The 70064-nt window shown below is 54.5% G+C and overlaps 1 protein-coding gene and 1 long non-coding RNA gene across 3 annotated transcripts; one reads left to right on the plus strand and one right to left on the minus strand.

The window, feature by feature from the left end:
- Positions 1-9272: 9272 nt before the first annotated feature.
- LOC150064710 (uncharacterized) lies at positions 9273-25166 on the minus strand. The gene is made up of 3 exons (XR_016535189.1): positions 24887-25166; positions 11999-12227; positions 9273-9931 (listed from the first exon to the last, which is right to left on the minus strand). It is a non-coding gene; the product is annotated as an uncharacterized LOC150064710 (long non-coding RNA).
- A 941-nt stretch (positions 25167-26107) lies between these two features.
- Irx2 (iroquois homeobox 2) lies at positions 26108-30834 on the plus strand. 2 transcript variants are annotated; one of them, XM_090331188.1, is made up of 5 exons: positions 26108-26359; positions 27354-27756; positions 27996-28712; positions 29295-29370; positions 30041-30834. In XM_090331188.1, exons 1-4 carry the CDS (start codon positions 26108-26110, stop codon positions 29345-29347), a joined length of 1425 nt encoding a protein of 474 aa, XP_090187314.1. In that variant the 3' UTR covers positions 29348-29370; positions 30041-30834. The 2 variants fall into 2 exon arrangements, with proteins under 2 accessions (XP_090187314.1, XP_090187313.1); XM_090331187.1 differs by having other exon boundaries at positions 29295-30834.
- The last annotated feature ends 39230 nt before the right edge of the window (positions 30835-70064 follow it).

Genomic DNA, 70064 nt, shown 5'->3' on the forward strand with positions numbered 1-70064 from the left:
TTGAAGACTGGCCTCTGTCCTGGCAGCACAGAGAGCCAAGACTTCAGGAAGGGAAAGTGGTGAGGGGGGGAGAGGGGACGTCTGACCCCAGTGTCCAAGGCTGTGGAATCTTCTGTTTCTACTGCTGGGCCATTTAGGAAGATCAAAAAATGGCCCAGTGAAAACTCTGCCAGCCAATGGCCCATGGCAGAATTTGCAAGTTGACTGGGATGTGTGGCCTGCACAACACTGGCAGCTGAGCAGTGTGTCCTGTGAGACGTGAGCAGTTTTCAGCCCTCGAGATGGTTCCTGGGCTGGAGCGCTTCCGTGATCAGCTCCAGAGTGCACTGGACCCTGCCAGGACAGGCACACACAGCCCTGCCCAGGTCCTGCCCATGCCAGGGTCCTGTCCCCAACACAGCCCTGTCCTTTCCAAGGCCAGCCCCATACTCCCCATGCCCCTTGCTCAGAGCCATTCTCCTCCTCACCCCCGCCTGCTCTGACGGCTTGGCAGGACCAAGTCCTAAGTAAAGACGACAGGATGGAAGGCAAAGCCCAGCCAAAACCCCAGAATGCTCATCCTCTTGTGAGGGCCTCACAGCCACGCTCAACCTGCACCCCAGCTCCTCACACAGCTGTCAAGTGTACTGCCGGGAGGCTTTTCTTTGTCACTATTCGAGTGTGCATTTCCTCACCTTCCCTCCGTCACTCCACCTAATGGTCTGAAAGGGAAAGGAAATCACTTGCCCTCAGCCAGCGCTTGACACTTTTATGGGTCATTTGTAATGAAGCTATTCTTTGACTTTAATGGAGACCTTGATTCTGACCACTGTGAATAATTGTCAGAAGGTGATTAATTAAATATTCACCACTCCCCTATAAAATTGATCAACATATTACATTACACTAGTCCAAAAGTTATTTTATTTCTTCATTCTCCTTCCAATTCTATGCATTTAAACAAGCTTTAAACCGGAGCTGTATAATTTACTGCATATTAATTATATATACCTACTGACTAACGTTAGAAAAAGTGTTTTACACCTTTTTTTAACTCCATAAGCACCAACGACCATTACTTACAGCCTGGGAAGTCCTGTCTTGCAAAGGAAATGTCTCATAATGGCATCCCAGGAGTCTTTAGGTCAGCTAGCCCAGGTAACAGGTTCAAGGCTCTCTAGACATGTAGATTCGTCTGAAATAAATTGCTAAGCCAAAAGTCCTACTCCTGGCTTTGAGTGCATGGGAAGTTGTTTGTGGGTTTAAAACTGTCACCCGGCAGTGAGATGTGACAGTGTCCTCAGCGCAGTGGGCCAGTCTGCCTGGCCAACCCTTCAGCCTTTGGCTTGGAGACAAGGGACCAGAGTGGGGATTGCAAGACTGCAAACTGTTAACAGAAGGAAAGCACAAACCAGGATATGGTAAATCTGGTCTGGCTGACTCTGGTCTGCCGCAGTCGGAGTAAATGCAGGGACTACCTCAGCAAGGCAGTCCTGCCTGCAGGCTTCCTGCATCTGTGGCTCTGATGTGGCAGGAGGAAAGTCTGTGAAGAAGCCAAGCACCATTGGGTCACAGCCTGCAATCCCAGCTCCTGTGGAGGAGGAAGCAGGAAGATGGCAGGTTCAAGGGCAGCCAAGGCAGTTAGCAAAATTCCTCAAAAAGAAAACAAAATGGGGTTTGGGGCCCTCCAGTGACAGAGCACCTTCTAGCATTTTCCTTGCCTTAAGTCTCATCTGCAGAACTTTCCTACACCCCCCACCCCCCACCCCTGCCAAATCAAACACAAACTGCCAGATTTCTAAAGTTAAACTTGATTTGGGAGAATCTCCTTGATAAACAAATCAAATGTTATTAAAAAGGGTTAAGTGATGTGAAGCAAGGAATGATATTTAAAACCCATGGAAATAAATGTAGGGGAAAATTACATACTGTAAAATTGAAATAACCTGATTTTCTATTGCCTGTGTCTCCTCACTCACAGAAGAGAGGAACCCAGCAAGGCCCACACATCCTATGAGGGCAGACACATCACACACACACACACACACACACACACACACACACACACACACACACACACGTACCCACATGTGCATGGCACTAGGCCCTATCTTGTCACCCAGACCAGTAAAGGGCCCAGCTTCCACCTTGGACTCTGTTGCTAACAGAGGTGCCCAGGGCACAAACTGGCCAAAGCCATGTGGATTGCCAGAGGAAATGCTCTGGTCGAGATCCTGACTTCCTTGACGTCGGCTATCAAGCTCTTCCCTCCTCCCCAAGCTGCTAAAATGTCACTGAGTGACCACAGCAGGTTAAAAAAAAATTTTAAATGATGAGCAAAACCCTAATATTTCAGCTTGAACAAACCTGCCAATTGTCGGCTGGCTCTCCTGCGTGTGCTGTGGTGGGGACGCTTCCGGAGGAGCGCAGGAATGAATCCCACAAAGGGACCGAGTTTAATCATCCAATCCCAGACGGTATTGATTGGGGGACTGTAGCAATGACTCTATAAATAAGCCATTTCTTTGCAACTGTATCTGCAGTCGGTCATGAACCCTAAACCTTCACAACCTGGCCCAAAGTGAATTATGCCCTGCAGAAATAAATTAATAAAACTAACACAACTGGGCTTCTCCACCAACTTATTTTCACGTTTCAAGAGCTTAAAAATATAAAATCAATAATCATTTAGTCATCAGGGTAAATGAAGCGACATAACATCAAAGTATACCCTTTAGCCATTCAAGCCATCTTAGGTAATTTATCTCATCAAAAGGCAGGGATAATAATCTTTTCCACCCCAAGACAGCCTGCCACACCGCTTCTGTATTATCCCAGAGTAAACAAGGTGGGAGAAAATATTAAAAATCAATATCTGCTTCCTTCTATCAGACCAGATGGTATCCATCATAAATCCGCCAGGTAAAGAGTTGGCACCGGGAGTGGGAACTCGGCAGAATTATCAGCATGGAATGGAGGTGCTCGCTCGATAGGAAGTGCAGGCTGTCGGTCTTTAAAAATGCAAGATGTTGCAAGTGCAAACTTGTGCTGAAATCGTAATTATGGGTGGGGGTGCATCGGTTGTGGCTGTAAGGTATGGGGAGGAAGTGATTAAATGGAATTGATTTCCTGGAAATGCAGCCGGCTGCTCTCCGCACTGCTGTGGGGCTTCAGTGGTTTGATTTGTCCATTTACCCGTTGACCCCTGGGTCTCCAGCCCTGAGACTCACACAGCGTCCCTCGTCAAGGGATCCATGCTGACTTGAGCACGCAAAGCCTTCCCTCCCAGGCACCTTACCTCTGGCTGATCCTCTGTGCCCACCACAGAAACACAGCTGCAGTGGAGGGGTCGGTGAACAGGCTGCCGTGCCACCCAGGGAGGTGTCTGCGGCTGGGGAAGGGAGGTCTCTCCTGCTCCAGCGTCCACCACTACAACAGCTCCAGCGCTATGGGCAGGAAGTGAGTGGCATCCTGCCCTGCCAGACCCCCCCACAGCTAGTGCTAAGGGAGCCCTGGGCCTTCGCTCTCCAAAACCAGGTGACCTCACTCTGGGAGGACAGGACTCCGTGCTGGGGTTCTGGAGAATGGGAAGCTATTGCCGCTCTAGGCGAAGGTCTTGGGGTCATGTCCTGCCTGTTTGCGGGGTGCAGGTTCATTTCAGAGCTGCTAGATCTTGGCCACCATTGCTTTCCAGGAACTTCACTGTGAGATCACACTTGCTTGATGAAGCCCTTTGTCCCAGCTCCTCCTGCCTCCGCCCCACTCAGCCCACCACCAGCCTTGGCGGCTGCCATGGGCCAACCTTCCACGCAAGCCGGCCTCCTCAACCCACAGGAGGAAGTCCACAGCGAGAAGAATCCTGCCCACAGCTGGTTGCGGGAAACTTCCGACTTCACCCTCAATAACAGCACCCTTCTGTTGCTCTTCCAATACTTGCGCCAAAGAATTTCAGCTGACCACACCCACTCACGTGTGCTGGCCTCCTGGCTCCATTTTTGCATACGTGCTGTACGTCTTCGAACTGTGTTTGCCCATTCTCCACTCATCACCTCCAGGCTCTCTTCCTCCTTTCCTCTCTCCATCTTGCCTCCCTCCCTCCTCTCCTCTCTCCCTCCATCCTTCCCCTCCCCAGCTCCCTGGCATGCATCTTGTGAAACTTTCAGTTAATTGTCACAAGGGCTCACGCCACGGAAACCCACTCCCAGCTTCACCATTCTTCCGTCAGTCTGAGCATAAGTAGAGGCGCCCTCTGTTTTAGGTCTGACTTTTGCGCAGGAGAGACAACACGTTCCCTTCGTGTTTGGGGCCTCAGTTACTTCACCCAATAGGATATTTTCCAGACACATCCATTTCCTTGAAAATAACGTGATATTGTTTATTGTAACTTAAGATTATTTTTTCTGATGGAAGAATAAAATCCAAAGATATATGCTATAAAATATTATAAATCTAGTATCTATACATGTATATCTCACATGTCATATATGAAGTGTACTTTACATGTCATATTCCTATGTCGTCGTCACATACAAGTGAATGATAGTCTTCTATGTGCGCAAATACAGCACATATCTATACATGAGTATGACCTATGTATCTATGTTATGTATATAAATGTACACACATGCAGGTACGGATGTGTGAGTCTCATTTTCTTGCTCTCGGTCAGCTGAGGGTTGTCTAGGCTGTTTGGACAGTGCTTCAGGGAGCATGGGTGCTCAGGTGCCTGCACGGGGTCCTGACTGAGTCTTCCAGGGAATCTGCAGATCAGAGCCGTGACTTCGCTGCGCGTTCGTGAGGGAGGCTCCCCTCCACAGTCCTTGCACTACTTTACACTCCCGCCAACAGTACATGAGAGTTCAGTTTTTCTAAATCCTCACCAACATTTGTTTTCTTTGTCAGCCGTGGGCCTTGAACTCTGGGCCTGGACACTGTCCCCGAGCTCCTCAGCTCAAGGCCACTGCTGAACCCCTGGAGTCACAGAGCCACTTCCGGTTTTCTGATTGTTTTTGGACATCAGCGTTTCAGGGACTTCAGTGCCCAGGCTGGCTTTGAACCTTGATCCTCAGATCTCAGCCTCCTGAGCAGCTAGGAGGACAGGCGTGAGGCACCGAGCCCAGCTTCACCAACACTTTTGTTGTGAACATTCTGGATCACGGTCCTTCTCCCTAGAGTGAGTGGGGCTCTCAGTGTTGTTGAGATTTGCCTTTTTTCATGGATGGCCATGGGTGTTTGAGCATTTCTTCATGCATTTATTGGCGCTTTTTACTTCTTATTCTGAAAAATGCCTCTTTAGCTCCTTTGCCATTTATTAATTGAGCTATTGAGTCTTTAAGGGCTTAAGTTTTCAGCTTCTCCTGTATTCTGGTGGTTAGACCCTTATCAGCTATACAGCTGACAAAGGTCTCCAATCCTTTTTAACTCACTGACAATGTCCTCTGTTCGGCTTTTTAGCTTGATGCAATCTCACTTGTCAACTCTCCTACTTCTCAGCCCCTGAAATCCTATTCAGGAAGCTCCTGCCTGAGATGCTAAGTTTCCGTGTTTCTTCTGCTTCTTCATCGCACTTTCAGGGTGTCAGGTCTTACCCTGAAGTCTTGAAGGCTTTGAGAGACTTTGAGTGGGTATTGGTATAAAGTGAGAGATGGGGCCCAATGTCTTCTGCAAGTGGACATGGAATTCTCCCAGCACATTTGTTGGTGCAACTGTTTCCAACTCGTATTTTTGGCTCTAGGTTTGTGCACTCATCTCAGCACCTTCCTTTCCTCAGCCTCAGGTGTGGAGGTGAGCCTGACCCTCCCCGCAGCTGTTTGTGTGGAGCCACTCGGGGGCGCCTGGGTCGGGGAGTCCCTGGCAAGTCTGGGCCAGGAAGCCATTCACAGGACCCAAGGGCCTTGGGTCACATCCAGGCGTAGGGAGCCACCACAGACACTGAGATTATACATAATTGTGCCAGGGTCCTTACAATCAACAATTCATTGGAGATTTATAGCCAATATCGAATTTCTTAAACCATGTTTACACTTATTCTGGTTTGGAGGTTCACGATTCATCACCACCTGACATGATGAAGACTTTGTTTGGGGGTGGGATTATTCTGATTAAAATATAAGATACACACAGGCAAAGCAGAGGATTTTATTTGGGAATTTGATTGCATTCTCCTGCGCACAGCGCAGCAGGGTGAAGACAGAGTTGGGGGCCTGGTGCAGGCAGTGCCTCCCTGGCCCACATCCCAGCTGTTTATGCATGGGCTTTGGTTTTACCAACCTGTATTCTTGCTCCTTTTCCCTGTGGCCTGGCTCTCACTGAGGCCAACTCCCTGGAGCATGCCCATCGCAGCACCAGATGGGAGGCCGTGCTGGACAGTAAAGGACAGGGGCCAGGCTGGTCTGCTGGGCCCTGTGACTGGGCCCCCTGCCCCTCTCATAGCACCTCCTATTCCCACAGCTCTGCGGCTGGCCTTGTACTAGGCAGGAAAGAACCGGAAGATTGTTCCTCATTCTAGGAGAAATCTGCATTTGAACATCACCGATCATACCAAAATCTACCCGAAGTCTTCTCATCAGAACATCAAGAACCTACCTGCTGGTCTCAGCAGCACACGAAGGAGGCAGGAAGGGTCTGCAAGGTAAGCAGCAAATGAAAGACCACAACCCAGGCTGCAGAAACAGGCAGGTTACATAGAAAAAAAAAAGTTTAGAGTACCACAGTTAAACTTAGTCCAAGATACCCTTCAATATTGAAAACAAACAACAAGATGCTGGGCTGGGCACAGTGGCTCATGCCTGTAATCCTAGCTACTCAGGAGGCTGAGATCTGAGGATCAAGGTTCAAAGCCACCCCAGGCACAAAAGGACCTGAGACTCTTATCTCCAATTAACCTCTAGAAAACAGGAAGTGGGGCTTGGCTCAAGGGTAGGGTGGTAGCCTTGAGCTGAAGAGCTCAGAGACAACGCCCAGGCCTAGGGGTAGGTCCCTAGTCTTGAGCTGAAAAGCTCAGGGACAGCACCCAGGCCGAGTTCAAGCCCCATAACCGACCAAAAAAACAAACAAACAAAGAAAACAACAACAATTAGAGAGTATAAGCTTTAAAAAAAAAATACAAGGAAGAGGTGCTGTGGTTCAAGTGGTAGAGTGCTAGCCTTGAGCTGAAGAGCTCAGGGATAGCGCCCAGGCCCAGAGTTCAAGCCCCATGTCTGACCAAAAAAATACTCACAATACTGTCACAAATGCTGACCATTTCAGCACCAATTATTTTTAAATAAAATGTAAATTGAATGCAGAGTGATGTTTCACTAAAGAGATTTCACTGATCAAGATTCACTGTACTCACTAACTGACAGGGTGAAGTGAAACCCCTTTGAACAATTACTTCATGATAATTTTTTAAAAAGAAAAAGAAGGAAAATCTGATCCAAAACACTATTAACCTAAATACATGAATAAACAAAACCCATGATGGAAGAAGTAAATAATTAAGTTTTGTAGGAATGGATATTGAAACCTAACACATGGAAGCTGGCTTGCGGAATTAATAGCCAATGTTACGTCAAGAGAAATCAGTGGAACACGACACAGACAGCATCAGGAATGGGATAACACAAGAAGTGAGACGCCGGGGGTCCTCTCTGGTGGAGAATGGGCTGGCACCCCTGCACCCCCCCTTCCCCCCCTCACACACACACACACACACACACACACTCTCTCTCTCTCTCTCTCTCTCTCTCTCTCTCTCTCTCTGTTTCTCTGTCTCTCATCTGTCTCATCTGTCTCTCTCTGTTAATCTCTCTCTGTCTCTCTGTATCTCTATTTGTCTGTCTCCTTGTCTCCCTGTCTGTCTCTGTCCCTCTCTGACTCTGTCTCTCTCTCTCTGTTACTCTCTCTGTCTCTGTCTCTCCCTGTCTCTGTCTGTCTGTCTCTCTATCCCTCTCTGTCTCTGTCTCTATCTGTCTCTGTCTCTGTCTCCATCTGTCTCTGTCTCTCTCTCTGTCTCTATCTCTCTGTCTCTGTCTATCTCTCTGTCCCTCTCTGTCCCTGTCTCTCTCTGTCTCTGGCTCTCTGGCTCTGTCTTGATCTCTGTCTCTGTCTTTGTCAGTCTCTGTCTGTCTGTCTCCATCTCTGTCTTTGTCTCTGTCGGTCTCTGTCAGTCTCTGTTTCTCTCTGTCCCTCTCTGTCTCTGTCTCTGTCTGTCTCTGTCTGTCTCTGTTTCTCTCTGTCCCTCTCTGTCTCTGTCTCTGTCTGTCTCTGTCTGTCTCTGTTTCTCTCTGTCCCTCTCTGTCTCTGTCTGTCTCTGTTTGTCTGTCTCTGTCCCTCTCTATCTCTGTCTCTGTCTCTCTGTCTGTCTCTGTTTCTCTCTCTGTTTCTGTCTGTCTCCATCTCTGTCTGTCTCTGTCTCTCTCTATCCCTCTCTGTCTCTATCCCTCTCTGTCCGTCTCTCTCTCCCTCTCTCTCTGTGTCTCTGTCTCTGTCTCTCTCTGTCTCTTTCTGTCTCTCTCTGTCTCTCTCTCTGTCTCTGTCTCTCTCTCTGTCTCTCTCTCTCTCTCTCTCTCTCTCTCTCTCTCTCTCTCTCTCTCTCTCTTCCCTCCCTCTGTCTCTCTCCCTCCCTCCCTCCCTCTCTGGTGGGGCCCGGGGGTGATGTCCTCTCTGGTCTGGACAGTGGGCTCAGGCCCACCCACATGGCTGCTGGCTGTCCCCATGTGTGCTGCTCCAGGCCCACAGGGACCCCACCGCACACGGGAGGTGGAGGTTTTCCCAGACCAGGGGTCTAAGGCTGCTCCCAGGGGAGCTCCATGAACCTCCTTGGGACAGGACCTTATCACCTCCGCCATCCTCTGAGACAGACACGACCTCATCACCTCCAACATCCTCTGAGACATACATGACCTCATCAACTCCGCCATCCTCTGAGACAGACACGACCTCATCACCTCCAACATCCTCTGAGGCAGACGGGTCCAACCTCTTCACCTCCAATCACTTGGGATCTGCACACATACTGCAGGTGTCTACAGATGCTCGCGTGTTTGGAGGCATACAAACATGCCTGTGGGCCTTGCACACCCAGTGGGGCACACCCAGAGATCGTGCATTTGTCCACACGTGTACATACCCATGGTAGCTGTGTGTCTTCATGTGCACACAGGTGCCCGAGCCTGCACGTCTCCAGTCCAGGCACGGGGCCCTCATGCCGGCTCGGCACCAAAAGCAAAGACCATTACTAAGAATAAACACAACGGCACGGATACCGTAAAGGAGAAAAGCTTACAAATACATTTTAAATTCATCATAGAAACCATTGTTTTATTAAAATACAAATAGCAATGCTTAGAAAACGGTGGTTACATGTGATCAGAAACAATGAACAGGAGAAGGGCCGTGTGTCTGCAGGTGGCAGAGGTGCGTCTCTGGGTCTTCCTTGCACATCTACACACGCGTAAATGAACCTACATGGGAACAATGCACAGGCTAATTGCGTGAGGAGGCTCATCGCGTGGCGGGTGCAGGGCTCACCGAGTGGCACTTGTGTCATGACGGATGTAGAGAAAGTGTGTCCAAAGAGGCCACCATGGTGCCTGAGATGATCCTGGATTATGAGAGTGAATCCTAAATCCAGCTGTGCTATGCTGGGGGGGGGGGTGGAGAGGGCCTGGGCAGAGCAGGACCTGGGGATTCGTTCTGGGGCCTGGGGGTGTGGCGCCCAGGCTTTGGGGAGGGTGTCAGTCATTGTGTGGCCCAGGCCCTGGGCCCTGCAGCCCTGCAGCCCAGCCAGGTCGGCCTCCTCAAGCAGGGAGGGTGACAGGCTTTCCAGGGTCCTCCAGAGGGCACTGTCCCGGGCACTGCCTGGACTGGACCTGTGGTCTCCAGACAGGGTCCATTGCTTCGAGTCACAGCTCTGTGGTCACTTGTTAGAGCAGCCGCAAGAATCCTGTCTCTTCCGGTTCTCTACAGGCTGTTTGGAAGACAACATAAGCAAGTGTGAGTTGTGTAAGCAAACTAGCAAGCTTTCACAGTCTTCTGTGGCTTTGCTGTTCAAGACACAAAGCCAGAACAGGGATTCAGCCTTTCTCCCCGTGGCGGGATAGCCTGGGAGCCGGCCTGGTTCTGTGTAAAGCGGTGGGGGTCTCGGGCCGCTTTCTGGGAGCCTGCCCAGGCCCCTAGGCAGTCCTTTCCAGGGCCCTGGCCTCCGCGTGGCTGTGCCCCCAGTCTGGCCCAGCCAGGGGGCAGTAGACCAGGAGATGGGAGCCATCACCCTCGCATGAGCAAGCCACCAGCGGGCACAGGCCCTTCCTCACAACCTACCATGTTCCCTGACCACGCCTCACGGTCAGGATGAGGGCCCGGTGGCTTTGGCCTTTGGGACAGGTTTGCTGGTGGCAAGACTGGTAAGTGGGAGGAGTCCTGGGCTCCAAGACCCAGAGGCAGAGAGAGACAAGAGAGAGACAGAGACAGACAGAGACAGATACAGAGACAGATAGAGAGAAGGACAGAGAGAAACAGACAGAGACCGACAGAGACAGAGACGGAGACAGAGACAGAGACAGAGACAGAGCCTGCCTCTGGGCTTTGGCCTTTGGGACAGGTTTGCTGGTGGCAAGACTGGTCCCCAGGACCGGTAAGTGGGAGGAGTCCTGGACTCCAAGACCCAGAGGCAGGCCGGGTGAGCCAAAAGAGGCCGCACTAGAGCACCAGATAGCCACCCGGCCCTGCGCACGAAGCCGTGGGGCTGAGTGCGAGGAGACGCAGCGGCGTCTTCCCTGCTTCCCGCTCGGGCTCTGCAGACACGCAGTGGTACACACCCGATGTAGTCATACGTGTCTCGGGAGCATTTCCCACACACCCGATGTAGTCATACGTGTCTCGGGAGCATTTCCCTCACTGAACTTCCAGCAACAGAACTGTCCTACCGGAGATTCTGAAGACTTCACATTTTGTTGAGGGCTTCAAGGGCCCAAGACCACACTGCAAAATCACAGGAAGCCAACACGCATGGTTTTTGTCCCTCCGGTTCTCCAGCACAGACTGACATCAAGCATGGAATAGGTGTCATTCCATGTTTCCGTTGACAATATTCCACAATTCTATTTGGGCCATGTTAGGCCTTTATAGCATTCTTGTGGCCTTAATGTTCTGGCTTAATTGTGAGAGTTAGAAAATAATTTTGCAAGCCACTTGCAAGTCACTTTTCATGATTTTCCAATGCATTTTTATAAACACATTCTCTTTACTGAAATTTTATATGTTAATATGAGTTGTTTATGTTATGCTTATCCATACAAATACAAACATAAGGATATATGTTTGTATATATGAATTTCTCTATAAATATATATGTATATAGTAATAACTAATAGGTATGCTTAGAAATATACACAATACATATACATACATAATTAAAAATAAGTATATTTATACAGAGATCTATTTATATACAAATATTTATATAAATGTTTACATGTTTTGATAGTTCATACATTATATAACTGTACATAATATAACAATATAAAATATATTCAGGTAAATATACATTGTTTCTATTAAGAATATATTATTATATAAAGTAATATGTTCATATTGATATTACAGTATAATATGTATAATGTAAAATTATAATGCTATATTCTCTTATACATATGTTAATATACTATAGTTATAGACCTTATACTATAAATAAGTATATGTATTTCTAATATAAATAAAATAAATGTATTTATATAGACGTAAGTTGAACTATGTATAAGTATTAATATACAATTAATATTCATGTGTTATAATTTTCTAATATTATTATAACATGTGCAACATATATTATAACTATTACATAATAATTATATGTAATGTTTATATGCGTTATATAATCATATGAATTATATGCTTATTTAAAATGTAATGATAAAATAAGACAATCTAAAAGTATATGTTTATATATAATCTTATTTGTATGTGGATATATAGGTAAATATATAAATATATTCCTATGTTTCTATGTGAATGTGTGTGTGCATGCACATGTACATACCTATGTGTCTTTTACTCCATAAAATTTTTTCTGTAACAGGTTACACGTGGGTACCTGAAAGCAGAGTCGTTTTCTTCAGCATCTCGAAGCGGTTTCAGTGCCAGGCGTCGGTGGCCCATTCCTGTGGGGCTGAATCTCAGGCAGCCAAGATCTGAGGGTAGCAGCTTGAATCCAGACCAGGCAGAGAGGTCTGTGAGTCTCTTATCCTCAAATAACCACCCAAAACAAGCTGGAAGTAGAGTGAAAAGTCTCAAGGGCAGTGCCCAGTCCCTAAGACTGGCACCAAAAGAAAACAACAAAGCAAAAAACAACTTGGTTAAGAAATTCCAGGCAGGTAACAATGGCTCATCACCACACTCCCAGCCATTCAGGAGTCTGGGATTTTAGGATTTAGGTTCAAGGCCAGCCCAGGCAACCCAATCTTTAAGATGAAGTCAGAAGTAAAGCTACGATTCAAGTGGTAGAGTGCCAGCCTTGAGTGAAACATCCAAGTGTGTGTCTGTGTGTCTGTATGTGTGTACCCATCTGTGTGTGTGTGTGTGTGTGTGTGTGTCTGTAGTGGTGAGTAGGCAGGGGATGGGGAGGGGAAGGGACCCAGCTAGGAAGAGCAGGACAGAGAAGTAACTAAGTAACTTGTCTGGGAGGAACTGTGGCCTGGAAAAATGCAAGCTGGGGACTCAATTTGGAGCCACCTTTCCCTTAAGTAAACCTGCCCCACATCTCCTATCCCTTCCCAGGACATCAGTGGGCCCCAGAGAACTCCACCTGCAGGTGCTGGGGCAGGGGTGAAAGCGGAGTTCCCGCGGGAGCCTGTGCCAGCTGAACCCCAGCTCTGTGTCTGAGACGGCAGCTCTTTCTGGAGCCTGGAGTGCCAGGCTTCAGAGGACAGCCAGTACACAGGGCCTTCCCTCCAGGGGGAGTCTGGCTGGAAACAGGTTGGACCAGCTGTGCAGGCTGCAGGCTGCACTTGGTCACCTGCATCTGAGGTGAGTGAGACAGGATGCATTCCAGCAGTGGGGCTGCAGGGGGTGGGGGCAGTGGAGGGGCTGAGCTCAGTCACAAGACCAGGCCATGGGGCACCAGGCCAAAGGCAAGCTCTGGCCTGCTGCTGCTCCTGCAACAGGCAAAGGGGCTGCTATGGCCATGTGTCTCCAGAATCTGAGTGTAGTACTAAGGCCAGCCCCTTACAGGACTGCTGTCGGCCAGGGTAAGCCAAAGTGAGGTGAGGGGGGTGGGGGCCAGAGTGGGTCGGAGCTCAAGGGGCCTGTGCCTTCCTTAGAGAGAGAGGCCAGAGAGGTGGCCAGGGGAGGCCAGGGCCAGCTCCACACCAGGACACACAGCCCCTGCCTGCTCCATGTCCTCCCTCCCCAGGCCTCCAGCCCCTGCCTCCCCCACCTCCGCCCTCCCCACGCCTCAGGCCTCCAGTCAGGATGCCTGCCGGTGTGTCACTTCGTCACAGATCTCAGCAGTCCTGTCAGTATGGCTGGCTTAGAGAATCGTAGTATGGGGTGCTCTGTCTCCCGTTTCCAGCTGGCACCTGTGGCCTGGGCCAGGGGTCGGTGAGAGGGGAGACAAGATGTTTGTCCTCATCCAAGGAGGGAGCTCTGAGTTTGGCAGCCCCAGGCAGCATGGAGGCTGGAGGGAGCTGGATCCTGGAAGGGCCAAGAGAGTGGGGAAGGCAGGCCAAGAAGCCAGGAAGGGTGGAAAGGAAGGTGGGTGATGAACAGAGATCCACACAACCCCTGCAACTTGACAGGACCCACCATGTGGGTTTACTGGTCCTCTGGGGCGGCAGGCCTCTCCCCTCCATCTGCAGGTGGTGGGCTCACAGAGCCCAGCCCAGCGGAAGTGCTATCCGGGTGTGCAAGCTACATTCCTCCCCACCTCCGCCTGGGGCCTCCCACACCCCAGGAGGCTGCTTTACCTGCACTCCAGCCCCACCCGGCCCCCTGGAAGATCCAAGGGCAGGGGATTTGCTTCGCTGTGCCCACACCTGGGCTGTGAAGACTGTGGTGAGGGACAGAAGAGTGCCCTTAAAGGTCCTGAGCAATGATGGCATTTGTCATATGGCAGTTCAGCCCACGGAGAAGACCTGGAGGAGGTGAGGGGGAGCCTCCGCCACAGCTCGGAGGAGTTAGGACGCCCGGATTTCAGACTTGAGGCCCGGAGGGAAATTCCTGTTATTCCAGCCCACCTAAAATGTGGTCATTTTACATCATTCACAAGAACTAACACCCTGTGAAGACACCCAGTGACTGGACTGGTGTACGGCTGCTGTAAGACATGGGGGGTGTTCCCGCCTCCCTGACCCCCTGTCTCCTCTCCACGGGCTCCGGAAGCTCTCTCCCCGCACACAGGCCTCCGCTCAGAAGTCACGTGAAGAAAGCATGCTGGAGACACACGACGGGATGGAGTGAGGCGTTCTGACCTGTGTCTCCTCAAGCTTCCATAAGGCAGAGGAAGAGTGAGGAGAGGCGAAGGAGGGAGGTGCATGGGTGACAACTCCTGCTGAAGAAAATGGGTTTCCTCTTAGCATCAAGAAATCTAATGAGAGCTGGGCACGGTGACTCACGCCTGTGGTTCTAGTCCCTCAGGAGGCTGAGCTCTGAGGGTCATGGCTTAAATCTGCTCTGGGCAGGAAAGTCCATGAGACTCTTGGCTTACGTGATAGAGTGCTATTTTTGAGCAAGAGCTCAAGCACAGCTCCCAGGCCCTGAGTTTAAGCCCCAGGACTGTTCACACAGATATAAGAAGAAAAGAAAAGAAAAACTAAGGAATCTTAGAAACAATAAGGAAAGCCAGTTTATACCCAAAACATCCTGATGAATTTGGTATCAACCTAAGACCTCTAAAGCAACAAGAGAGAAACATACCTGAAAAGCAGAGAGAGTTAGGGAGTAGCAAGTGCCACGGGGCCGGAGATGGAAGCTGGAAAAGAACAGAAGAGCTCTTCACAAGGATGAGAGACAAAAGCATCCGCCTGGATGACAAAGAAATGAAACTGTCCTCTACACAAAGTAGAGCAACAGCCTGCCAAAGCACTCTCACCAAACCAAGTCCTAACATCTGCTCTCTGGAAGAAATCCAACCAGGACCAGCACCTCAGCTGACCACACATGCATGAGCACGACAGCGAAGGCTACTCTAGATCCTGAGTATGCAACGCTGCGTTCCCATGACGTGCCTGGCCTGCAGAGCCCTGGGTGACCTCACCAGACTCAGCGGAAGGCCCCAGCCTTTGTCCAGAGGCAGCCCTGGGCCTTGTGTCACGGGAGCCATGTGACCTCAGGCCTGAGCCCTGGGGGGAGGGGGGGGCTGGGTGGCAGAAGTCTGTGCTCTCTGTGTGATTTTCTATAAGCCTACAAGTATTTCAAAATTATAAGGACATTCATTTTTTATTTCAGAAGGAAAATTACTTCCATTCTTGAATTCTAAACTTCATCAAGAATCAGTAAGATGGAGTTAGGGGTTTGGCCTAGTGGTAGAGTGCCTGCCTAGAATGCAGCAAAAACCTGGGTTCTATTCCTCGGTACCACACATACATAGAAAAAGCTGGAAGCGGTGCTATGGCTCAAGGGGTATATCTTTAGCCCTGAGAAAGTCCAAGGACAGTGCTCAGGCCCTGAGTTCAAGGCCCAGGACTGGCAAAAACAAATGAGGGGGAAGAGGGAGCGAAAAGGAGGGAAAGTGAGGGGCAGAAAAAGGAAAGGGAAAAGAAAAATTAGATTTTCTTGAACAAAATGTTCAACGTAGCAGTATTAGGAAGCACAGTGGCCCTCAGGGTTTCTGCTCAGGTTTGTATCAGCGATCATCTAGGTACAGCTCTGGGGAGTTCTGGACACAGGGGGGCCCCACCCTGCCTGAGGTCCCCGCTGACCTCACCAGCAAGAGCTGCCACTAGGTATTTGTCTATTGAAGCACAGATAGAAAGCAGCAGAGACTGGCGAGGAGGGCGAGCTGTGTGAAGGAATGTGGGGGGGGGCACACCTCTGCACAGCCGTCGGGGAGCTTGTTCTGGCCTTCAAATGGACTGCTTACTTTTGCAAGAAATCAAAATCAAAACTAGAGGAGGAGACCAAGAGATAATGTGAGGCCCACAGCAATTAGGGACTTAATATGAGAAAAGAAGTTATTTCTGGCAAATAATTATGTGAAAGCAATCAATTAGAAGAGAAATGTGTCACCCATGTGGAAGTATTATTGAATACTATTGAAGAATAAATTTCAAACAATTAAAAACATTAATGTGAAAATCCAATAGATAAAAGAGATTTCCATACATTTTTATTCTAGATGCTTAGATTTTTTTTTGCAGGTCCTGAGGCTTGAACTCAGGGCCTATGCACTGTCCCTGACCCTCTGTGTGCAAGGCTAACACTCTACCACTTGAGCCACAGCTTCACTTCCAGCTTCCCTGAGTACTTTATTGGAGATAAGAATCTTACAGGGGCTTTTCTACCCAGGCTAGCTTTAAACCACAGTCCTCCGATCTCAGCCTCCTGAGTAGCTAAGATTACAGGCTTAAGCTAGTGTCACCCAGCAGAAATAATATTTGTAATCAATCAAAAGGTCATACTCTATAAAATTTCAGCAGATTACACCATTAAATTTTATTTCATTCTACTAAATTGTATCCTGTAGTACAGATAGTATAATAGACACTGCTATATTGTAGGACAATACTGTATCATAACTTTGTAGATATCAAACACCATCCAACAAGCAGAAGTGACTGCTTTATCAAGAGCTGATGTGTGTGTGTGTGTGTGTGTGTGTGTGTGTGTGTGTGTGTGTGTGTGTGTGTGTGTGTGTGTCTTGAACTCTGGGTCTGGGTGCTGTCCCTGAGCTCTTCAGCTCAAGGCTAGTGCTCTACCACTTGAGCCACAGCCCCACTTCTGGGTTTTCTGGTGGTGAACTGAAGATAAGAGACTCACAGACTTAAGTGCCCGGGCTGGCTTTGAACTGTGATCCTCAGATCTCAGCTTCCTGAGTAGCTAGGTTATAGGCACAAGCCACTGGCACTTGACTTCAGAGCTGGTTTTAGTGATGTTACTTGAGAATATTTTCTTTCCAGATTATGTTTGGGAAGCTAGTTTTTGTTGTTGTTGTTGCTGTTTTTTTTGTTGTTTTTTTTTTTTTTTTGCCAGTCCTGGGCTTGAGCTCAGGGCCTGAGCACTGTCCTTGGGTTTTCTCAAGGCTAGAGCTCTACCACTTGAGCCTCAGCACCACTCCCGGCTTTTTTCTATGTATGTGGTACCAAGGAATCGAACCCGGGTCTTCATGCATGCTAGGCAAGCACTTTAACCACTCGGCCAAACTCCCGGCCCTGGAAGCTAGTTTTTAAATGGTGCCAGGTACAATTCAGTTAAAAAAGCTCAAAGACATTAAATCCTCAAACCATTATAAAAATAGCCTCCACTTGTCCAGATGTGAAAGGTTTACTGTCACAAGAAAATTGTGACAGAAAGAACAACATTCAAATAAACAAAAAAGCAAAGGCACCGAGGAAGCAATCCAAGGGAGAATACAGATAATAAATGCATAATATAAACAAAAGAATTAGAGAGACTTAGACACAAACACACAATATTAGTCACCACTCACTCACAGCCCAGGAAAGATAAAAATAGCCAGTAATGTCCATTTATGGCAAGGACTTCAGACACAATCAAGATGATACAAATGCAAACTCTTTGGTGCGTGCTTGAACATGAATTTATAATTTCCATTAAAATCTAGATGTTTAGTAATCAAGGTATGATTTAGACACAGTGCAAACCCCAAATACAAGTTTAAGAACTGGTAACTTTTTTGGTTGTGACTTAAGCTTCCCTCCTCTGTCCCCAGGGAGCTGGGCTGGAGCTGAGCCTGTTTCTTCAGCTGGCCTGTCCCTCTTGTATGGCTTTCCATGATCTTCTCTTTGTGTGTCTTCAGAAAGGCTTCTCTGTGCTGCTCCCTGCCTCTTCTTGTTCACAGAGACAGACAAGGGCAGCCCCTCCTCTGTCTCCTTGCCCCACCTCTTTCCCTATCTGTGTGTTCTCTCCAATGAAGGTATCATCTATGTCTACAATCCAGATCTAATGTTACGGGTTTGGGTTTGTGCTTCCTGTTTCATTTTGCCTGTTCTTTATATCTCCTAAATATGAGTTCTGTGCCAGATATGCAGTTTGTTCATCTTTCAGTCTGTAGAAATCATTTTAATTTCTTAGCCAAGTCTTTTCACAGAATGAAAGATTTGTTCTCAAATCAATGTCAGTCACCCTTTGCTTTTACACATTGTGTCTTGGAGTCTGAGCTCTGAATTTCCTGTTTAATTCTAGATCCTAAAACTTCCCCTCTTGTTATCTTTAGTCCTGGAGTCTGAACTCAGGGCCTTGAATTTGAACAGCATTGCTTGCTAGGCTCGTTTTTCTATCACTTGAGACATGGCTCCAGCCCAGGTTTTTGCTAGTTATTTGAGAGATTGTCACATATTTTTCCTGATCGTTTGGTCTCAAACCAGTCCTCCAGATCTCAGCCTTTGAGTAGCCAGGATCAGAGGTGTGAGCCTCTGGTGCTTGGCACTTATAGTGTTTAAGGTTTATTGTTTTCCACTTCCTATGTACCTCGATGGTTCATCCTTGTTTTGCTTTTCTAAAAAAAAAATGATATGCAGATTGATGTGGTTTTTTCCTTAAGGGGATACAATTGCTCCAGCTGCATTTATGGAATGGCTAAATCCCCTCCCCTCTCTGTGAAAATAAATAGGCTTTATCTCAAAGAGTGTATTTCTTGGTTTGTTTCATGGCTCTGTGTGTCCAGCCTTCCCTCAACGTAGATGCCTCTCGGTTTCTGTAGCCACCAAGAATCTTAGAATCAAATTGATTCCTCTCCCTCTATTCTGTTTTATAAAAAAATGTTTTGTATCTTCTACGGGCTATGCTTTTCCCATATTTACTTTAGAAAAGACTGTCTTACACCCAAATGACTTTAAAAAATCATATGATTTATTCCACCTCTAATTCTTTTTTTCTTTTTTTTTTTTTTTGCCAGTCCTGGGCTTGAGCTCAGGGCCTGAGCACTGTCCTTGGACTTTCTCAAAGCTAGAGCTCTACCACTTGAGCCTCAGCACCACTTCCAGCTTTTTTCTATGTATGTGGTACCGAGGAATCGAACCCGGGTCTCCATGCATGCTAGGCAAGCACTTTAACCACTAGGCCAAACTCCCGGCCCCACCTCTAATTCTTTACTGAATTTTCAGTGTTTGCTTTTTTATTTAATTTCCTTATTCTCATGTGCATTCATTCATTCATTGACATTACTAACTGTGCTGGATCCTTGAAGGGCACATAGGTAGAAAACTAAAAATGCAAGCTCCCTTTCCTAAGCAATGCAAGACATGAGGACAAATATTGACTCAGGAACTTGTTTTTCTGAGACTGGGACTCGAACTCAGAACCTGATACATTCATTCATTATCTGGCACTCTACCATCTAAGCCATGTCTCCAACCCAAGGGATTTATTTTTTAAATAAAATGTTACATATCTATTATAGTTTTAAAGTGTCATCTGTATTGAGTTTCCACAAGAGTCCATCTTGCTTTCTACTCATCAGCCTGAGCAGCTGGTGATTGACACATGGAGTTGAGAGTGCCGGGACCCCCAAGAAGCCTCCAGGTTGGATTGGGTGGCTGGTGGCACAGCAGGCATCCACACCACACCACAGTTGTTTCTGTCCTTGAGTCCCCAAACATCTTTTCGACAGAGAAATGAAGAGCGAAGAGCCCGCCACACACACACACACACACACACACACACACACACACACACACGTGCACCACCAGCCACCAGTGCTTCTCCACTGATGCCAGGGCATGAGAAGACTGAGGTCAAACAGCTAGTGGGCCATGAAGCCAGCAGCCTTGGCCAGAGCCCCTGGAGGCTCCTGGAAGCAGCCTGCAAAACAGGCAGAGTGACTGGTGGCAAGCTCAGAGTGCCAGGAGCAGAGAGAGAGAAGGGACATGTTGTCCCTATGGCATCAGGTAGCCTGGGCTCTAAGGTCCAGGAGAAGCCATGCTGGCCCCTGAGAGCACCCAGGAAGACCTGAGGTCCAGACAGTCTAGGCACAGAGTCTCTCCCACACCCCCTCCTAGAAGCCCCTCTCAAAGCAGGGCCAGGCCCCAGGCTTCCCACCAGGCAGAGGGGCACCCTACCCTATCAGTTGGTTTAAAGATAAACCGAAAACCCTAGACATCTTTTATTTATTATTTTTAATGGTGGAAAATGGAGAGAGAAGAGAGATGAAGAGAAAAAAATATTAAGGAAATGATTCTTTAAAAGTCAACTATTCCCCAGTGAACATATTATAATTCAGTGCCTGTGATGTTCCTGTTAAAGGCTCATCATTTTAAATTTAATTTAGAAAACATAAAGTGGTTCACAGGAAATAAAAGCGCTGAGTGATATACCCCATACAACTGTCCTTTCCGCTCATAATGTGACATATTGCGTCAGTTACTTTTAGAAATACATTACTAAAGATCTGAGCCCCATCCTGCCCCCCCCTATCAAAAACACCAAAGCAAAGGGCAGTGCCTGAACTGGGGTGGGGTTTCCCTTCCAGCCTCTAGCCCCTCCTGGAAACACACAGCTGAGATGGTTCCAGCCTCTGTGCCTCCCTCCCTGATCACCCCACCCGTTAGGCCTGCGTCTTGTTAGTGTGGTGTCTTCAGAATGCACCAGGAGAGTGGGCAGGGACTTCTCCCAGGAAGCTTCACCCTCTTCCCAGCACCAGGTGGCTGATCTGCCCAGGAACTGGAGCCCCACGCAGCCTATACCTCTGCCTCCTGGGCGGCCCCGTGACTCCCCAATTCCTTAGACCACAGGGACAAGCGCGGCCCAGAGGCTCGGAGGCTCTTCACCCAGGCCTGGAGGGAGACCAGGGCGGCTTCTGCCTGGAGACCCGAGCTGTCCCGGTGCCTAGCCCCTGAGGAATTTGGAATTCTGCCTACGGACCCCTCGGTGCCCTCCCCACCGGCGTCCCACCGGTCCTGCCTGAGCCGCCTCTCACGGCTTTCCAAACGTCTGCGTTGCTGCCTTAATAAAGAATCCTCCCTGTGTCTTGTACAAGGCTTGTACAAGTCATCTGCTCTTACCCTCACCTGCCCCTCGCCACCCCCTCATCCCCACCTGACCCACCCCACTCTCCCCCTCATCTCCACCTGGCCAGCTCCATCCCCACCTGCCCCACCCCACTTCTCCCTCCCCAGGCCAGGGGCCTTCGGGGGGCCTAAAGGATGGATCTCTGGGAGTCCAGGCAGAGGAGGGTCTCGTGAGCGCCCCTGCTTTCTTCCGGCGAACTTGGAGAGGACTGGAGCCCCCATTGGCTCCGGGAGGCCTGAGGGCTGCTGGGACCTCGGGTGCAGTGAAATGGTGCGCGGGGCCTGAGCACTGTTCACCATCTCCTCTTCCAAACAGGAAGACGGCCGGCCTGCCTGACCACTAACCCGGGCAGACGCCGCACGCGGGACTGCCGGCCCCGGAGCACCCCCTCCCCGACACCCCGGCACCCCAGAGCTGCCGCGGGGAGGGGACGAGGGGCGGCTCCGGAGCCAAGTGCGCGGAGGGCGGCGCCAAGGGGTTCTGGGTGGAAGGAGGTGCGAGGGCGAGTGTCAGAAGTGCGCGTGGCCAGACGCCTTGCGCCGGGGAGACACTTGAGGCCACCCGCGGAGGCGGCGCTGGTTCTCGGGGCTAAGGAAGCCACAAGAGAGCTGCAGTTCTCTGGGGTGCAAGGGGGGCTCGGGGGAACAGCAGGCGGGCCGGCCGGCCTCTTGCCCCGCGCTCCCAGCCTTGGAGGGGGAAGAGGGGCCAGTCAGCCGCCTGGGACCCGCAAAGCGGGCGGCCCCGGCTCTCCAGAGACTCTCAGGCCTTCCAGGCCGGCTGGCGGCCCCTTGCCGGCGGTCCCTTGCTGGCGAGCGGCGGGGACCCTCACTCCACTCCCTGGGATCCGCCTCTCAGCTCCTGTCGTGGGAGCGCAGCGGAGCCCCAGGCCGCGGGAAATTCGCTGGAGGCCCTGACACGAAGCGCAGTGAGTCTGCAATGGAAGCTTGCAGGAGATTGGCTTTGCATCTGAACTTCAGGTTTGCACAATTGGAAACGTGGCTGTGTTCAAAAAAGAAAGAAGAAACCTCTCTCGTTCTTTCCGTGGAATCGGGAGAGGACTGGCTTTGAATACAACGGGGGAAAGATGTGGTAACCGTGAAACACTCCCGTTTTAAACGTTCCCTCGTTGCACGGAACCTATGTCAAAGGTATATATTTAAAATTCAAGTGTAATTTTTTTAGAAAGACAAAGTCAAAGACCAACAAAATATACACCAGGAAACGGGTACTTGCCAAAGGGGGAGGGGGAGACCCAGGGTTGAGGGGTAGAAGAAGGAAGAGGAGAAGGGGAAAGCAGTGGAGAATGCGTGGTTGAGAGGAGTGAGGAAGGCGGTGGAGAGGGAGGCTTGGAGGGGCCGCACCTTCATGCACTGCTCTGTAAATGGCAACGCTTTCCTACGACTACAGATCATAAAAAGAAATTAAGATTCGTCCTAATTACAAAAAAGATCCTCCATGCCACACCTACACACGCTGAAGGAATGGCCGTTTCATCACCAGTCTCTTACACACGCGCGCGCACACGCACACAACTTCTCGGAAAGCCAAGCTGCGGGCACGCGGCTCGGGTCTGATTTGGAAGGTCTCGGGTCCTCATCTTTCTTCCCCGGGAAGAGGTGGGTGGAGCCCGGGGCGGGGACGGTGGCCTCCGCCCGGGTCCGCGGCGCGGGCGCGGCCACGGGATCCCCCGTGGCGGGCAGAGTCCACAGTCGCAGGCCACAGCGCCCCCTCGCCGCCCGCCGCGCCACTCCTCGCCCGCGCCAGTCCTCGGCCTCCGGCGACCGCAGGGACCGTGCGCGCGAGCCGTCCCGGGCGCAGCCGGGTCTTCCCAGCCGTCCACACTCCCCGAAGGGCCCTGGAACCAGGCTGGGGTCCGGCGTGGCCCGCGGGGCGTCTCGGAAGGCGCGCGCCGCGCAGACCCGGTGGAAAGGTTTCGCCACTGTTGGGTGAGAAAACAAACACAAGACCGAAACAAAAACAAGTTCGTGTTAACTCCAAAACAAAATGCGGTGGACGTTTAAAACAAAAATGTAGGAGGAGACGAGGGCAATCCTAAAAGACTTCGCTTTCCGGGCACCCGATTTCCCGGGCAGTCGGCCCGTCTTTCCTCCGCCCAGTGGGGGGTAGGGCGTGGGGGGACGTGGGGGAGGTGATCCCTCGGCCCAGCTGCCGCCCCCGCCCTGGAGACGCGGACCCCCGCGCCGCGCTCCATGTCCCCCAGGTCCACGTCCGGGTCCAGCTCCCCAGCGGCCCCCATGAGGCTCTCGCGGGCCCCGGGCACCAACCCCACCCGCAGATGCCCGTCCTGGGCGTTTTCTTCATTGATTTCTGGTGGTGGTGGTGGTGGTGGTGATTTTAAAGATCAACCCCAAATCGGGAGCTTTAATGTGAACGGGCCCTAATAACGAGGCGCATAGCCTAGGTATTTTAATTCGCCACAGTCACTACCAGTAAAAAACGGCATGCGGTCCTACTGGACTGCGGAACAGCGCCAGGTAGACGGGTTTTATTAGAAACAGGCAGCAATATGGAAAATTTAGATTTCAGTGGAGGAGGATAATTGCTAGAGAAAGCACAGGAAAGGAAGAGGCCTTGTCCAGATAGGCATCGGGGAGCCCGGAGGGAGAGGCGAACCGGCAGGATTAGACCCTGCAAAGTCATCTGCTTATATGGTTAATTACTGTCAACACCGCACCGACTCCGGCTAGGCATATGCGCTTGCACCAAAGTGGGAGGTTGGTTTGTTTCTGTTTGTAGTAATTCTGTTTTCCCTGGAAGAAGTTAGATGGGGGGGGGAGTGTCAACAAATGCGGGGCAGACGCCAGCACTAAGAAAACCACCTGGGGAAACCAATCCTCAGAAAGGACAGGAGTTCAGGACAGCCATCCTGGTGATCAAAATGAGGGGTCATTTTTAAACTAGAATCAATCAAGTTAAAGGCGACCTGATACATGGCGGTCTGTGGGCATGGCAGTTGGGGATTCGCAGAAGAAATTTCCTCTCCGGAAACCTATCAGTGCCACAGATTCATTCCTTCATTTGTGCAATGGCTGCTGCACCGGGCTACAGTTTTGGGTACCAGTTGACGTCTAGTCTTTCTGAACGGGACTACCAGCTGCTGCAGCGTTCTGGACTGAGCTGGGGGTGTGGGAGGGGGTGCACGTGTGCGTGCGTGGGGGGCGCCCTGAGATCCAGACACCACGCGGTGAGGGGCAGGGCAAGCAGACGCGGGGCGGGGAGCTCTGACACACTCAAGGGGTTCGAGGGCTTCGTCCACTGTCCAGCCAGAGCTGGACCTGGGACCTGGGACCTGGGCAAACGCCAGGGCTGTCTGCCACCCACGTTCCTCAGGGTCCCTCACCGGGGACTCCAGCTCCTAGGCCGCCCCTGCGCAGAGGCCTCGGACTTCAACACGGGCCTGAGACCACCAGGGCCGCCCCCACCTACCCGGCTTCAGAGCCCGCTAGGGCAGAACAGCAGCCCTGGCCAGCCCCCAGGCTCTCAGCCCGGCCTCGGCGGCTCCGGAGAGACACCTGTTAAGAGGCCGCCCCCTCCGGGCCACCGCCACCTGACGACCCCCTGGGCCCCCTGCGTGCCCACCTTGGGCAGCCCCAGGCCTAGCGGACAGGTCTTCTCAGGAGCATCTAGCTGGGAAGGAGTGAAGCAGCAGCGGTGGGGTGGGGGGGGTGAGGAGATCGGGGTCTCGGGAACTGTCAACCACTCCACTGCGGGTCGCCCCAGCTACCTGTCACGCGCCCTGCACCTCCGCGTCGCCGGTGCCCTCCTGTCCCGTCCTGAGCGGCGACCGTCAAGTCAGAGGCGGCTCTTCAGACGCCAGTAATAATCCCACGGATCGGAAAGAAGGTTCAACTTTAACACAGAACGGACCTCGGGGTGTGCCTTGCGGGGGCGCAGCCCCCGAGCCCCCGCTTCTGCCGGCACCGAAAGTCGAAAGTCTTGGTGGAGCGGGCCCTCAGCTCCTCGGCCAGGCACCCGGCGGCTGGGCCCTCGGCAGCGCGCGCCCGGGCACCGGGGCCGGATCCCGGTGCACGCCCGGCGCGCCGGGCAGCCGCGGGCCTCGCGGGGATTCTGGGCCCGGAGGCCGGGCGAGCGCGGGACGCGGCGAGAACGCGCGCGCCACCCCACGGAGGCCAAGCGGGAGCGGACCCGTCCTGGCCGCCGGCTCCCCACGGCTCCCCGCCCGCGGCCGGCCTCCGCGGGTGGCCGGAGGTGCACGGCGGAGATCCAGCTCGGCCCGACCGCGGGCAGCTTCTGCGGGGCCGAGGCAGGCCGACCGGAAGCGGGCAGCGGCTGGACGGGGTGCCGGAGGGTGAGGGGGGCGAGGGGCGGAGGGGGAGGAGACGGGAGCGAGGGGCGGAGGCGGCGGCCCGGACGACAGTGGGAGGGGTCCGCGGAGGGGGCGGCGGGCCGCGGGCGGGGGCCGGAGCGAGCGCAGGAGCCGCGGCGGAGCCACAAAGCCTGCGCCCGCCCCGCCCCGCGCGCGCCCCGCCCCGCGCGCGCCCCGCTCCTGCCCGCCCCCCGGCCCGCCCCGCGCGCCCCGCCCCCCGGAGGCCGGGCGCCGGCGGGCGGGGCCGGGGAGGGCGGGCCCCGGAATATGCAGATGAGCGCGTGACGGACAGCCCGGCGTTCCAATGTCCCTCGGAAACTCGAGCGCTCCTTCCTCAACTCCTCACTCCCGACTCCAGACTCCCCCAAACCCCGACCGACCGCCGGCCTGGCGCGCGGCTGCGCCCCTCGGCTCCGCGCCGCCGCCGCCGCCGCCGCCGCCGCCGCCCGGCCTCGCCCCCGACCCGCCGGCCCCTCCGGCTAGTGCCCAGGCCAGTGCGCCCCGGCCCGCGGCCCCGGTGTCCGCCGCCGCGCCGCGCCCGGGCCGGGCGTGGATGGAGGGTGCCGCGCGCCCTGCCCGCTGCTCGGCCTGACGCGGGCCCCGCGCCCCGCGCCCACCATGTCCTACCCGCAGGGTTACCTGTACCAGGCGCCCGGCTCGCTGGCGCTCTACTCGTGCCCCGCGTACGGCGCCTCCGCGCTGGCGGCGCCCCGCAGCGAGGAGCTGGCGCGCTCGGCGTCGGGCTCGGCGTTCAGCCCCTACCCGGGCTCCGCGGCCTTCACGGCGCAGGCGGCCACGGGCTTCGGCAGCCCGCTGCAGTACTCGGCCGACGCGGCCGCCGCCGCCGCCGCGGGCTTCCCGTCTTACATGGTAACGGGCGGGCCTGGGAGCGAGGGTTGGGGCGCGGGCCTGGGGACGGCGATCGGGGCGCGCGGGCCCGAGGGTCGGGGAGCCCGGCGCGGGAGCGGGCAGGACCCCGCGGCCCGGGCCGCCTCCGCTCCGCTCCCAGGGTGATCGCACGGTGCGTGGCCGCGCCGGGGCCGTGGGGGGTCGCGGGCCACCCCAGGGTCCCACGTGCCGACTGCCGCGGGATCCCGAGCGAGGCGGGGCGGGGCGCGAGAGTCGGAGGTGCCCAGGCCTCCCGGGAGGCTGGCTCGGCCGGGGACGGGTGCGGGGCCCCCGGGCTGCCGCCCTGCGCCGGGTCCGGGGCTCCATTCTGCGTCCGGGTCTGCCTTACAGCCTGGCTTTTCGGAAAACGTGGGGACCGGCGGGGCTGGCGCACCCCAGGAGGCCTGTGAGCTGCGAGGCGGCTGCCCGGGGCCCGCCGGGCGCCCCGGTCTCCGCGGCGGGGCCCGGGCGCGGGCGGCGGCGGCGGATCGGGCGGGGGGTGGTGGCCCGCGCCCGCCCTCTGAGGAATTGAGGGCCCGGACCGAGCCGCCTGGCCCAGGCGAAAGCTGCGAATGTCTTGAATTTCAACATTAAAGGGTGATCCAAAATGCGAATTGCTGCTTGTTTGGAGAACGGGGGCGGGTGGAGGGCCCCTCTAGCGGGCACGGCCCTGGGAAGGGGCGCGGGTGGGACGGGTTCGGGCGGCCTGCCCGCCCCAGCGGCAGTGGGCGCAGCTCTGGACATGGAGGGCAAATGGGCCGCTTAGAAAAAGTGGGATCGTTTTTAAAATCCCCGAGTGGAGCGGCCCTACACTTGAGCCCCAGCTTCGGCCCGCGGGAAGTGCGGCTCAAAGTCGGGAAGCGCGCGGTGGAGAGGCCGGCGCGGGCGGGCGAGCGGGCGGCGGGGCGGCCCGGGAGGAGCGGGAGGAGGGGCCGACCCCGCGCAGGCTTCTCACCGAGCCTCCGGCCCCATCCAGGGCGCACCCTACGACACGCACACGCCCGGCGTGACCGGAGCCATCAGCTACCACCCGTACGGCGGCGCGGCCTACCCGTACCAGCTCAACGACCCGGCCTACCGCAAGAACGCCACGCGCGACGCCACGGCCACGCTCAAGGCCTGGCTGCAGGAGCACCGCAAGAACCCCTACCCCACCAAGGGCGAGAAGATCATGCTGGCTATCATCACCAAGATGACCCTCACGCAGGTCTCCACCTGGTTCGCCAACGCGCGCCGGCGCCTCAAGAAGGAGAACAAGATGACGTGGGCCCCGAGGAACAAAAGCGAGGACGAGGACGAGGACGAGGGCGACGCGGCCCGGGGCAAGGGCAGCCCGGACAAAGGGCAGGAGGGCGCCGAGACCTCGGCCGAGGACGAAGGTGAGTGCGCCGCGCGGCGGTGCGGACCCCGGGCCTTCTCTGCCCAGGCGGACGCGGGGCGGGCCGGGCGGACGGGGACCGGGGCTCGCCTTCCAGCCCGGGCCTGGAAATGGAGGCTGGAGCCGGGGGGACCTCGGGCCGGGGAGCCGAGTGGCGAGGGGAGCCGGAGAGGAGGCCCCGGCGCGCCCCGCTCCGTCCCCGCTCCGTCCGAGCCACCCGCTCCCGGCGCGTTCCCACAGGGATCAGCCTGCACGTGGACTCGCTCACGGACCACTCGTGCTCGGCCGCCGAGTCCGACGGGGAGAAGCTTCCCTGTCGCGCCGGAGACCCCCTGTGCGAGTCCGGCTCCGAGTGCAAGGACAAGTTCGACGATCTAGAGGACGAGGACGACGACGAGGAGGACTGCGAGCGGGACCTGGCGCCGCCCAAGCCCGCCACCTCCTCCCCGCTCACTGGCCTGGAGGCGCCGCTGCTGAGCCCCCGGCCCGAGACCGCCCCGCGGGGCAAGGCGCCCCCGGGCAGCCGGACGTCGCCGGGCGCGCCGCCCCCCGCCAGCAAGCCCAAGCTGTGGTCGCTGGCGGAGATCGCCACCTCGGACCTCAGGCCGCCCAGCGCGGGCCCGGGCTGCGGGCTGCCGGCCGCCGCCGCGCCGGCCTCGGCGGGGGCGCCGCCGGGGGGCTCGGCCTATCCCGCCTCGCCGCTGCTCGGGCGCCCCCTCTACTACACGCCGCCCTTCTACGGCAACTACACAAACTACGGGAACTTGAACGCCGCGCTGCAGGGCCCCGGACTGCTGCGCTACAACGCAGCGGCCGCGGCGGCGGCGGCGGCGCCGGGCGACGCGGGACACGCGGGCCACGCCGCGCCCAAGGCCGCCAGCGACGCGGGCAAGGCCGGGGCGCACTCGCTGGAGCCCCACTACCGGGCCCCGGGCGGCGGCTACGAGCCCAAGAAAGGTAGGCAGCCTGGGCCCTGCGGAGGGGGGTACTGACCACGTGGATAGAGCCCCCCTCCCTGAAAATGTGGGGGGAGGTCTGAGGGAAGAGAAGCCAGGACGTCCAGGGAGCAGACCCGAGTGGGGGAAGGAACTGGAGAGAGGAGGCTCCGCAGAGAGGGCCGCCCTCCTTCCATAGACCCTGTTATTATTTGCTCGTTATTTAATTTACTGTTAATAACGCCAGCACGACTGTTGGGTTGGGGCACATGCCTAACTGCCGCAAAATACAAACCAGAGCTGGTCTCTGCGCGCTGCCCTGCGCCCCCGCTCGCGTCCTCACCCCCGCCAGGGCCCCAGGCTGGAGGGAAAACGAAAACTTCCTCCTCCTCCTCCCGTGCCTCATTGGCCTCCAAGGCTCCCAATGGAGGTGACAGGGGGCCGGGATTCCAGGGAGTCTGAAATCCAGAGAGCAGGGAGTACTGCCCGCATGTGTCCATTAATGGCAGCCTTGACCCCTAGGTTCCCCGCGTGGGGGGTGTGGCCAGTGGGTGTCCAGTGCGCGGCCGTGGGTCCATTCTCACTCGTCGCCCCTTCCCCACAGAGACCAGCGAGGGCTGCACGGTAGTTGGCGCAGGCGTCCAGCCCTACCTATAGAATGGCCCAGCTCAGCAGTGCAAGTAAGTGGGCCGCTACCCCAGCCGCCGGGCCGCCCTGGTGTTTGGCTAGGAAGCGTGTGGAGTCTTGTTTTCTTGCTCCTCAGGCCTCTGAGGAAAGTGTTCTGTGTTATAGACTGCATGTGTGTGGGATACCTTCGTGACATATACATGTATGTGTGTGTGTCTATGTCACTAGTGCCCGTGGGGAAGAAAACAGACCATTAAAACCTGGCCTTCGTTTCTCCCTTGGAATGGTTTTCTCTGCTACACACACACACTAGAAACCTGGTTTGATGAGTGAGAGTTATGGGAAACTTGATGTGCAGGTTCTTTAGGTGTATTGTGTGCAGTCTTACTGGGCCCACCCTCCCCAGAAGCCTGGACAGCAGTACCTTCAAACTGGTTTCCCTTACAACAAGGCAAGAGTGCTAATAACCCGGATCAGAGGCGGGAGAGGGATGGAACCACTTGAGATCGGGTTTGCTTTTCTTTCTTTTGGTAACCCGGCGGGCTTTGGTGTAGAAATGAAGGATTTACGATCATTTGGTCTTTTCCTTGGTCCACAGGTAGGTGTCACAATTGCTTTGGAAAATCAAAGTCAGGAGGCCATTCTGTGTCTTCCTAAGCTCATAAATGCAAAGAAATATATATATATATTATATCGATCTATCTATCTATATATATAAACCAGATCTCTAAATCCGGACCACGTCTGTGCCACTGTAAAAGAGGAGGACCCATTCGGCACTGTCGACCCTCAGACTCTAAGGACAGCCCTGAGCCTGGCGTAGCTTAGCTTCCTTGATGTTTGTGTGACTTCTGGAAACAATCTGTTTTCTCTCAGGATATCTTGATCACTTCACAGCCACAGTCTGTAGTCTATAGGTGTGATAGGATTTACTGTAAAAAATTTTATTTGTAAAAGATGTACACAGTAGAAATAAAACGTGATTGAAGAACTTGAGTACTTCAGGCGTGAAAACAAATTTGATATTTATTTTTATAATGATATAGAGCTTCTAGTAATTTATGCAAGTTCTATTGCAATGCGATCTAAACTTTTTGTAAATAAATTTTGCCTGGTTTTTATTTGACCACTGCTGGTTATACAATCTTTGTTGGTTGTTTAACATGAATTCTTTACTAATTTATATCCTAAATTGTAAATAAAACAGACTCTAGATTACAATCCTTGGGCGTTCAGGGCTCTTTATTCCTGAATGGTTTGGGTCCAGAGCCCTAGGGACGGTAGCCTCCCGGTAATGAGTTAACCTTTTTTCTGAAAGGCTAATCATGTGAGGTTCCCTCCCCCTTTTCATGCTCAAAGAAAAGCAAATGGGAGAGGAATACACCGTGGGGAGATTGAATTGGTTGTAGATTATTTATATACAAATGTATTGCAAGAACGTAATGAAGAATTCTGTTCTCTGAATATGCAAATCCCTTGCTAGTGTAAATTTCTAAAACATGGAAAAAATAAAATGATATGACATCCCTATGTATTTTATATTTATTTTGTGATGCTGGCTCATTGTCCTCAGCAAACTAAATGGAAAAGTACAGTAATACCGATAATACACAAGAAGTTACTGATGGGGAATAATTGTCTTCATAGGCCCAAATTATCTAAACTGGCATAGATTACTCTTTTCTATAGCCCCTGTACACACATGGTGGGGAGAGATTCCGTTTTTTCTCCGTGGCAGTTACCCTTAGCCTGTGGGGAAGGAAAAGTTTAAGCAGCCCTAGCAGATTTTCTCTTTATTACCTCCTCTCTTCCTAATTATAGGACAGGACTAAAATCTGCAGCCAAGCAACCCAGACCCTGTCATTGCTGCCTTCAGAGGAATTGTGTGGATATTCATATAATAAAATTTCAGGAAAGAAATGAACAATCATTTATTTCCTCCAGAGATAAATTGAGTGAATATAACTTAGGGTTATAAAACAAGAATAATGGCTTCTTAGATTGCCCTTTAATCAATCATACACTTATTTTTCAAGAGGTTCACCTATTTTACTCTGTGATTAATAACTCTGTGCCAGGAAAGCATTACTAAGTCCCAGTGGGGGGGGAGCTCCAATGCTAGTTACCGTGGAATGGTCAGTTGGGGTTCATTATGGGCTGCGATTGAACGATTTATAAAATCTTGTCTAAACATCTGTGGGCTCCGATAGGCTGATGTGTCTGAGGATGGGAAATTGCTGGACCACTTGATATTGACAAGCAGATCTCTCTCCAGTGGCCTTTTGTGCCTTAGAACTGTATGGCTTCTTGCTGGGCTCTCCTTAGAAAGGGCATTTGAAAGTAATCTTAGGTACTTGAAGCAAAGCCAGGGACTCTTGACTGGACAGTGTGCCCCTGGGGAGGGGCAATTGAGGTGTCTGTGGAAAGCAGAGTCAGACTGCTGCTTGCGGTTTTTCTGGTATTTCATGTGCTTTTGTTAGTTTTCAATGCGTAGGCATTGAAGGTTAAATGTAAAGTAAGTCTGGGGGTGGAGGGGAAGGGGAGCTGGTTGGAGCTGAGCTGTCTGTAGACAATGGTGGATGTTTTCCATGGAGGTGGGGGCACCACGAGGAGAGGCAGACTGAGCTTGGATGTTCTCTTGTTTTGGTTTCAGGTAAACAAATTTTGTAGGATTTCCACAAAGATGTTCTCTCTTTTTTTTCCTTTCCCTGAAGCTTTTTTTTTTTTTTTTTTTTTTTTTTTACCTTGCAATAGGGAGTTATCGCCCTTGCAGGCAGGAAGTCAGATGCACTGGGCAGCGGCACCTCAATAATGTGCTAGCTGCAGTGTGTGGACCTGAGGGAGGGAAGGACAGCCTTTCGCTGATGCCTCTGCCCTAATGAAGATGCAGCCCTGAAGGCAAAGAGTGGCTGGTGGGCAGAAAATCCGGGCCCCAGTGGATCTAAGCACGAACACGTCCAGAGATGGAAGCCTGGAGGCTTCCAGGGAAGGTGCAGCTGGGAAGGGGTGGGGGGTTGTCTTCCACGGCCAACGCCCCTGCACCTGGCAGCCAGGCCCCAGCTCCAGGCCCCAGCCCAGACCCCTGCTCGCTGCAGTCTGCAGTCAGAGCAGCTCCAGAGATTAGCACAGGCAAATGGTGCTTCTTTGATGTTTATATGCCCAACAAATTATCAAGGATTTCCATACCTCACGCACCCTACGTGCCTCCTGACCCAGGGTCTTTCTGGAGACCTGGTTTTTAAATAAACACTAAGAACATAAAACCTGCTGCGGGTGTTTAGAAAGAAATATAATTTATGTGCTTTTTTCTGTGCCAGTCATTGAGAAATTTGAGTGGTGGGGAGAGGGAGGAGAGAGACAGAGACAGAGATACAGAGGGATTGCCTTGGGTAGGCAGCTAGGACAGGTTTGCAGTCGTTGACTGAGATTGGGGAGAAGGACCCTCAGAGCCCGGGTGCCCCGTCCAAACACCTCCATCCCACCAGCCAGCCAGCGCGCCCGCTGCTGGGCGCTCAGTCCGGTCAGTCCGAAGGTCCGCCTTCTGTCGGGCAGGGCCAGACCCCTGCCCTCCGGCTGATGGGAATCCCGGCGCGCTAATCTCAGGTGGGCGGCGAGGGCACCCAGGGCGTTCGCCCGGCCCCGAGCCGTCAAATGTCAACATTTGTTCCCAATAAAAGAGTTATTGTTTCTGCCAGGATGCCTGGCAACTGCCGCTGAAACTTGAAAAGAACTTCATCCACCTTTGTCCGGTGCAAGGCAGAGAGGAGGGGTCCCGGGGAGGATGGGGGCGGGCAGTGGGAGGGGGTCCCCGCGGGGAGTCTAGAGAGGGGTGCGCCCTCTCCAAATCCCGCTGTGGGGACTGTGGAGGTGTGGCTGCAGCGCTGGGTGTTGGAGTTTGGGGTGCTGGGGGCCTGCAGCACTGGGGTGCTGGGATTCTGGGATTCTGGGGTTCTCAGGTGCTGGGTGGGTCTGGGGCGCTGGCTCTGAGCTCGAGCTCCGGAGAACACGGTTTACCTGATAGCTGCAGACTGAGTTCCAGACTGAAACACCGCAGGGCCCCAGCTGCGAGCCCTGGCCTTCAGGGTCACACACAGTCACATTAAAATATTTATGAAAGAGGCTAAAAGTAACACCCTGAAGAAACCATGTTCCAGAATAATTCCACACTAAACTGCCGCTGTTAGAGAGCAGTGGAAACAGACTTCAATGTGGAGGGGGAAAAATCATTCCAATGCAATTTATGACCTGGTCAGAGACACAGCGTTTTAAATTTAAATAAAATGGAAAGGCAGAAACTTTCCGTCAAGTAAATGTATATGATTCTCATCATAGAATTTTTGTAGTTAACCCAGAACATTGAAAACTCCCAAAGGAAAACATTTATTTAAACCCAAACCAAAGTAACAAATAGATCTATTAAATATGTTTTAAATCATTTCCCCCCAAATGGCACTTTAAATATTTTTTTAATGTGTCAAGCTAAGAGGCTATTTTGGGGACAATACACAAAGTCTGTGATATGTAGCCATTATGATTAAGATCACTTGAATTCCTACAAATCACAAGAGGATGTGTCCCTTTGATGTCTTTTCAAACCTTTATGCAAGTGACAAATCCCTACAGATGTTTTAAAGGCTTATTTTCTGGAGGAGTAATCTATGACAATATTATTTTCCACTTGGTGAAGGTTACTTTTTATTGCTCTTAATGAGAAGCCTCAGCTCCCCCCCTCTCCTTTGCTCCCCCCCCCCCCCACACACACACCTTCACTTTGGCCAGAATCCTGAATACCTGCCAGTCAACAAGCATTTGAGTCTCAGCCATAGCTGGGTGAATAACAAATGTGTTAGCCCCAGCTTTAGGGTTCCAGCACCCTCACTGGGGAGCCCTTTCACGATCTCCTTCCCACTGAGCTGGCTTCCCACAGCAAGGACAGCCATCTTTCTAATAAAGATGAGAATGGAAGATGTTCTATCGGCTGACTATACTGACAATACAATGAGGAGTTGTGAAATACCTGCCATCTGTTCTTTTGCAATCCCAGGTAAAAAGGAAGGAGGAAGAATGCTTTGTGTTTGTTTAAATCTGGCCCCGTGAACAGGAGACACGGAAGCCCTGTTCTGTTAGCACTGTTCTATGTGGAGCTGAGAACAAGTTTAGTGTAACATTCTTCAGGAATTGACTGGGAGGGGTCGGGGGCTGCCTCCAAATTCAGACTGGATCTTCACAGGAAATGCCCAGAGGGGAACCAACAGGGAGAAACCAACGGCTACCCGCGTGCTGGCTGGCATTTGTGTGGGGAGATAAATTGACAATTTATTGTGTGCAATGCCTGATCAATTATTAATCGTTAGTGTCAACAACGGGGTTATAATTACCTTGGGTTATTTTAAGAAATATTTGCTTTTTCATTTCTCTGATCTGGTAATTAGCTAATGCTCTTGAGTAATGAATTCCAGGAAGCGCTGATGAGACCGGAGCCCCCTCCCCTCTCCCGGTGACCTTTCTGGAGCGCACACACCCAGCCTGGCGCGGCTCGGGCCCTGCCTCCGCGCCTCCGCGCCTCCGCGCGCCGCCGGCTCTTTTACTTTACTTTCATGGCCGCCACGCCGGTCCTGCGAGGACGGGGAAGTGGCCGGCACGGCCGAGGCTGGGCCGCTACCGAGGCCCAAAGGCAGCGCTGGCCTCTGCGCGCCGCCTCGCGGGCCGGGGATCCGGCCTCTTCCCCGAAGACCAAAAGAAGCGCCCGCCGGAGAGCGAGGGGAGCCGTGGCCCGGCGTCCGGGAGGTGCGGCCGGGCGCGGGGACGCGGCCTGGACCTCGGGCCCGGCCGGTTCCGCCACGGAGCCCGAGCCTCGCGGCGCAGTCGATTCGCCCCGCGCGGGTGCCGCCGCGCCGCCCGAGGCGGGGAGCCGGGACCGGACGGAGGCTTCCGGGCCCCGGAGGCCGAGGTGGGGGGGAGTGGGGGGGACCCGGCGCGGCGGGGAGCGCGGGGAAGCCGGGCGAGTTCCGCGGGAACCGGAGAGCCGGCGCGCCGGGGAGCTGCGCGCTGTGCCCGCGCCCTCCGCATCCGGTCCGAGCCGAGCCTGCCTAGTCCGGAGGAGCCCCGGCTGGCGGCGTCCGCCTGCGGGTCGGGGCCGCGTGCCTGCTGGGATGGGCGACTCTCCCGGTGGGCGTGGGGAAGCCTGGCCAGCCGCGCCCGCCTTTCCAGCACTGGCTTCCCCGCGGCCCTCGCCCGTTTCCAGGGGCTGGGCTGCTGGCCCGGCCTCGGACGGCTCCAGCCGCGCGTGTGAGCCTGTGTGCGTGTGCGCGCATGTGCGCGTGTGTGTGTGCGCGCGTGTGAACCTGTGTGCGCGTGTGAACCTGTGTGCCTGTGTGCACGTGTGCGCGTGTGCACGTGTGCGCGTGTGAACCTGTGTGCTTGTGTGCACGTGTGTGCGTGTGAACCTGTGTGCACGTGTGCGTGCGCGCGCGCGCGGACCGGGGCTGGGGACCCTGCAGCGGACCCTGCCGACCCCGTCCACCCGCCGTCACGGCGCCTCTGCGTGTGGCTCCCTCGTCCACTTCACGGTGGGGGCGCGGCCTTCCCGGGCAGGGGTGGGGGGGGCGGGGAGGCAGAGCGGGAGCTGGAACCCGGGCCCGCCACCCAATGACGGACACTCAGTCTCCGCAGCCCTGGAGACCCGAGGGCCCTCCGCGGCAGGAGCGCTGACTCCTCCCGCCTGGATCTCCGTCCGCCCACCCCAGCCTCTGCTGCCCAGTCTGGGCTCGCCAGCTAGGGCACTCTCTCCTTCCCTGCCGGTCCCAGCCCTGGACAGCGGAGAGGAGCTCCGCGAAGCCCCGGGCCGGAGGAGCCCCTGAGCAGGGAGACGCCTGGCCTCCACCCAGACTCCAGCCCTGCTGCGCCTCCAGCCCTCCTCCTTCCTCCTGAGGCCTCACTGGACTCTGGATCCTTGGTGATCCCAGGAGCTGCCAGAGGCGGGGGCGACCTTAGGGGGACTGCCCTCCCTCCCGCAGAGTCTTGGGCACCCCAGAAGGTCAGCCAGGGTCCAGGCATACACTGCTGGGAACCTCCCACAAGTCCACGCCAAGAGCCCAGGGGTTCGAAACCCACCCAGCACAGGGAATTAATTGAGTGGCCAAATGTCTCTGCATCACCGCCCCATTCACGTGGGCTGCAGGACTGCCCCCGGTGGCATGTGGGCAGATCTTGGGCAGAATGGATTCAACCAGTCCTGCCTCCCCACCACACACATACACACCATAGTCCACCAGCTGGAGAAGCCTTGTCCAGCCTGAATCTTCCATTTCTTTCAGGCTTTAGTTGTGCTGGTGACCCTGGAGCTAGCAGCTGGCCCAGGTGTAGGGGGCCTGTGGTGGGGACACTCAGGAGTGTCTTGCAGGTGGGGGATCCCCAGAGATCCTGGGTTTACAGGAGGCTGAGGGGGGCAAGGGTGAGTACGTGGAGTCCGATCCAGGAGGGTTCCCGTGCTTTGTGTTTCTTGAAGTTCTGGGTGATGGGAGGTGAGCTAGACTCTCTAGATTTGGGGCAAGCTGGGGAGTGGTGGGCTGCACCTGGGACTGGCCGGGGAGATGACCGCGGTCCTGGGGCAAGGTCTGCAGGCCCCAGGGAGTGGCTGGGGAGGGTGCTGATTCTCAAGCAGCTCCCGTGGGAGGCTGGAGGGCCCTGGGGACCCCAGGGTGACCCAGGCATTCTGAGGTCCTGGGGAGCGTGAGGAAGAGTGTGAAAAGGCTGTGCCTTCAGGAGGGAACCTGCCCGAGACAGATGCTCAACTTCACTTCACGCATCCTTCTTCCGCCCCAGGGCTGTGGGGAAGCCACTGCTAACATACTCAGGAGCCAGCCTGGTCTGCTTGTCTTCCCTGGGCAGGCAGACAAGGCCAGGCTCCTGCCATGCAGGAAGGAGGAGGTGCAGCCATGGGGGGACTGAGGTCCTAGGCCAGGGCAGGGGCGCCCTGGCAGATGCACTCTTCACCCTCAACCTGGCCTTTGCTCTGTGGCCAGAACGCCTCTGTGGGGCCACTACCAAGGGACGCCCTTGCTGGGGTCCTGAAATCCTGTCCCTTGAGTGTGGCTGGCAGGAGATGGACGCTTGGGTCTTGTACTGGGGTATGTCTGTGGACATCCACATCTCTGGTTTAAACATGGCCCTATCTGGCAGGCACAGTGCTGCTGGGCTCTGCTCCTGACACTCCAGGTCCTGCTGTGGCCTGGTGAGGACGTCTGCAGGGTCATGCGACACAGACATGACTCGCCCCACACCCCGGCTCTGTGTGCTCAGCTGGGCTCCTTGAGGCTATGCCTTGCCCTTCCTTGTGTCCAGAGCAAGATGCCCAGCTCTGTGCCTGAAGCTCGTGGAGGGGCGGTTTCAGGATAGGAGGTGGGGTGCTAGGGTAGAAGCCCTCCCAGGGGTGGTGGGGGGAGGCGACCATTTCAGGTCCCCGCTGACCTTCACGTCATCATAGCCTACTGAAGGATGAAATGAGGAGACTCAGCACTTCATCTTGTACCTCAAAAGTCTTCCCGTGGAGACACCCCAAACCCGAGCATATCGTGGTGCTGGTGAGCAGGTTCCTCTAAGAGAGGAGCAAGATTGGGGGGTCATAATATAAACAGTGATTCAATGGTAATCAAAATTTTTCATGTAACTTGTGGTTTGGCAACAGTGATTAAATGCATTTATATTCCAGGTGTATTTGGATAAACCACATGTTAACAACAAAAGCAACTTAATTATTTGCTGTTCACAAAACTACATTTACTGTTTTCTAAAATATACCAAGTACCAAGTGGGCTGGGAATGTGGCCTAGTGGTGGAGTGCTTGCTTGGCATGCATGAGATGCTGTTGATTCCTTGACACCACATACACAGAAGAAACCTGGAAGTGGTGCTGTAGCTCACATGGTAGAGTGCTAGCCTTGAGAAAGTCCAAGGACAGTGCCCAGATATTGAATGCATGGCCTGGGACTGGCTAAATAAATAAATAGATAGATAAATATTCCAAGGACTCCACCAAAGTTGAAAGAAACAAGGTACATTGTAATTTGTAAACTTCAAAACTGTAAATAAAAAATTTAAAAATGAAATGAGGCGGTTGTAATGTTTCAAGTCCTGAGGTAGAAGAGATCTTATAGGGAGTTGCAGCGAGGGGTAGGCAGAGGGTGGGGTGGACAGCGGGGGGGGGAGGGTGGTGGGCAGAGGGGGATAGGGCTTCACCGGAACCCTTCTCTGAGGAAGCTCCCCTGCTGCTCACGCCTCTCCTGCTGGTGGTGAGGGCACAGCTGCCTGGAGAGCTTCACCGGACTGGGGAAGACTGGGGAGAGGGAGTCCCGCTGGGGGGGGGGGGTAGGTGGGCAGAGATGGAGCTGGGGGCGGTGGGGGGGCTGGAGGAGTGGTCTGCTGTACAGCTGCTGGATGATGGGACCTTTAGCGTGCTGGTCTAGTGGGAGGTTTCAGGTCAATGGGGCCTCACCTGCCCAGGCCAGGCTCCTCCCCCTCCCCCTCCCCACCCTCCTCCTCCCCCCCACCGAGTGAGCCCACAGGAGGTGTCCAGTTGGCCCCCTCTGAGGCCTGCTCAGTGGGACTAATGGGTCAAGGATGAAACTCCAGAAAGCCCAGCCTAGGGGTGAAGCAGAGAACAGTGCCAAGTCCCAACATCAGGGCTCTGCACAGCTCCTCCTGCAGCAGGTGGGTTATGGGGGGAATATGGCAGGCACAGTGGAACAGTAACAGAAAGGGGAAGTCGGGCCCTACAGTGAGGAAGGGAGTGGGTTCCTTCTCCTCCAGGGTGAAGTGCTCCAGTCCCCACCTCCTCTCAGCCCCTGCAGCACAGCTGGGCTCAAGCACCTTTGGCCCAGGACAAGCATACTGAGTCTGAATCTGGGTTACTGAATGCCAGGGTTAACTCACCAGCATCTAGTCACCGATTCACCAGGACATGCTGCTAGCAGCTCCAGACTCCCCTGTCAGCCAGCACAGCTTTCTTCTAACTTTACACCTGGAACTGGATTCTGATGGCTTTGTGGACAAAATCAGACTTACCCGTGTGGACACATGCACTACACCTGGTTTGTTGTTGTTGTTATTACATAGACTTTATTTTCAGAGCGGTTTTAGGTTTGCAGACAAGTTGCACACACTGTGCAGAGTCCTCATGGATCCTTCGAGTGCAGTGTCCTCCATGCTGAAAGCTTGTTATTGGTTTCACTCTGGTGTTTCCACACGCGTGTGGGGTAACCTTGGATCACATTCACACCCCCCGCTGCTCTTCCTTCCCCTCTGGAGTTTTTTGTTCCCTCAGTTTCAGGGGCTTCACGATTCCCTTTGCATATGTTCGGATGGCACACTCTCCGACCCCCCCCCACCCCGCATGGAGGGAATACATCCAGGTGGGGCAGGAGAGATATGTTATTTCATTTTCAGGACCCCAGCTCACATGAGAGAAAACATGTGGCCATTTGTCCACCTCAGTCTGGAGGGTCAGCTCCATTTCCATCCGTTTGCCCACCAATGGTTGGTTCCTCCTCATGGCTGAGTGGAGCTGCAGTGTGCAGACACACCATATGTTCTGTGCCCATTTACCTATCGATGGGCACGGAGGTTGGCAGCAACTCAGCTGCCATGAACCGTGTTCACAGACACACGTGTGTGCTGGCTCATGTCCGTGTGTGCCCACGAATTTGGGATCGGCTCCTATGGTGGTCTATGTTTTCTGTGTTTAGACTTTGAGCCTTTGTACCGAGTCCCTTCCCAACACTGCAGGAATTTCTTTTTCTGGCATTAGTCTGGGATACATATTGCAATCAAACTGATAAATCAACATATGATTATTGACTAAAATCCTGGTTATATCAGAGTTCATTTTTTGTATTATAGATTGTATGAGTTTCAGTTTTACACAGCACAAAATAGACTACTCCATGGTTATATATTATGTATCCAAGAGGAATAATATATTCCTAGAACAAAAGTATACTACAATAACAATATGAAAAACAAATATTTGAACATGAATATGCAAATATATACATATAATTTCACTGCTGAAGATATTACAGGAATCGAGTCACATTTAAATTTTAACTGGAAAGCCTTGCATGTCCCACACAATTGTCACATATGCTTACTCTAAAAAGTTTTGTTGGCTAGCTAAATTTTAAACTTGATTGGATATTACTTATTTTTATTTCCAAATATCTGAGATAATCAGGTTAAAAAGAGGAAACTTCAGTTTTAGTTTGCTGTTGTTTCAGAGATTTCCACCCAAGGTTCACTGTCCCCATAAGGCAGGGTCTGAAGCCAGACAGAACCTCGTAGCCATGGAAGCATGGTGGGGCTGGAGGTGAGGGGCTGCTGGCTTCATCATGGCTGGGAGGCTGAAGACCAAAGAAAGGAGAGGAGAAAGGAGGAAAGGAAAGGAGAGGAAGAAAGGGGAGGCAGGAGAGGGGAAGCGGGGAGGGATGGGACAAGCTGTACTCTAGGTTTCCTCCAACCAGAGCCCAGCTCCTAACAGCCTATCCCACAGTGCATCAGTCCCTCCTTCTCAGCACGAGGGCCCCAGGCCCTCTCAGCCATCAGGACGTGAGCCGATGGGAGACATTTTGTACTGAAGTCACAACAGGCCAGCCTGATATTTATAGGACACATTTGAGAAGGCCCTGTCAGGGAGCCCTGTCTCCAGGCAGCCTGGGAGCTGCTCTGGAAGCTGAGCAATCACAAGCCAGGCTGGCAGGGATGGGGACAGAGGCTGGGCTTGTGTCTGCACCACTGGGATTGCCTAGGGCAAGGTAAGAACTCGCACCCTTGCCTTGCAGCATGGAAACCCTGGCCCCCCTGGAGGACTCCCTCTCTCTCTCTGCTTTGGCAAGCTCCTCGCCCCTTGAGCTGTGTGCAGTCCCTCTATGAAACCTTCTAGCATCCTTCCAGCAGCAGGCGCTGCCCTTCTGCACTCTCTGCAGGGAGTCTGCAGCCCACAGCGTGCAGACCAGGTCAGGGCAGAGCTTTTCTGGATCCCAGGGCGCTGCCCCACCTAGATGCTGTGGCGATCCCGGCCGGGTGCAGCGGCATTGCCACTGGCCTGCGTTCTTTTTAAAAGGTGGTGAGTGGGGAAGGCAACACGGGGATGGAGCAAAAAGAAACGTACTCACGACCTGACTTACATAACTGTCACCCTTCTGTGCACCCCCGTATAAGAGCAACAAAACCTTCTTTAGGAAGGCAGTGGATGGAGGCTGTGAGAATAAGAAGTGAGAGGCCCACGGTGGAAGCCAACCATAGAGCTGGGCCCTCCGGGGCCTGCGGAGCCAGTGCTCTGTGAGCCCAGAGAGGGGCCTGCAATCTGGGGACCACCCTCTGCGCCTCATGTGGGCCAGGCTCCTCCCTGAGTCCATTCTCCTGAGTGCTCTGGGCCCCACCCGTGCTCCTGCCTTCTTCCCGGAGACGGCCTCGAGTGTTTCCAAGGACACTGTCCAGTAGATGCGCATCATGGAACTGCGTTTTAAAATCCGTGTCCTTTGTGAACACTTACCGGGCCTTCACAAGTCCCCTGGACCTGCACTGGACCGGCTGACCCCTGTACAGAGAAAGTCCCTGCAGTCCCGTGTCACATGGGTACAGGTGGCCCATCTTTGGGCCAGTTTCTGGGGCCTACAGTAGCTGTGCTCACAGGCACTCAATTGTCCCATATGGTTCATGCTGCGTGCTGGTTAGTTCTGGAGACCTCTGGCACTTTGCATGAGGCTCGGGGTACTTTGTGTAGCTGGTCCCTGGGAAGGTACCGGCCTTGTGAGGGTACCTGCTCCTCCTTCTCTAGCTGGGCACGGGAAGGCGCTGGCTCCCGCTGCATTAGCAGATGTCACCGTTGGTGGGACCGGCTCACTTAAACATCAAGCAGACTCCTGAGTGATGGGGATGATGCCACTGTCTCTGCACAATGTTCTTCTACAGGATCGGTGCAAGTGTGTATCTGGTGCTCACTCTGTGTGCACACACGTCACAGGATCCCTCCTGTGCAGGACTGCAGGATGGCTGCCTAAGCATTCCCACTGGATGGGTAAGAAAACCAAGACTTGTAGCCTCCCGGGTTCATCGAGACAAGGCCCAGTCCCTGCCTTCCCTGGAAATCCTTCCAGACCTGGCTAATGGCAAGGCCCTGCCCCATGTGCCACAGGCAGCCAGGTCAGTCCTCCGAAGACTCCTCATCCAGGCTGGCTTCTCCTGCTGTCTGCTGCACACCCTCACACTGCTCTGCCAGTCCCTCTGGCTGTCCCTCTAGCTGTAGTTCTGGCTGTCTCTCTGACTGTCCTTGCTGCCCACTCTCATTGACCTTTGGTCCAATGAATGTCACAGATGAGATGAAGTCAGTGGTTATAGCCCTTGAGCAGGAGGCAGTGTGCATGGGGGGGTCTCCATCCCGTCCTGCTCTCAGGAGGCAGTGTGCATGGGGGGAGTCTCCATCCCGGCCTGATCTCAGGAGGCAGTGTGCATGGGGGGGGTCTCCATCCCGTCCTGATCTCAGGAGGCAGTGTGCATGGGGGGGTCTCCATCCCGGCCTGATCTCAGGAGGCATTGTGCATGGTGTGGGGGGGTCTCCATCCTGCCCTGATCTCAGGAGGCAGTGTGCATGGGGGGGGGTTTCCATCCCGGCCTGATCTCAGGAGGCAGTGTGCATGGTGGGAGGGGGTCTCCATCCCGGCCTGCTCTCAGGAGGCAGTGTGCATGGTGGGGGGGGTCTCCATCCTGTCCTGATCTCAGGAGGCAGTGTGCATGGGGGGGTCTCCATCCCATCCTGATCTCAGGAGGCAGTGTGCATGGGGGGGGTCTCCATCCCGGCCTGCTCTCAGGAGGCAGTGTGCATGGGGGGGTCTCCATCCAGGCCTGCTCTCAGGCAGTGTGCATGGGGGGGGGGTTTCCATCCCGGCCTGATCTCAGGAGGCATTGTGCATGGTGGGGGGGGTCTCCATCCCGGCCTGCTCTCAGGAGGCAGTGTGCATGGGGGGGGGGTCTCCATCCCATCCTGATCTCAGGAGGCAGTGTGCATGGGGGGGGTCTCCATCCCGTCCTGATCTCAGGAGGCAGTGTGCATGGGGGGGTCTCCATCCCGGCCTGATTTCAGGAGGCAGTGTGCATGGGGGGGTCTCCATCCCGGCCTGCTCTCAGGAGGCAGTGTGCATGGGGGGGGTCTCCATCCCATCCTGATCTCAGGAGGCAGTGTGCATGGGGGGGGTCTCCATCCCGTCCTGATCTCAGGAGGCAGTGTGCATGGGGGGGTCTCCATCCCGGCCTGATTTCAGGAGGCAGTGTGCATGGGGGGGTCTCCATCCCGTCCTGATCTCAGGAGGCAGTGTGCATGGGGGGGGGTCTCCATCCCGGCCTGCTCTCAGGAGGCAGTGTGCATGGGGGGGGTCTCCATCCCGTCCTGATCTCAGGAGGCAGTGTGCATGGGGGGGTCTCCATCCCGGCCTGATTTCAGGAGGCAGTGTGCGTGGAGGGGGTTTCCATCCCGGCCTGCTCTCAGGAGGCAGTGTGCATGGGGGGGTCTCCATCCCGGCCTGATCTCAGGAGGCAGTGTGCGTGGAGGGGGGTCTCCATCCCGGCCTGATCTCAGGAGGCGTCTCAGTCAAGGCCCCCAGGGGCCCCTGGTGGGACCAGGCAGCACTGCGAAGCAAGCAGAAGACACGGAAATTCCTTGCAAGGGCAGAAGGACACTCCTGATTTAAGTAGAGTTGTCTTCTGAAATGAAAAGGCATTTCAGAGACCTCTGAAAACAAATCCCACAGGGCAAAGCCGCTCTCACGGAAAGGGGAGGCCAGATGCGTGATCACTGGACCTTCCTCCACGTGGATGAGAGCTGGTACGGGGATAGCTCCGGGGTGTGGGGGGAACCGGGGTGCAGGCTCAGCACTCAGCTCTGCAGTAGAGAGAGGGCCTGGGCTGCAGGTTTAGTTAATACCCCCTTTCCCTCCAGTTCCTAGGTTTAATGCCAAAGCCCCAGCCTGGACTTCTTTTTCAAGAACTTCCCTTTGGCATAATGGCACCTGCGTGTGGTTTGTCTGTGTCGTCAGTTGTATCTTCTATATATACCTGATATCACCGGGTCTTTACTTGCATTTCTATTCCTCTCTGCGTTTCTATTTCTGTATAAACTATGTGGGTGTCTATAACATTTCTAGATCCAGCTCTCTCCTAGCGTGGGTTTAAAAAATTTTAAATACAGCCACTCTGAAGGGAGGTGAAGCCTCTGGCTGTGGCTCCCACCACACCCTGAACTCACTGCAGGCGTCCAGCTGACATCGGCCAGCAAGGTGCTGACCAGACTTTGTGTGGACACTGAGCTGAAGCCATGGAAGCGCAGCGCACTTCCAGCTTCCTAGCCAATCCTTTCCCATTTTCTTTTTTTGGGGGGAGGGGGATCATGGGGCTTGAACTTTGGCCTGGGTGCTATCCCTGAGCTCTTCAGCTCAAGGCTACTGTCCTACCCTTGAGCCAAGCCCCACTTCCCACTTTCTAGAGGTTAATTGGAGATAAGAATCTCAGGTCCTTTTTTGCCCTGGCTGGCTTTCAACCTTGATCCTCAGATCTCAGCCTCCTGAGTAGCTAGGATTATAGGTGTGAGCCATTTTCTGTCTGGCTTCCTCGGCACCAGTTGAAGCTGCTCCTTAAATTGCACACACACACACACACACTCACACATGAGCATGCAAACTCCTTCCATTTTTCTGAAGGAGGTGGACCTACTCCCCACATCCCGCACAGCTCTCATGCCTTCCCTGTGGGATCTAATGCTGGAGCAGAAGGTAGGTCTCTCTCTGGCCTCACAGCCCCCAAGCCAGACAGGCAGACTGAAAAAGCATTTCCAGAGAATTCTGAGCTTGCCCACTGTCACCAGCGACAGCAGCCAGACATGTTCTTGAGTACCAGCTGCATGGAGAGATCGCAGGGTCTCCTGTGACCTCTTTCCTTAAGAAGCTGACTCTTTTCCAGTGTACCTGGAGCTGAGTAAGAAATGTTCCTAGTTTCGGTAGACATGCATTGCCAAGTTTGGACTACAAGTGAATACTTGAATTTTAGGACTGATGGCCAAGCCCTGCTGTACATGAGCAAGTGAGCATGGCAGAGGCGCATGAACCAGTGAGTCTGGCAGAAGAGAGTGTGCAAGTGAGTGTGGCAGAGGAGATAACGAGCAGGAGCCACTGCAGCCTTCTGTGTCTCCTCTCACCTCCCACCGAGTGACCTCATCATCCAGTCCCCTGGCTGGTCCATGGAGCCAGGTGCAGCTCTGGAGGAGGCTTGAGGCCTGGGGACATCCCTTGGGCCTGTCTTGAGTTCATAGTGGCATTCCATTCCTACAGAATCACCCCGGCAGGCACGGGGCCTCTTGGGTGGGCCGGGCCTCTCCCAGTGGTCTGCTTCCACCAGGAAGCCCAGGGCGTGACCTTTGGGCGTCATTGTTACTCTCAACGTGTGTCAGGCGTGCATTGCGAGTGTGTTCATCACAGAGCTGGTAATGTGAGAAAAGGCAGGAAATCTCTCACACGTGGTGACTCACTTCCGTTTGTGAATCAGACTTGTAGGTAATTCTACAAAACTCTAGACATGATGAGTTTATTAGCGGGAATGGAAGCTGGGTTGGACTCAGGCTGCAGATGAGTCAGTGTGTGGCTCCACCTTTGGGGAAGAGGTGTGCCAAGCACACTGGGGTCAGAATCGATAACACTTCACCCAGCTTTAGCGATTTTCAGAGCTTTTAGCCTGTGGAATAATTTATAATGGTTAATCAGCTTGGAATATAAATGAGTAGTGTGTATGCTATTCATAAATATAATTCTGCAACGCCAAAGAAACATTACTAGAAGGAGGGCGAGAGGGCCTTGCGGTCAGGCGCCTCGGTGGTGGGAGAGACGGCGGTATACAGCTGTAAGCGCGGGGGTAGCGCTGAGCTAGGCCTTGGTCTTCTTGTGGTGGGCTGAGAACTCCTGTGTCAGGCAGGACGTCTTCTGAACTCAGGAGTCAAGTGCTCAAGGAAGATCGTAAAGCCATGAGATCTGACATTTACAACACTAAGCATGGTCAGCCAGCGAGTCCCCGCTCACCAGACACTGTACGCGCCACAGCGTGCACGGGGCCCTCTGAGCCCCAAGCTGAGCTTTCTTCTCCTGGAGAGCACCCCCTCTTTTTGGACTGCCGCATTTTCTTGACGGAGTTGGAAGAAGCAGGTCAACCATGATTGAGGGGATGGTGTGCCACGTCTGAAACGTGGATCCTTGCAGCCTTCCTGTGGTACAGCACAGCTCTACCTACGCAGCCATTCAAAGCTGTGCAGGCATTGAACGACAGCCAGGATGCAGGGAGCTGGGAAGACTTTAGCATGCTAGCAGAGGAAGTTCTTTGTTGGAAAAACTGTCAGGGGCTCCATTTGTATCAGAGAAACCAGTCTTCGTTAGCCGAACCTGCCAGAATGCCCATCAGTTCCCCTGCCCTGGCCACTGAGTTTCTGGCTGTGTGGAGGAGCATTCCTCAAAATACCTGTTAATAATGATCCCTCGCAACGAAGTCCACAGGCCCCAATGGCCTTGGAAAGGGGCCACACACAACACATCTCCACGTTTCTGTAGGGCACATGGCCCTCTATGGGCCGTGTTACATCTGACTTCTGACTTGGGGTGTGTGGGGTGTTCACTTGGCTAAGACACTTCCCAGGGCTTCTTGTTCCCACTCAACCCCACGGAAACGGAGCTTAAGGAGACAAGGTCTGTGGGTGTCGCCATTTCACAGGGCTCCATCAGATTGAGTGGCAGTCCGTAGCTGTGGCCCTTTGGCCTGCAGCTCAGAGGTTGGGACAGCCATGGTGAGGGAACTGCAGTGTCGAGGGTTTTGCCGCTCTGCTCTCCTGGCTGGGCCTGGGAGAGCCCAGGTCAGGCCAGAGAAGGTCAAGCCACTCAGTCCCAGGACCCCTCTGTAGTGTTTTTTGTTTGTTTGTTTTGTGCCAGTCCTGGGCTTGAACTCAGGGCCTGAGCACTGTCTTTGAGCTTTCTCAAGGCCAGAGCTCTACCACTTGAGCCTGAGGCCTTATTCTAGGAATGTGGTACCGAGGAATCAAACCCGGGTCTTCATACTTGCTAGACAAGCACTCTACCACTAGGCCAAACTCTAGGCATGCCCCCCTCCCCCCCCCCGCTACACCGTTGGTATTTTATATGCTTCTGCTTCCCAAAGCAGAACCAAGAGAACTCTTAGGATTCACAGGCTTGACTATGACATGATTAAACTCATGTTACAGTCCCATCACGTCCTGGAGAATGTAGAAAATGCTTCAAGCCTTCCTTGACCCACTCTGCGGAGCCTGGGAAAGCCACAGGCTAGCATGCCACATACATGACCTCATCGAGGGCCAGCCAGGCCCTCGTGTCCTGGAGACATGGCTGATTTCCCCTCTTCCACTTGTTTAGAAGATGGAGACTGCTTTTCCTCAAACACACTCAGAGCATTTTGCTTACTCTGTGACCAGAAATAATCTGTTGGAGAATAGCTGGAGAGGAAGTCCTACTTTAAGTCAATACAGCTGCTTCTCCTGTGAGCCCGCCAGGTACCGCTGGCACACTGGTCATGTAACGCCTCAGCTCCTCGCAAGGCTGCTGTGTCAGTGCCAAGGCTGTTTCCTGAGGCTTGGCTGCTGTCCTTAGAGAAGAGGCCCAAGTACGCGGACAGCTCCTGGAAGCCAGGATGGCAGGACCTTGATGCCCTGACCAAGTTAAAGAGTAGCGAACCTCAGGATGCCAGCGTCGAGACAGCCTTGGACTGTTCCTCCAGGCTTTCTTGCTTGTAAATGGGAAAAGAAAATAGAATGACTTCTAGTTTTAAATGCATGGACAGAGACATTTTGCTCACATGATTCTATCGTAGCCTCCCTGAGATCATTCTAAAGTTATAGGGTTTGTAATTCACTTTATATTTCTGTTGGGAGTCTAAGTGGAAAAAATTCTTTTAAAGTATCTATTGGATTGTTTTGCGTTGTCATAGGACATGTAAATATACGTAACCCATGGTGATTGTATTCTAAATGGATTGTGGAGGGCTTATCAAGTACAAATACTGCAGGATTGTTTTCACTTCTGAGTCGGTGGAGTCTGCGGAGTGAAGAAGTCTGCAGAGTGAGCTGCGCTAGGGGCTCAGGGTGTGGGGGGCAGGGGTGGGGCACAGAGGTGGGGAGCTGGCAGTGATGCTGGCTCGGGGTACCTCCCTCTCCCACTCCTAATCCTGCTTGGCCACGTGACCCAGATCACCCAGCCAGCCTTGCATGCCTAGGGCGCTGCGCACTCCCTCCCTCCGGGAAGACAGGCCACTGGCGGTCAGAGGTCACCGTCCCCCTCGGTGGAGGGGCAATTCTGCGGGAAGCCCGGGATCTGCCCTGCGGCCAGCTGGGTCCGGGCGCCTGGGAGTGAGTCCAGTCTTCACTCCGCTTGGCTCCTGTGCCTCTCACACACCATTTCTACTCAAGGAGCAAACTTACTTGTCCATCTTACCACACTCTCCCCAGCAGCCCTAGTGTATGTTCTTTTACAGATTTATTTTAGCTGGGTGCTACTGGCTCATGCCTGCAGTCCTAGCTACTCAGGAGGCTAAGATCCAAGAATCCTGGTTGGACTCCAGCTCCAGTAAGAAAGTCCATGAGACTCTTATTCCTAACAAACGATTTCAAAAACAGCCAGAAGTGGAGCTCTGGCTCACGTGGTAGAGTGCTAGCCTTGAGCAAAAGAAGCTCAGGAGCATAAAACAACGGACGGGTTTGTGGGGTCCAGGTGATGTTTTGCTACATGCGTGAACCATAGAAGCTGACATCAGGTTAAACAACCATTTCCTCAAACGCTTGCCATTTCTTTACTTAGAAAACATCCCCAATCCCTCAGAGCTCTTCAAAATGTCTGCTCCCCAACCATCGCCCAGGTCTCAGCTGTGTGCCAAGAGGCCTTGACCAGGGAGCTGCTCCTGTAGAAGAGGGCTGCCTCCCCATGGTGACAGTCGGACAAGACACCAGAGCAAAATGCGTCACCAAGGGCTGCTGCTGCTGTCTCCTCCTCCTCCTCCTCCTCCTCCTCCTCCTCCTCCTCCTCCTCCTCCTCTTCCTCCTCCTCTCCTTCCTCTTCCTCTTCTTCTTTTTCTTCTTCTTCTCCTTCTCCTTCTCCTTCTCCTTCTCCTTCTCCTTCTCCTTCTCCTTCTCCTTCTCCTTCTCCTTCTCCTTCTCCTTCTTCTTCTTCTTCTTCTTCTTCTTCTTCTTCTTCTTCTTCTTCTTCTTCCTCTTTTTCCTCTTCTTCCCCTTCTTCCCCTTAGATGAACAGAGCAGTTCTCATTATGGAAGATAAGAAAGAGAGAGAGAGAAATGGACAGAGAAAGAACCAGGGGGGGGAGGGGGGGAGAGTGATTGAAGGGGGAGGGGGAGAGTAAGGGGATGGGGAGAGTGAGGGAAGGGGGAATGGATGGGGAGAGGGAGAGAAAGGGGAGGGAAGGGAGGGGAAGGGAAGGAGAGGGAAAGTGGGAGGGAGGGGAAAGGGGAAGGGAAGGAGGGATGGGAAAGGGAGGGGGAGAGGGAGGGGAGGGGGGAGAGCCAGTCTGAGCTGCCCAGCTCTCTCCTTTCCCTGTGTTTAGTCCCCCCCCAGCGCCAGCGTGACACAGCACACATTCAGAATGGCCTTCTCGTCCCACCTCATCTGCCAGGTACTCACCAAGCTCGTGCTCAGGACAGCCATCATGCAGCCTGTCTCCTCCTCTCCCCATCCTTCCCCCCACACACTGGGGCGCCATTGTAGTCTCAGCTTCTGCAGTGTCCACACCCAGGGAGGTCCCATGACCCTTGCCTTTCTGTCCTTGGCTTGTGTCACTGGACATGGTCGTGCACTTCCACTCGTGTTGTCACCAGCGGCAGGGTTGAATCCTTCTCCATGGCTGCTGGGAAGGGCCCTGCGCTATGCCCCAGGGCGCTGCCTTTCCTTGGGATAAGTCCTGGCAGCTGGGTGTGAGGGGCCTTTGACAGCGAGCAGTCACTCACCACGTCTGTCCCTTGGGACAGAGTGCCTGTTGTTTCTCTGGGACTAGTTAACTAATGAGTTAATTAAACCTCTCATGTACTCAGCAAGCAATCTACCATGCCACACCAACTCCAAGAGAATTACTGCGTGAGACCCTTTTCCCTCGAGATCAAGAAGAACCAGTGGGAGCCAAGCGGGAATATCACTCAGAGCACGGATCCTTCAGAACGACTAATTGTTCATTCCAAATCAGAAGATATTTTGAAAATGGTTAAGCATTAGACTTCATAGCATAAAATAATGAGTAAAGCAGAAAGAACCCTGAAGAAATGTTTTCAGAGTTCAAGATTTAAGCCTTTCAAATCGCTTTTCTAAAGATAAAATTTCACTTTATGGAAATTGTGAGCCATGTCACTACAAACCCAGCATACCGAACCCCATCACCTTGCCTGAAGGTAAGAAAAGAAAGTTTACTGCTACTGAATTACTCTAAAATATTCATCTGTCAGTACTTTGTCAACCACGGCTTTGATGGCGTTTAAATTGAATTTAATATAAATTTAAAGTTACTTCCATTTGCTGTAATGAATAATGTCTTCTGCAATCCCGCTGGGTTTTAATACCTTCCACTAAGGCTTGGAAGTGACTTGTTAGTATGCACACAAGCATATGTACACACACTTTGTCATTTTCAATTTGCAAATGGTACTGAGGCCAGAGGTGAAACCCAGCTCTAACCCACACCCCACACCCCCCCAGCTCTAACCGCCCCCAGCTCTAACCCACCCCCCAGCTCTAACCCCCACACCCAGCTCTAACCTCCCAGCTATAACCCCCCACCCAGTTCCAACCCCCCACCCAGCTCTAACCCCCCAGCTCTAACCCCCACCCAGCTCTAACCCCCCACCCAGCTCTAGCCCCCACCCAGCTCTAACCCCCCAGCTCTAACCCCCACCCAGCTCTAGCCCCCACCCAGCTCTAACCCCCACCCAGCTCTAGCCCCCTTCCTCTACAGCAGCCACTGGAGCCTTGGCCTCTGGGGCCCTGAGCAGCCTGTGAGCCTGTGCCCAGGGGACAGCGCCCAGGTGGAGTGGCCCTTCTGGAAATGCTTCTTTTAAAGAAGCCTGTGGCATAGCTTAGGCAAGGCCTCCCTTACTTCATACCCACAGCATGCTGGCTTTTTTCCCCCACACGATGCTATTCCTTCCAGTTTTTTAAAAACACAGCGTCTGTTTATGTTCAGGGTGGACTGACCTCATGGTGTCCGCAGCGTGGGGTGGAGGTGGTTTCTGGGGTCACTGTGAAGACGTGTCTGATGCTTTCAAAGGGGAGAGCAGAGGCCAGACTGGAGGTCTGCACCGGTCTTGGACTCACAACTGACACGCTGAGGAGGGCCTGGCGGCTCAGAGCTACTGCTCACCCGGGCTGCCCCCGGGAGGCCAAGAGAGAGCAGGCAGGGAGCGGCGGCATGGACTTGAAGGTGCCCTGTGGACACTGCGGAGGCTGGCGAGAGGGCGCCAGGGCAGTGTCAGGGCAAGCAGCAGGCTCTCCAGCGTGGGACCTGCCCTGGGGACATCGCTGAAGCCCAGATGTCTGAGGATGCCCGGCAGGGGTCAGCAGTTTCTGGAAAAGTCTGTGGTGAATGGGGATGGCTGACAGAAGGACAGACTGAGAGAAGGGTGACTGGTAAAAGAATGAGTGACAGATGGGGTAACTGACAGATGGGATGGTCCTCCCCGGGGTGAGAGGTCTTCCCTGGAGATGATCCTCCCTGAGGATGGATGGTCCTCCCTGGAGATGGTCCTCCCTGGGGGTGGTCCTCCCTGGGGATGGTCCTCCCTGGGGGGTGGTCCTCCCTGGGCATGGTCCTCCCTGGAGATGATCCTCCCTGAGGATGGATGATCCTCCCTGGAGATGGTCCTCCATGGGAATGGTCCTCCCTGGGGGGTGGTCCTCCCTGGGGATGGTCCTCCCTGGGGGGTGGTCCTCCCTGGAGGTGGTCCTCCTGGGGGTGATCCTCCCTGGGGGTGGTCCTCCCTGGAGATGGTCCTCCCTGGAAGTGGTTCTCCCTGGGGGTGGTCCTCCCTGGAGGTGGTCCTCCCTGGGGGTCGTCCTCCCTGGAAGTGGTTCTCCCTGGGGGTGATCCTCCCTGGGGGTGGTCCTCCTGGGGGTGATCCTCCCTGGGGGTGGTCCTCCCTGGGGGTGGTCCTCCCTGGAGGTGATCCTCCCTGGGGATGGTCCTCCTGGGGGTGGTCCTCCCTGGGGATGATCCTCCCTGGGGGTGGTCCTCCCTGGGGGTGGTCCTCCCTGGAGATGGTCCTCCCTGAAGATTGATGGTCCTCCCTGGAATGGATGGTCCTCCCTGGAGGTGGCAGACATGGGGTGCGGGTGTATAAATGCCAGCAAGGAGCCCGGACACACCCACAGACAGACCATGTGTGTGGGCAGTGGGCGGGTGGGAGTCACGCCACAGCTCTCCTGCCCTGTGGGCCAGCTAAGACGGACCCCCACCGCAGGAGAGGGTCAGAGACCCCAGGACCACCCGGTCCCAGCAGGAAGCCAGGCCACACCAGGGCAGCTCCTCTCCCACACGCAGCAGGCTCTGCCTCCAGGGTGGCACCTGGAGGCCAGGAGAGCAAGGCTAGAATCCGAATCCAGCTCCACACAGAGGCCCAGATACCATGCAGGAAATAACCCCAAAATACTTATGGGGGGAGGGAGGGAGGGAGGAAGAGGGGGAAGGACATAGAGAGGGGGAGAAAGAAAGAGGGAGGGAGAGACAGAGACAGAGAGAGTCAGGGGAGGGGGAGAAGGGGAAGAGGAGAGAGAGAGAGAGAGAGAGAGAGAGAGGGGGGGGGGAGGGGGGGAGGGGGAGGGGGAGGGGAGGGGAGAGGGAGAGGGAGAGGGAGAGGGAGAGAGAGAGGGAGAGAGAGAGAGAGAGAGAGAGAGAGAGAGAGAGAGAGAGAGAGAGAGAGAGAGAGAGAGAGAGGACTTGTTTCTGAGAAGCCCAGCTGCCTTTGCACAGGGTTGCTGGCATAGGGAGGAGGAGAACCTAGGTATTGGGGCGGGGCCTGGCCATCCACAGAGGAGATGCAGGACAGGTGGGGACAGCTGTCCATCACTGTGCCCATCTGCACAATGGCAGATCTCTGTGTTGGCGTCCAGGGTGTGTGGCATGATGAGGAGAAGCTCTCACAGCAGGGCCCCACTGAGCCCATGGCAGTGACGGCATTGGGCTGGGGACGGCATTGGGCTGACCTCACAAGGACCAGTGTCCATGTAAGAGGGAGGCAGAGAGAGAAGGGGGCAGCGGGGAGACAAGGACCATGATGGAAGCCACACAGCGCAATCACCAGTGCTCCAAGAGCCACAGAAGCTGGGAAGCCACAGACTCTCTCTCCAGGGGCCATGGCTTGGTTTTCTTGCAGAACTGTGGCCTGCTGCAAGGAAACACCCTCAGATTGCAGCCCCTCACCTCCCGCCCTTCTGCAGGGGACCGCCTGGGGCTGCTCACAGGTCGCTCGCTTGAGAGGAGTTTCCCAGCCGAGTCTTGTGTTTTCAGTGGTTTCTTGTCCCCTGAAATTTATTTGGAGTGTGATGAAACACACCTATAATTCTATCTACTCAGGAGTCAGAGGCAGGATTGTAGCCTCAAGGGCAGCTGTGGCACACACACATGCGTGCACACACATGCATATACACATGCGTGCATGCATGTGTGCATACAGCGTGCATGCATGCACACACATGCATGCGTGCACACACATGCATGCATACACACATGCGTCTAGGGGTGTGGGAGAATGGTTACCTAGCACATGAAATATTCAGAGTACAATCTCCAGGAGAGAAAGGAGAAGGGGGAAGGAAGGAAGGGAAGAGAGGGAACGAGAGAGGGAGAGGGAGCAAGAGAAGTAAGGAGGAAAAGAAAGAAAAAGAGAGAAGGGAGAGAGGGAGGGGGAGGATGGGAGGAAGGGGAGAGGGGAGAGAAGAAGGAGAAACTGTCTTGCCTTGCCGCCATGATGCCAGCGCCTCAGGGCTCCCCACAGGTCTGGGCCCTCCAGGCTCTGTCTGTGACGAAGCTGGCCGCCAACTCCCAGGCACTGCTGGCCCGCGGCTCCCTTCAGCCCCAGGAGCCGGGAGCCCTGTCCTGCGGGGCGTTTGCTGTCTGCCCTCCGGGGTAAGAAAGTCTCAATCGCTGTCCTTGTTCCCTATCAGCGAGGTGAGGCCTTCTTAACACGTTTCACGTGTGATCTTTTAAAGCTGTCAGGCCAGAATGATTTTCAGTCATTTTTCTCCGGAGTGGATTTAAAACCATGTCCCAAAGGTGGTAGATTAATAGATTAAAAAGGCAAAGTATTAATCTAGTGCATCCTCCTGTCTCCTCACCCTGCAGATACAGTAGAGCTGACATCTGGGCCTGGCAGTTCTTCAATGAGGCCTCGGCACAGACTCCGCATGCTGTGCCGCCTGGCCCCGCGGAGACCCAGGGGACGGGCTCTCCCTCCTCCTCAAAGCCCGCCAGGTGCTGGCGCTGTGGTTGGCCAGGACACAGGGTCCCTCGACTTCCCTCCGACTTCGGGGACCACTGCGGTGGCTTGCTGTGTGTCCTGGAAATAGAGGACACACACTCTTCTTCTTCGTTCCCCGTGGAAGGGACTCGGGCCTGGCCCTGCCTCTCAGGCCGAATCACAGTCTGACATCACACCAGCTCGGGAACGTTTCCTGAAAATGGACTTCCGTACGATGCTGCGTGTGAGGAACACGGGGCTTTGGGTCCTTTCCTTCCGTGCTGCACTTGTGTGTCTAATTGCTGGACTATACTGGGGCAACCTGGACAGGGGAGGAGAAGACCACGGTAGTTCCAGGGCCAGGAGAACATGGTGCTTCCTGTCAGAGTAGCGCTGGAGGGCCGAGCCGTCACCCCAGCTGTGTGTGTGCCACCTGGGAGCCTCCTGCCCAACTTGGCCCTGCTCAGCCCTCCTCCCTTCCCTGCAGTCCAGGGCATAGCCCCGCACACCTCAGTAAGTGCTTCATGCTCAGTGGCACGCCTGAGGCACCCGCCAGCTGCACGCTCTGTCAGGGACACAGCCTGCCCTCAGCCTCCGTGACCCCCTCACGCCATGAATTGTTTGGGGGTGTCCTGTCTTGATTTTTCCACTTTACAGAGAAGGCGTGTGATCGGGACCCCCGGCGAAGCACCCTCGGAACAGGCGCCAGCCACACAAAAGCCCGCCGGAACCTTCAGTGCTGGCGGCAAAGGCACAGCTCAAAGACAAATTCTTCTCTTAAATTTCAGAAAGGAAAAAAAAAATGCCTCCAGAAACCCCTCAGCCGTCTCGCCCCTAAATCAAGAGGCTGTCTGAAGTCCTGTGCCACCGAGGCCGTATTTTCTATGGTGTTCTTTCAAAGTGTGTCCCTGGAAAAGTACTTTGGGAGACTGAATCTGAACATCTCAGAAATTATTATTATTTTCATTGCTCTCCGAAGCAATGGGGCAGAACAGCCCTCGCGGCTGAGTGCCAAGAGGGTCCCTGCAGGGCCTCCCGGGGTCTCCTCTGAATGGGGCCCGCGGGCCAGGCCTGCAGATGTCTGGAGGAGAGGTGCCCTAGGTACGCTGGGGCCTCTCTCATTCTGCAGCCAGGCACTATGGAGCGGCCAGGAGACGCTACAGGACACTGATGGCTCTTGACGGAGGCCCATGATGGAGGGGATCCATAAAACCCTGCTGCTGTGGTGTGTCCCTCTGTCGACCTATATGGCTGGCCCAGGCCAGGGGCCGGCCTGCCTGGTGAACAGCCTGCTCCCTGCAGGGACAGCCACAGTCAGGAGGCTGCAGGGACAAAGAAAGAGTGGACTTCTGGAGCCAGCTGGCCACCGCTGGGGATGGCAGGCTGGTCCGCAGGCCCATCACGCCCTGCTTCCTGGGGTTCTGGCTCTGTGGGGAGCTGGTGAGTAGGTCTGAGGTGTGCTCGGAGACATGTACACAGAGGTGTGTGCACACACAGACATGGGCTCTGTAAAGAGACCAGCATGCACCAAGACGGGCTGTGTTCAGAGACACGTGTACCACAGACGTGGGCTCACACAGACGTGGGCTCCATTCGACTGCGGCCTGGGATTGCAGCGCTGAGATGCCCTGCCCACTCAAGCCTCAGTGTTCACGAGAGCCTACTGTGGGCAGCGCCGGCCTCTTCGCTTGTGGAAAGCACGTTCTGAAGCATCTGCTTGTTTGGGAGTCAAGGTTCTGCTCAGTTGTGCATCTCGGTGACTCTGAGGACCTGTCGGCTTCAGTCTCCACGTGGGTCACATGGGTCCTGAACTCGGAGAGGTGCTTGCTTGCCTGTCTCCCCTGAGCATGCGAATGGGAGCTGGCCTGTCGCTCAGCTCAGCCAGGGCCATGGGTGCACTAGGGCAGGAGGGAGGGAGGGAGGGGAAGGGACGTCAGGCAGGCAAGAGGCAGGAGGCAGGAGGCAAGAGGCAGGCTATGTTTATCACCAAGTGGGAAACAGAAACCTTGTGCTTCTTTTCTGAAAGGCTCCTGAGGCCGCCTGCTGCCCCAGAAGCCATGCGGCGCTCGCACAGCGCAGTACCCCGGACCAGGATGCAAGAAGACCTGGGAATGGATTTTTCTTTTGCTGACGTTTTCCATAAAATCCTGTGCTGATTCCTGCGTGGAAGTGGAACGAGGCAGCCCAGAACCACCCTGGCTGTCCACCACAGCAAAGCAGGCTGCTGGCGCAAAATCACCTCAGACCCCAGCACATCACCTCTCAGAATATTCCAGACACTTGCCAGTGGATGTGCCGGGCGGGGGGTGGGGATGGCAGAAGGTGACCGCAGGGTCGGGAACAGGAGCAGGGTGTGAGGGATGTGGGGTGCAGGCAGGGAGGCTGGCCCTGCAGAAGGAGGGAGGAAAGGGGCTAGGGAAGGGGCTGGGGTCTGATGTGGGGACTTGCTGAGGAGAGGCGGGGCAGGGCAGAGGCGCTGCTGGGGAGCAGGGCTCTGCGGGGACCTGAGGGCTGGCGGATGGAAGGTGTGCCCGTGCAGATGTGGAGTGGGCAGTTCAGTGGGTTCAAGTGGAGTCTAGGGAGATGGGAATTTAGGTGAGATGCTCTGAAGCTGGGGAACACAGGGAGACCCCAGGCTGAGCCCCGGGCTCTCCCAGGCCAGGGCAAGAAGATGCAACAAAGACGAGGCAGGGGCTGGCAGAGGGCTGGAGATGAAGCTGTAGCATACAATGTCCTGTGGCCACAGACAGAGCTTACTCCAGCAGAGCACCACAGACCAGTCTACAGAAGGAAGGAGCAAGGTCTTAGGACTCGGCTGAATGGAGGCCCAGGGTCATGTCTCCCAAGAGAGAAAGAACAGCCAGATTTTAAGGAACGTTTTAAATAAACCAACATAAACAGCTTGACATTCTCGTGCATTTCTGGCCCAAGAAGGCAGATCACTCCATTCAGAAGCTTTTCTGGAGTGTGGAAGGTGAACTTGTAAGATTGCACACTGGTCCTGCAGCCTAAGAGAGGTACACAGCATCCCAGGCTCCTTCATTCCACCTCGAGCCCGTGGGGTCTCGGGGCTTCCCGGTGTCAGGGTCAGCCTGTCCTTGTGGGCACCGGTCCGGCAGGTGGGCAGGGTGAGGCCAGCTCCCCTGGCAGAGAGGGCTCTGGAGAGAGGATGAACACAAGAGAGAGCTGGCTCTCCATCCAGGGATGGCTCTTGACTGGAGGGTTAATTATAGATGGGAAGAAAAAGCCTGGGATGGTTTTTCTCCATTTCAGTTGCAGGCACGGTTCCCAGACCTCAAGCGGATTTCAAAGCCATCAAAGCAGAGTGGTGAGCCTGCGCTGAGAGGGGCGAGGTGGAGGGGTGGTGAGGTGGGGGGGTGTCAGGAGGGAGGAAGACACAGATAAGAGCCTGTGAATGGAGACCCATGACAAGGGCCAACTGGAGCCTTGAATGAATTCTTGCTCCCCCCTCCCATGGCTCTCCCTGCTCTTGCACGGATATCTGGAGGAAGAGCCCCTGGAGCCTGAGCTGGATTTGCGCCCACCTAAAAAGCATCAAGAAATCCAGAGGTGGGCTCTATTCTGGTGAATCCCCATGTCTGACACTGTCTGCCCCAGCCATTCTGACTTGGTCCCCAGGCTGTGTAAGGGGTGGGGGTAGGGGGAGATAAGAAGGGGCAGGGCCATCCATTGTCTCTGTGACTTCCTTGGTAGCCATTGATCTGAGCACTAGAATGCTTGAGATTGAGGGCAAAGGGGCACAAGTGCTGTGGGGGTGTCTGGGGACCCCTGCCCTGGTGCTGTGGGGCTGTCTGATGGAGGCAGGTTCCTGACCTCCTGGGCCATGGCACAGGCAACCACAGGTGCCCAGATGATTCTTCCATGAGGTCTGCCTTGATGATGTGGTGGAAAACTAGCAAGACTCAGCTCTGGAGCTACCAGATGTGCCCCCCTCCCCCCCTCCCTCCCTTTCTTCATACTGATATTGGGGCTTGAACCCGGGGCCTTGAGAGCTTGCTTAACTTTTTCCAGTCCAAGCTGGCACTCTACCACATAAGCCACAGCCTTTGGGTGGTTAACTGGAGAACCATCATAATTCGTCCGTCCAGATTGGCATTGAGCCTCAGTTGTCAAATCTCACTTTCTTGAGTAGATAGGGTTACAGGCACGAGCTGTCAGTGCCCAGCTAAAATGTTTGCTTTCCTTGGATGCCCTGTAGGTGGCAGAGAGATGACCAGGAACTGAAGCTGGCAGAGATCTGGAGTGGTGGCAGCCCAGCTCCCAGTCTGTCCTGGCCTTCTCTGCCGTGTCCCCTGCTATGTGCCTCTGGGGAGGGCTGTAACAAAGCAGGGGCCCCTCAGGTCCACACGGGTCCAGGACCGAGGCCCATATGTGGTCAGGAGTCTGATGATAAACCCAGGACTCAAACAGAGGGAGACATGGCCTGGCCAGGCCCCACAGAGAGCTCAGCAGCTTGGTGGGGGCTGGGGTCTTCCACCAGGGACAGACACTGCATCATGACCCACACTGCATCGTGCCAGGTGCTAATTCATGCAGCTCCCTTAAGTAAGGACTCAGTCAGGGCCATGGGGGCAATTGGTGCCAGGTGTCCAGGACGCTGAAGTGGCGTAGGCTCACGAGAGGAACAGCTCTACACGCTGTCTTCCTCCCATGGTCCCCAGGTTCTGGGGTGAGTACGATCTGGCTTCTGAGGCTGAGTGTAACGGCAGATATGGTGGGTGTCTCAGTCCTGGAAGCCCCGCGTCTGCGGTCCAGGCAGGCCGCCTCGCTTCCACGGGCATTCTGAACCATCTTCCCAGGGTCTCTGTGTTGGAAGCAGACACTTTTCCATCTCTGCCTCTAGCACTCTCAGTCCTGCAGGGCGACCTCAGCTTGGCTCTCTTAACTTACCTGGAAACACTCTTAGTGTAAACAAGCCCACACGCCGAGGCTGCAGGCCGATGTGTCTCTGTGGACGACCATAATCCACCAGCCTCAAATCTGCACCCCATGCCCTCCGCTTGTCTGTGGGACCGCCGGGGGTGCAGGCCTGTGGCCTCGGGTGCCCTTCAACTGCTCTCCAGAGGGGACAGTGAGAGCCAAGCAGCAAGGGCTCCTTGCCCTTATACACATTCATTTTGTTCAAACAACGCCTTATAATAAGCTTGTCCATGTGGCTTTCAAGATGAGGAGAGAAAGTCTCTTCACCTATTCAAAAGCAGATATTTTGCTGGAGCTTCCGAATCACCAGAGCCCCACATATGTATTAGCCGTGTGGCAGGGAGGGCTATTCCTGGCCCATACCCGCCCTTTCATTCTCCCACCAATGCTGGGCCCTGACCCGTGCTGTCTTTCTGCCCTTGTCTGTCCTTCTGCTTCTTCTCTCTCAATCATCAAACCTGGAGCTGGGGTTGAGAAGCTGCTGAGCTAGCTGGTGAGGGTTAGGCAGGCCACAGCGGGCACACAGCCACAGAGCTACTAGTGTGGCCATCCGCCCTCAAAGTGCATCTGAGGCTGGCATCTGGAGCCTCCACGGACAGGCTCTGCTTCTCCGGCAGTGTCAGGTCTCTGAAACCCACCTGCCTGCTCCTCCTCCAAGCGTCTCAACACTCACTTCTCTCCCTCCTCAGCAGTGCTGACAAGCAGGGGAAAAGCCGTGTCTGGGGATGTGAGTGACACTCCTGCCCAAACTTTGGGAGGCATCTGAGTAACAAATGTGTTGGCCCACATGCACGGCTTTGGCCTCTAATAATCCTGCAAGACCATGTGGGAAAATTGACTGTCCCACATAAGAAAGTGTCAAAACGAGCGCCAAATCTTGTCTGCTGCAACAGGGACTCTAGTTCTTACTTGTGAGTGGACGGTCCAGGTCAGTCAGCTCTTATTCGTGTAGGAAGAGGGTCCAGCAGCAGGGCTTGGCCCCAGAAAGGGGCAGGGACAGGAGCTGGCCAGACACTTGTGACCTGGGGCTGCCTCTCCCCTCCATGGATGGATGAAGTGTGAGCTCCGGGCAAAGCTCTGGGGTGAGGGAATGTCTCTCTGTGTTATTTTAAATGGCAAAGTCTCTTTTCCCATTAGTAGATTTCTCTCTTTCTTGAGTGATGGCCAGGTAAACGGCTAGAGCCTTGGCCGCCATTTGCTCCAGTGAGCTTGGAGGCCACCCATGCTTCCTTTCCAGTGGAGGCAGGGCACTTGGGGGCTAAGTCCCAGGGTGGCACAGTGAGCGAGTATCCGTGACGGACAGGCAGATCTGAGCTGACAGTGTGGACTGCAGGTGTGGAGTCCACACAGAGGGAAGCAGGATGAGACCATCCAGGAAAGGAGGCAGCCTGAGAGGCAGCGGAAGGGGCGGCCGCCTCGCGGGAAGAGGCGTGGGGTGCAGGCTCGTGGCTCCCTTCCCAGCAGCCATGGGTTGGTAGCTCTCCCCCAGGCCAGGTTCTGCCACCCCTCACTGCCCCTGCATGGGGCTGCCACAGAGCAAGCAGGCCTCTCCATGGCTGCAGACCTTTTCCCCTGTTGGGAGAGTGCAGCCTGCCAGTCTTCAGACTGAAGGGGGCCTTGAACTCATTTTCCCTTCCTCCCTCCCTCCCTCCTTCTCTCCCTGCCTCCCTCCGTCCTTTCCTCCTCCCATGTCTCCATTCCATTCCTCTCTCTCTTTTGACCAGAGCCTGTGCCAGGCTGGCCTGGAACTCTCCACTTTCCTCCTGAGTGCTGGGATCTTGTATTTTGAGTTCACTCATGATACACCTAAGTCCAGGCTCTTACCTGGGCTCACAGATGGGAAACTGAGGCCAGGGAAGAGGACTTACCTGTGATTCAGCCATGGGTCTGCATAGCGATTTTGGGCATGGGGAAATCTGCCAGCTCCCTCCACGGGGTACACCGCCCCTTTCCTCCCACCACTTTGAGGGGTACCCTGGCTGAGCAGGAGCCCCTGATTAGAGCTCTGCCGACAGGAACACACCAGCTGTCCCAGCACAGCGCGGCCTCTGTCACCATGTGAAACGCCTCCTCAAGGAGACAGAAGTGGGCACAGAACAGTGTCTGAGTGTCCATTGTGTCCCACCAGCCCTGGAGTTGCCCGGTGTGCCATGATGTCCGCTGCCAACTGCTCCATCTGACAGCTTCTGGCCGCTCTGCCACAGGCCTACGGGCTGCCACTCGGCACCTGCACCTGCTTGGGCATGGAATGGGTCTCGGAGTCCCCTCTTGGTGAGGAGCTGGGGGTTCTCGAGGCAGGAGAACGGAGGGGCTCTGCTGTCCCCCCCCACTGACTGCAGCAGCAGATGTAATTAATGATTGCCACACACGTTAAATGCCTGCACGACCATTTCCCCCGTAGCAAGAGGGGGTGTGAGTATGTGTGTGCATGTGTGAAAAAAAAAGCATAAACAGATTGTATAACAAAGTATACTCGAGCTGTCAGCAAGAGCTTTGAAAATAAAACACTTCCCTCTCAACTCACAATTGGCTGGCAGTCGACTCATAATGAATAATCGCTTCGGGGACTGCGGAAAGATGTGTGGGAGAACTTTAATTAAAAGCTTGTCAGTGCAATTTTACCTGGGTGGCGTCACCTGCTAGCCTCGCGGCTGCTGGGCCCCCCGTCTGTGGGATCCAGGGGCACACACTTGTTTGGCTGACAGCAAACCATTCAGGGAGGCCTGGCAGAGCTGCCTGTGGGTGGGAGGGAGTGGGAGGGAGCTGCCGGATACCTGGAAAGCCTGTTGTCTGGGGTAGGGAGAGGGGCGGTCTCATTTCTAATTAGCAGCTGGAGTCAGCTCTCCCTATGGGGGTGGGGGGCAGAGTGGCTGGGCAGGAGCCCCGTGCAAAGGGAAGCTGTGCCCTTGCAGTTTCGCCCGGGTCTCAGGGCCTGCCGGCTTGGGCGTGGGGAATGTGCTCTCCTGAGGGTGCTCCCAGACCCGCCTGGTTCTGGGGGAAGTGGGTGGAACAGGGCCGCCCCACCAGAACAAGGCCGGTGAGGCTGGTGGGCTTGGTGTGAGCTCAGTGTGAAAGTGGTGAGCCCTTGCTAACTGGGCTTTGGGCACGTCACCTCTGAGCACTCCAGGGCATCGCCTCTGAGGAAGTCATCAGATGAACACTGAGGGCCCTTCAGCTACTGAGAGGACACAGGAGGTGGAAGCCGCAACTGAGTTAAAATCTCTGTTCCCGTCCAGAGACTCCCAACAGCTGACTGGCCTCGAGCCTCAGGAGGCCAACCTCTAGGCCTAGGGGTCTGGCATAAGGGCCTCCACTCCTCCTTCATTTCCTTTGCTCCTCTCTAATTTGTTACACACTTGCTTTCTAATATTAGGGGATTAATTGCAAGTTGCAACAATTAAATACTAATTAATCCATTTTCTGAACAATGTCTTTCTTTTATCTATAACTGTTTACTTGACGTACAAATATTTTGGTACCAATTAACATCCTGGTGTAACCTGCCACTTTCTAGAGTGTGCTTAGACAGGTAAACAAGCATGTGTGCTGCTTTCCTCACCGCGGCTGGCAACGAGGCTAAAATAATGACCACCTTGCCTGCTGAGCGTGTGGCTCAGGAGATCTCTACTTGCAGATTGCTGCGTTGTGCATTGTCTGGCTTTATCTGGGATGATACATATTCCCCATTAAAATCCACCTCAAGGCTCCAGGCAGACACAGTCCTTGGTCTCCAGGGCCCAGAAGAAGAGGCAAGGGCAGAGACATCCTGAGGAGCGCCAGGAGTCTACACCATCCAGGAGTCCTCTACACTATCCAGATGTCTACACCATTCAGGAATCTACACCACTCAGGAGTCTACACCACCCAGAGGTCTACACCATCCAGGAATCTACACCATCCAGGAATCTACACCATCCAGGAGTCCTCTACACCATCCAGAAATCTACACCACCCAGGAGTCTACACCATCCAGGAGTCCTCTACACCATCCAGAAATCTACACCATCCAGGAATCTACACCATCCCCAGGAATGTAGACCACTGAGGAATCTACACCATCCAGGAGTCTACACCATCCAGGAGTCCTCTACACTATCCAGATGTCTACACCATCCAGGAATCTACACCACTCAGGAGTCTACACCACCCAGAGGTCTACACCATCCAGGAATCTACACCATCCAGGAGTCCTCTACACCATCCAGGAGTCCTCTACACCATCCAGAAATCTACACCATCCAGGAATCTACACCATCCAGGAGTCCTCTACACCATCCAGGAATCTACACCATCCAGGAATCTACACCATCCAGGAGTCCTCTACACCATCCAGAAATCTACACCATCCAGGAATCTACACCATCCAGGAATCTACACCATCCAGGAGTCCTCTACACCATCCAGGAATCTACACCATCCAGGAGTCCTCTACACCATCCAGAAATCTACACCACCCAGGAGTCTACACCATCCAGGAGTCCTCTACACCATCCAGAAATCTACACCATCCAGGAATCTACACCATCCCCAGGAATGTAGACCACTGAGGAATCTACACCATCCAGGAGTCTACACCACCCAGGAGTCCTCTACACCATCCAGATGTCTATACCACTCAGGAGTCTTCTCCACCCAGAGGTCTACACCATCCAGGAATCTACACCACCCAGGAGTCTACACCATCCAGGAGTCTACACCATCCAGGAGTCTACACCATCCAGGAATCTATACCACCCAGGAATCTATACCACCCAGGAGTCTACACCATCCAGGAGTGTACACCACCCAGGACTCTACACCATCCAGAAATCTACACCACCCAGGAGTCTACACCACCCAGGAGTCTATACCACCCAGGAATCTACACCATCCAGGGGTCTACAACATCCAGGGGTCTACACCATCTAGGAGTCTACACCATCAACAAATGTACACCATTCAGGGGTCTACACCATCCATGGGTCTACACCATCTAGGAGTCTATACCAACCAGAAGTCCACACCATCCAGGAGCCTACACCACCCAGGAATCTACACCATCCAGGAGTCTACACTACCCAGAGGTCTACACCATCCAGGAGTCCTCTACACCATCCAGAAATCTACACCATCCAGGAATCTACACCATCCCAGGAATGTAGACCACTGAGGAATCTACACCATCCAGGAATGTACACCACCCAGGAGTGTACACCATCAAGGAATCTACACCATTCAGAGATCTACACCATCCATGTTTCTACACCATCCACAAATCTACACCATTCAGGGGTCTACACCATCCAGGAGTCTACACTAGAAGTGCAGCCCACTGCCAAGCCAGGAATGCTGTGGACTGCATGCCAGCACCATGGCTCACACTGAAGGATCTCTAGAGAAGTAACAGTTCTGACCACCATGAACCATAAATAGTGTCGACACGGACACTATGCCACTATTACCAAATACAAAATAGGCTGGATACTTGAATATAAAGGAGTTACTTGATTTATGGTTCTGGAATTCAGGGGAGGTGGCAACAGCATCTTCTTAGCTTTGGAGTGGGCCTGGGGTAACGTCGTGTGTGTCTCTGGGCAGAGCCTGGGGTGACGTTGTGGGGGCTCAGGGCAGAGCCTGGGGTGACGTCGTGGGTGTCTCTGGGCTGAACCTGGGGTGACATAGTGGGTATTTCTGAGGAGAGCCTGTGGTGATGTCATCATCGGGGCAAGAGTGTGTCCAGAAGATGGTGAATGTGAGGAGCGGGAGTAGAGGACAGCCTGGAAAGAAGCCCACGCCCTGGCAGCCACCCAACCCTGCAGGAGCCACAATAGGATCCTCCAGGCGAGGTCACCAAAGACCTGAACTACTACTCTGTGCCAAACCCCACACTGCGACTCTGGGGACAAAGGCCATCTCTTCCTTTTCAGGACCTTACAGAGCTTTGCTTTTGACAAATGTAGCAGTCTTCCTCTTGATGACGGAGCCTGTCCAGGTCTGTAGCGGGGTCTCAGGTGTGTCGGCCTTCCCCATTGGGGAGGATGGCTGGCGTGTGGTCCCGTGTGTTCTGATGGTGTGTGATGCTGCAGTGTGGTCCCGTGTGTTCTGATGGTGCGTGATGCTGCAGTGTGGTCCCGTGTGTTCTGATGGTGCGTGATGCTGCAGTGTGGTCCCGTGTGTTCTGATGGTGCGTGATGCTGCAGTGTGGTCCCGTGTGTTCTGATGGTGTGTGATGCTGTAGTGTGGTCCCGTGTGTTCTGATGGTATGTTCTGATGCTGCAGTGTGGTCCCGTGTGCTCTGATGCTGGCAGGCAGTCCTGTGGATTTTGATGGTTCATGATGCTGGATTCTGGATGGAGAGACTAGTCAGGAAGAGAGAGCTGAGGCTCCAACCCAGATTCTGAGATGCGCAGAGTGCCAGCAGCCTCTCTGTAGCCCTCAGTCGAGAGGAGACACATGGATTTTCAGCAGGGCCGGGTTGTGGCGTCATGGTTACTCAAGGCCTGCTGAGAACAGGGCTAATGAAGCCCTGGATTCTTGGCTCACCATCCTCTGCAGTGCATACTCCTTTGCTCAGGGTATGTTGAGTATTTCGTTCACTACTTGCTCCTAACAAGTAGAAGGAGAAGAAATCTAAATGTAAATCTGAAAGCCTATTCATTTCAGAGCATAACATAAAATCTAATTATAAAACAAGTAATGACCCTGGTTATTTGTGAGAGTTTAGAAATGTCTTTTAAATACAATCCTAATAGGAATTAAGAAAAATGTTCAGAAATATTTGAGGTAATAGTTGACTCTTAGGAGCTTGCATGGAAACAAATACCTGTAGACTGCAGCTGTGGGTTGTTCTCAGCTGTTGTATGCAAGCCCAGTGATTTACATGAGCAAGGTCTTTTATTCCCTCTTGGCAAAGACAATTATTGTATAAACAAAATTAGTCTCCTTTCATATCAAAGGGTATGCTGAGTAAAAAGAGGCTTCATGGAATGGGAGAGGACATTTATTATACAAGTATCTGATGTGGGGTTAAAAAGAATATGCAAAGAATTCTAACTAAACAAAGAAACATCAGGAATTTTTAAATGGGCAAAGGATTTGAACAAACATTCCTCTAAGGAAAACATGCAGGTAAGTGCATGGAGAGACACACAGCATCTCTAACCATAAGAAATTGCAAAGGAAAATCACACTGAGATGGTACCTCACACCACTGGCATGACCCCGACCAGGACACAGCAGGGATGCAGAGTAGAACAGCCATAGTGCGACGCAGTATGGAGATTCCTCAGGTATGAAAAGCAGATGAACACGTGATCTGGGAGGGTGCTTCTCGACTGGAGGCCAGTGAAATCCGTCCACTGCTCAGGCATGCAGGGCCTCGGTCTGGTATCCGATTCCCTGGGGGTGGGAATGAAGCCCTGTTTTCCTGCTGGATAGAGAAAGTAGTGACAATCCCCAGGCCATTGCTGCTTCTCCTGTTTATCTGGAAAATAGAGTTAGATTTTTTTTTTTTGGTCAGACATGGGGCTTGAACTCTGGGCCTGGGCGCTGTCCCTGAGCTCGTCAGCCCAGGGCACTCTACCACTTGGAGTTAGAAATTTGATTGGTCCTAAAAACCTTTTGCTCAAATTATAACTTTGTAAAACCTTAGCTGGAAATTGCGTGTGAGTAGACATTTAGGCTGCTCTGTTCAAGGCCACCGAGGCCTCCAGGTCACCGTCCATTTCCACTCCTGGCATTGCTCTCGGCGGCGAGGCCTGGAGGACCTCTGGGGCCACTGCCCTGGTCGGAGGGAAGGCCTGCTCTGTGGCGCATGCTGTCAGTAGCTGTAAGGCCTGCCAGGCTGGTGCTGTCAGCATTGTGAAGGGTTTCCAAGCTCGCTCCAGGACACCTCTGGGGCCACTGCCCTGGTCGGAGGGAAGGCCTGCTCTGTGGCGCATGCTGTCAGTAGCTGTAAGGCCTGCCAGGCTGGTGCTGTCAGCATTGTGAAGGGTTTCCAAGCTCGCTCCAGGACACCTCTGGGGCCACTGCCCTGGTCGGAGGGAAGGCCTGCTCTGTGGCGCATGCTGTCAGTAGCTGTAAGGCCTGCCAGGCTGGTGCTGTCAGCATTGTGAAGGGTTTCCAAGCTCGCTCCAGGACACCTCTGGGGCCACTGCCCTGGTCGGAGGGAAGGCCTGCTCTGTGGCGCATGCTGTCAGTAGCTGTAAGGCCTGCCAGGCTGGTGCTGTCAGCATTGTGAAGGGTTTCCAAGCTCGCTCCAGGACACCTCTGGGGCCACTGCCCTGGTCGGAGGGAAGGCCTGCTCTGTGGCGCATGCTGTCAGTAGCTGTAAGGCCTGCCAGGCTGGTGCTGTCAGCATTGTGAAGGGTTTCCAAGCTCGCTCCAGGACACCTCTGGGGCCACTGCCCTGGTCGGAGGGAAGGCCTGCTCTGTGGCGCATGCTGTCAGTAGCTGTAAGGCCTGCCAGGCTGGTGCTGTCAGCATTGTGAAGGGTTTCCAAGCTCGCTCCAGGACACCTCTGATGACGAGTCAGGAGCACGCCGCTGCACGGATGGAGATCCCTTCCTGCTGCCCAGCGTGGGCAACGGTCTCACTTATCCCTACCTTGTGGTGACCCGCTCACAGGCCAGCACCGGCCAGCACCTCCCAGCATCCGGGAGCCTTTGAACAGCAGTGTCAAGGCCACGATCAGCCTCGGGACCTGTGGAGGTGTGCGGTGTGCGCTCTGGGGAACCGGCCAGCTTCGGGTTGTCTGGAAGCCCTCAGGGCTGCCTGTTTATAAAGAAGACACATGGCAGGGCAGCGGCACAGCAGACTGCGGGACAGGTGGATGTGTTCTGAAGCCCTGCTCTGGTCTTCACCATCTGCACCATCAAACTGCAGAGAAGCCATGCCTCCCAAATGTGTCGAGTCCATTGCAGAACGAGACGTTGCCCAAATCGGAGCTCTGTGTTCATGGGCTGCCCAGGAAAAAGCTGCCTGGCAAGAGGGCGGCCCTGAGTGGTGGATTCCGTCTGCGGTCCTGTGAGGTGTGGGGATTGTCCTCGCCAAGGGCTTCAGTGAGCCTTCTCACATCTGGCTGGACGCCGGAGGCCAAACAGGTCAAAGCTAAGCTGCCCAGCTCTGAGCTATAGCAGGTCAGCTGCATCTCCCAGCCCCGTGCCACTCCCTGCGGGCCGCCTGGCCACCATCTTCCAGCCGTGCCTGTCCCCCCGCGGCCGCTCCGGCCCAGGCCTCGCCTGGTGAGGGGCCAGAGTCTCCCCTCAGCCCACAGTGCAGGACTCTACTCCACCTGGCAGGACACCCAGGCTGCACAGGTGACTTCTGCCCCCATCGCAACACCCATGCAGATGACAGCACACCTGGGTTAGATTTGGAATGAAATTAGAGACAGTGCTTTCAGGCAGCCTTCAATAATAATGGACTTAAAAGGAGTCAGATCATGAAGGAAATATTTATGAGTGCATCGCCAGTCCTCTCATTTCTCACACAGTCGCTGAAATGTGAGAGGTGCCGAGGGCCCTGAGTGTGGAATCGTGGCTTAGTTCCAGTGGATATTAGAATTCTTTCCTAACCGTCTCCATTTTCTCTGGCTTAGGTTTTGTCAAATTATGCTAATAGCTTGGCTGGTCAAAGAGTATGAAAGTGGGCGCCTGTCCGTGTCCTCCCTCGTCCGTAGGGAGGTCAGGGTTGGGGCGACTGTCCCTCTGTGTCCACTCGGGGTCCACCTGAGGCCTCAGTGGCAGAGCTGGTAGATCCACCAGTGAGGAGACCCGGCCATCTCCTCCTGAGCGCAGCTTGTGGATGTGTGCGAGCTGGGGCAGGCAACCGCAGGCTGTGGAAGGATTCCCCGGACTCGGCCGCTCCTGCTGTGAACGGGGCTCAGGGCATCGGTGACCAGAGCAGAGGACTAAAGACACTTCTTCACACACATAGTCCTGTGCCTGCCACCAAACAACCTCCTGTGTCCAGAACTTGTGGATGGCTCTGTGGCAGTGTGCTCCCTGTAGTCGTGCGCTCAGGCCATGGCGAGCTGCTGGCCACAGAAGGACGCTTCAAGAGGGCCTCTCCCTGGATGGGCCCTCCGGGGGCTCTGGGCAGTGTGTCACTCAGCGTCCTCCCTTGTGCTCAGAGCTCTTTCTATGGTGGCAGTCGGGAGTGGGGGCAAGTGAAGATGGCCGCTCACAGCTCTCCTGTCTGCCACAAGGCCTTCAGAGCATCACTGCTCTTCTCAGTTAGCACGTACCAGGAAGATGGAGTACCCATGGGCTTGAT

The sequence above is a fragment of the Megascapheus bottae genome, chromosome 4 (assembly GCF_031878675.1).
Source record: "Megascapheus bottae isolate mThoBot1 chromosome 4, mThoBot2.hap1, whole genome shotgun sequence".
Taxonomy (NCBI): Eukaryota; Metazoa; Chordata; class Mammalia; order Rodentia; family Geomyidae; genus Megascapheus; species Megascapheus bottae.

Bases quoted from the DNA above. Each gene is read 5' to 3' on its own strand.
- Irx2 (XM_090331187.1), top strand. From the start codon at position 26,108: ATGTCCTACCCGCAGGGTTACCTGTACCAGGCGCCCGGCTCGCTGGCG. The intron at 26,360-27,353 runs GTAACGGGCGGG...GGCCCCATCCAG, and splicing joins CGGGCTTCCCGTCTTACATG to GGCGCACCCTACGACACGCA. The intron at 27,757-27,995 runs GTGAGTGCGCCG...GCGTTCCCACAG, and splicing joins GACCTCGGCCGAGGACGAAG to GGATCAGCCTGCACGTGGAC.